General features: G+C 51.8%; 2 protein-coding genes across 2 annotated transcripts; one reads left to right on the top strand and one right to left on the bottom strand.

Moving 5' to 3' along the window:
• Window positions 1-20,469: 20,469 nt before the first annotated feature.
• Window positions 20,470-48,778, bottom strand: LOC137467272 (inositol 1,4,5-trisphosphate receptor-interacting protein-like 1). Its single transcript, XM_068178770.1, has 2 exons — window positions 48,658-48,778; window positions 20,470-22,542 (listed from the first exon to the last, which is right to left on the bottom strand). The coding sequence occupies exons 1-2, from the start codon at window positions 48,776-48,778 to the stop codon at window positions 20,666-20,668; spliced, it is 1,998 nt and encodes a 665-aa protein (XP_068034871.1). The 3' UTR covers window positions 20,470-20,665.
• A 12,504-nt stretch (window positions 48,779-61,282) lies between these two features.
• LOC137467271 (zinc finger protein 22-like) lies at window positions 61,283-61,652 on the top strand (the record flags this gene model as incomplete). Its single annotated transcript, XM_068178769.1, has 1 exon — window positions 61,283-61,652. A coding segment is annotated over one exon (300 nt), but the record flags the coding sequence as incomplete, so codon positions are not given.
• Between the last annotated feature and the right edge of the window lie 9,056 nt (window positions 61,653-70,708).

Genomic DNA, 70,708 nt, shown 5'->3' with positions numbered 1-70,708 from the left:
AAAACAGCTATGTGGGCCTTCAAAACAGTTTCTCTTGCAAGTCATTCTCCCCTTGAGTTTCTGTTCTAGTTAACAAATGGTGAAGCTGCCACACTTCTGATTTTCCACAGAGCTATCCTCAGTAAAAGCTGTCATGTCAATGTTTCCATGACATAGCCCTGGGGGCGGCGGGAGCGGGCTCGCCCGCTCCGACCCCGGGCTCGTCCTGCGGGGCAGCGGCGTCTCCCGTTCCCGGGCCTGCGCAGCCTGCTGGGCGTGCGGCGGCAGTGGGAGCCGCCGGAGCCGGGGCGCTGGCCGCTGTTCCGTCGGGCCCCGGCCCAGCAGGCGGGCAGCCCGCCCCGCTCCGCCCGGCGGGGGCGGTGCCCGCTGCGCGGCTCCGCGGCACGGCTCCGCCGCTCCTCGGGCCGTGCCGGGCTCCCTCGTGTCGGCCCGCGGTGCCGCGGCTCCGCACACCGCGTCTCTCTCTGCGCCCCATCCCTGCCCCGCGCCGGGGGCGGGGGGCGCCGCGCCGGGTCTGCGTTCCGCGCCGGCGCCTGTGTCCGCCGCGGTGCCCTCTGCCAGCGCTGCGGCGGGCGGCACCGCCGAGCTGCCGGCTGCTTCGGCCCCGCTCCCCCGCCTGCCGCGGGGGCTGAGGCTGCGGCGGGGCGCGGGGCTGTTTACCTTGAGCGCGGCTGCTGACGCGGCCGGCGGGAGGCCGGTGGGTTCCCGTGGCCGCGGACCCTCCCCGTCGGCTTTGTGGACCCTCCCCGCCTGCCAGGTGACCGTGCGTCCGAGGCACCGCGGGCGGTTTTGGCAGGAGGTCCTGGGTAAGGCTGAGGAGATGTGCGACTCTGCCTCCTCGCAGCGCCTGCAGGATCGCGGAGGAGGCTCCTCTGGCTCTGCTGATGCTGCGGGGAGCGTGGTGTCAAGTGATGCTGCACTGCCTCGCAGTCAGGCGGCTGCTGCTGTCCCTGTGGAGCCCACGGGACGGGACATGGCAGGTGATGCGACCTTGCCAGGGGTCCCCAGGCTTTCCCTGTGCTTAGGGGCGTTACTCGCAGCACCCATCAGCCTTTATCGTTTAAGATGGTGAAAGAAATCCGTGACACCGTTGCCCAGCATGGTGTCGGGTCTGCTGAAGTTACGCAGACGATCGGAATGCTCCTTGCTTAGATGCTGACACCTTCCGACATCCGTTCTGTGGCACGTGCTCTTTTTGACTCTGTGCAGTTTGAGGTTTTTGAGGCCAAGTGGGCTCGTTTGGCGGCCAGCGCAGTGCAAAGGAATGCTATGCTCGGGCCGCAGGATCCCCTCGTGAGGATGACCTCATGCAACAAGCTCTGTGATGTCACAGCCCAATCTGTGACCTCACACAACCCACGCTGTGCTGTCACACAGCCCCTCTCTGACATCACAGCTGCTCTGTGCCTCCATGACACAGCCACAGAGGTGCTGCTGTCACAGACTGGGCTATGGCATCACAGAGTTTGTTCTGTGAGGTCATCAAGCAGCTAAGGCGTGATAGAGGGGACTGTGTGACATCACAGAGCAGGCTGTGACATCATGGCATGGCTGTATGACATCATAGAGCGGGCAGTGAGGTCAAAGTGTGTGCTGTGACATCAAAGAGTGGCAGTATGACATCACAGGGAGGGTTTTGTGACATCAGAGAGTGGACTGTGACATCATAGAGTTGGGTATGAGGCCATAGAGCAGATTCTGCCCAAGAGCTTACAGAGCTCAAACTTAACAGGACTTAACTTATACCTTAACCTTAACTTCCACCTTCAACTTCACAATTTAGCAAAAGAGCAGAACTCTACAGTATTTAACCAAACTTATAACCTATGACTTTGCAATTTCACTGAGAAATAACATTTAACAATATTCAACTTGGCTTATATTTTAAACCTAACAACTTAGCAAAGAACAACTCTTAGCACAATTTAACTAAGCTTAGACCTTGTGATTTAACCTCACTGACAGGCCTGACTGGCTCAGCTATCCAAGGCACTCAGAGCCATCAGAGAGCACCATTTCTGCCACATTTCCCGAGCACAGGCACTCCTGTGTGCACACAGACACAGAGAGTCAGTGCAAGGCACCTGTGAGAAATTCCCCTGAGGGCAGGGAAATGCTCCCTGCCGATGCTTTGGCATCTCCCCAGCGGGGGAAGGGCTGAGCCTGGAGGAGTGGGGGGATCGGCCCAGGCTCCCTCGTTGTTGGGGATCCCCGAGTGCAGCAAACGGGAGAGTTCCCAGCTCGGAGAGGCCCCACTCCGAGGGAGTCGCTGGCCCAGGAGAGCTCCAAGGGGCTCCTTTTGGAGCGCTGTCTGTAGGGCCCCAAGAGAGGGGCTTCAGTGCCAGCAATGTTTCATCCTGGCCGCACTTGGCATCCACAGCTTTCTTTGGCAGGGTGAGAACAGGGCTGTTGTGCCACCGAGGGAACAAAAACACTTCCCGGGGCTGCTCCTAAAGCAGCCAGGAGCTGGTTGGGCAGCAGCAGTGCCTGGAGCAGACAGTGTTTGTGATGAGCTCCAAGGAGCTGAGCCCAGGGGCTGTTGGCCAAGGCCGAGGCCCAGCGAGCATTTCTCAGCTGGCAGGGCGGCCAGAGAAGGTGGAGGCGGGGGAATAATTCACGCCCTCAGTGTGCTCCCAGTCGCTCCCAGTGTTTCCATGTCCATGCCCCAAGTGCTGCTCCCAGCCCTGATCCCTGGGGATGGGAATGTCCCGCTCCCTTGCCGGGGCAGGGTCACTCCTGAGCCAGGTGTGCAGGGAAGGCCCTTGCCCTGACCCCCAGCACTGTCCCAGCTGCAGGATCTGCTTCCCACCGGCCTCTTCCTCCTGCGGCCCCGAGCCCAGCTTGGTGCTGAACAAAGGGGCTGGGCCGGGGCCATCCCCCGGCGGGGGCTGCACACCCCCCTGCCCCCTCCCCAAATTCCCTCTGGGCGAGCAGGAGCTGGGGCTGGAGCCCTGTGGGGAGGGACAAGGGGGTGACAATGGGATGGGGGGTGTCACACACGCTCTGGGGGAACACACACGGCCCCGGGGACCCCCCCATATCTTCTGCAGAGCCAGAACGATGAACCCCACCATGGAGCCACTGAGCTCTGGCAGTATCTTGGGGGATGGGGTCTGGTGGCAGCTTTGGGAGTCTGGGGGAGTCACAACCACCCAAAAACGCCCTCCCAGCCCCACAGCCACTCCCAGACTCCTCAAACCACCCCACAGCTCCCAGCCAGGACCCCCCCCCCCCCAACTACTCCCTGCAAGATAAATGACCCCAAGAACCACCAAAACCCGTTTCCATCTCCCCCAGGACCCACCCAAATTCTCTGCAAGCCACACAGCCCTTTCAGGGACACAAATCTCCCTCATAGACCCTGCCAAGCCCCCTCCCAGCACCACAAATGCCCACAGGATTGACAGAAGCCCTTCCCAGTCCCCCCAGGAGCCCCTAAACTCCCACCTCCCATGGCACTGACCAGGAGAGCTTGGTGGACAGGAACATTTACAGCCAGGATCAGCTCGGGCGCTTCAGCAGTGATTTGGGCACTTTGGGGGAACATCCCGGATAGGGAGACCCAGGCCAGGGACTGGGACATACAATTAGAATTCTTAGAGAACAGGCAGGCTCAGGTGGACACCTTTTGCCGGCACACCTATGAGATTGTGGACATGTCCCCTGCCTTTGATAGCTTCAGAACACCCAAATCCTCCCAAATATTCTATTGAACCAACCCCAAATTCACCCCCAAATCCAGGTAAATGGTGCAGCTTTAGATCTCTTTGCTCAATTTTTTATTTTCACCCCAGTTTTGGTTGTTTAGACAGGGTGAAGAAAGAAATTATTGAAATGGAAAAGACCTCCAAGATCATGCAGCACTGCTTGATGCCACCAGAAGAAATAACTGGACAGAGCGGGTGAGATTTTTTGGGGTGTAAAGTCAAGAAATCACTTTCTGTCAGTGAATTTCCAGTTTAGATCAGAGTCCTGATGGATGTTCCTGCCCCTGTGTTCATCCAGGTGCCTATGGGGATCCAGGAGGACGTGGAGACCACCTTCCAGGTGTCTTCTCAGCAGGGATCACTGGGAATGTGGGTCACCAGGGCTCTGACCAAAGTGGGTCCTCCCATGGGGGATGGAGTTGGAGCAGGGCACGAAGCTCTTCCCACAGCTGAGGCATTTGCAGGGCTTCCCTTACTGGTGCCTCCGTTGGTGTTGGGTCAAGGTAGAGCTTCTGGAGCTCTTCCCACACTGGGGACACTCGTAGGGCCTCTCCCCAGTGTGGATGCGCTGGTGGGTGACGAGGTGGGACTTTTGTTTGAAGCCCTTCCCGCAGTTGGGGCAGCGGAAAGGCCTCTCCTCCATGTGAATCCGCTGGTACCTGAGGAGACTGGAGCTGGTCTGAAACCTCTTCTGACACTGGGGACACTCGTAGAGCCTCTCCCCAGTGTGCATGCGTTGGTGGTTGACGAGGTGGGAGCTGCAGCTGAAGCCCTTCCCACACTCCCCACACTCCTAGGGCCATTCCCCGGTGTGGATCATCTGGTGCTGGATCAGGTGGGAGCTCTGCCTGAAGCTCTTCCCACACTCCAAGCACTTGTAGGGCTTCTCCCCATGGTGAACCTGCTCATGGCCCACCAGCTCCGAGCTCTGGCTGAAGCTCTGTCCACCTTCCTGGCACAGGATGCCAGGGCTTTTTGGGCTCCCAGGGTCCCTTCTCCCCTCCTTCTCTGCTTTGGGCTGCAGGGGCTCCAAGGAGTCCCCCCTGCCCCTCTCCAGGCTGTTGAGGGTCCCGCCAATGACGGCGCTCCCCCCTCTCTGGGCTCCCCACTTTGGGCTCCTGGGGGACACAGGGCTCTGCTCCTCCAGGCTGCCTCTGCCGGCAGCTGCCACCGGGACCCCCCAGTGTCCCCCCAAGGGGCCTTTTCCACTCAGCTTTGCAGTTCTTCATTCTCCAAACATCCCCCCAAAAAACCCAACCCAGGGACCCCCTCAGGATATCTGGGCCAAGCTCCCCATCCCTGGTCACCCATGGGATGGGGGCTGATGGTCCCAGCAGGGCTGTGAATTCAGGAAGGGCTCGACCTCGTGGTTCCTTTTTCTTTTCCTGATCCTCCTTTGTCCCTCCTCTTCCTCTTCGTCCCACTCCTCTTCCATCCCTCCTCCTCCTCCCTAAGCCCACCTCCTTCTCCTACTTCCATCCCTCCTGGCTCTCCTCCTCCATCCCTCTTCTTCCCTCCCTCCTCCTCCTCCCCCAGGAGCAGCGACACCCTTGGTGCCCCGTTCCCGCAGCCCTGGCAGCCCGCGGCAGGAGCGGGGATGGAGCCGGAACAGGTCGGGATGGGCAGCACGGGGCTCTCGGCTGGTTCCCAGCCGCTGGGGGCGGGGGGAACCCGGCCCGGGCAAAAGGAGAGGCAAACTGGGGAAACTGGGGGCTGCACATCCAAACTGGGCCTTGCTGGGGACCCTGCCAGGGGACTGCCAGCCCTTGGGGCTCCTCTCGGGAGATCCGGGAAGGGGGAAACGCAGAGAGGGCTGGGGGATCCCAGGAATGGCAGCACTGGGAGTCACTTTGTTATACTGGGATCGTACTGGGATCATACTGGGAGCAGCTGGGACAGAGTAGGAGCCTGCAGCGGGCAATTGAGACCATGCTGGCGCAAATAGGATACACTGGGAGTGACTGGGATCATTCTGAGTTTGACTGGGAGCAACTGTGAGCAACCGGGATCATGCTATGAGCAAGTGGGAGGAACTGGGAGTCACTGGGTGCATGCTGGGGGTGACTGGAAACAACTGGGCTTTTACTGGGATCAACTGGGATCATGCTGGAGGTGACAGGGATCATATTGGCAGTGAGTGCAACTACACTGAGGCTGAGTGGGAGTGGTGGTGAACAAATGGGATCATGCTGGAAGGAACTGGGAGTGACTGGGAGTATGCTGGAAGGAACTGGGGTACACTGGGAGAGACTGGGAGTGGCTGGAACAAAAGTGAGGGTGAAAGGGAGCAACTGGAACCATGTGGGGCACAACTGGTTCATACTGGGAGTGACTGCGAGTAGACTGGGCTCATCTCTGGACCATACTGGGAAGGACTGGACTAATATTGGGAGTTTCTGAGACTGACTGGGAACACACCAGGCACATCATCCCCCATACTGGGTGTGACTGGGAGCAACTGGGAACACACTGGATGAAAGTGGGAGCAACAGGGACTATGCTGGGGGCAAATTGTATCATAACGGGGAGTGACTGGCAGCAACTGGGCTCCTGCTGGGAGCAGCCCCTGGCGGCCCCGGGAGCCCCGCACCCCTTTCCCGGCCATGCCGCCCCTCCAGCCCCAGCACCCCCCATTGCCGGGGTGCCGGCACTGCCAGGGGTCCCCCCCTCTCGGGGTCCCCGCTGGGGCTTCTGGGGCTCTTCTCTCTCTGGGCTCCCGCTCAGGGCAGCCGCGGCTCTCCTGGGGCTCCCCAAAACCGGTGTCCCCCCGCCGGGGCTCTGCTGCCCTCACCGCCCACTGGGACCCCCGGAAAAAACCTCCCGGGGATCCACCGATGTCCCCCCGAGGGGCAGCTGCGGCTCGGCTTTGGAGCCCTGCCAGCTCCAAACATCCCACCCAAAAAAAACCCCAAACCCAGGGAGCCCCGGGATATTTGGGCCGAGCTCCCCCTCCCCGGGCACCTGCGGGATGGGGGCGATGCTCCCGGGGTGCTGCGAGCTCAGGCAGCGCCAGGGCCACGCGATTCCTTCTCTCCTCTCCTCCGGCTGCTCCCTGCTGCCGCTGCGCCTCTTCCTCCCTCCCTCCTCCTCCTCCCCCGCTCCGGGATCCTGAACCGTGAGGGGAAAGGGGGCGAGGAAAGGACGGAACCGTGAGGGGAAAGGAGCGGGGCCAAGGGGACGCGCTGTCCTAAAAAAGCCCGGTTTGACCCAAAATCACCCAAAAGGGCATCAAATGTAGTCTACATCCACATGGTTCAGCCTGACATCAACCAAATGGGATTAAAAGTATCCAGAGGGCTCTAAAATCCAACCAAAGGGGCTTAAAACTGCCCCAAGTGTTTTATAGCCCTCCAGAAATGGCTTAACATCACCCGTAAATCTTTCAAATGTGACTAAAATCCACCCTGAAAGTATCTGGTCCAGCCTAAAATCATCCAAACGTATCTAAAATCACCAAAATGTCCCTGACACCAACACAACAAGACCTAAAATCACCCTAAAAAGGCTTGGTTCAACCTAAAATTGCCCAAAGAAGCAAAAAACCCTACTTAAATGGGCCCAAAATACCCAAAAAAGGGACCTAAAATCACCCACACAGGATTAGGATTCACCCATATGGGCCCAGTTTTTCCTAAACTCACCCAAATGGGCCCCAGCCCCACCCCCATGGGCCTAAAATCATCCAAAAGGATCTGAAATCCCCCCTAAACCCCACCAGATTCGTCCTCAAATCAGCCACAGGGGCTGAAAATCCACCCAAAAAGGCTCGGGATCCCCACAAGGGATCTGAAGCCCACCCTAAACCTGCCCGGTTCGGCCCAAAATCCCCCAAAGGGGCCGAGCCCGAGGCCGAGCCCGGGATCGGCTCCGGGGTTGCTCCGGGACCTCCGCTCTCGCTCCGGACAGTTTTGGCCGCGGCCCCAGACGGGCCTGGGCGGGACCGGGAGGGACCAGGGAGGGCTCGGGAGGGGTTTGGGTATCTGGGGCTTTTTTGGGCTTTGGGGAATTGTGTTGGGAGTTTATGGGGAATTGTTGGGGTTTTTGGGGAGAATTATTAGGTTTGGAGGCAGTTGGGGGATTTTGGGGAGTTTGGATTTTGAGGGGTTTTATTGGTGCTTTGAGTGAGAAGTTGTTTTCCTGGGGGTATTTGGGGGTTAATTGAAATTTTTTGTGTTTTCTTTAGAATTTTGGAAGGTTTTACTGGGATTTTGTGGGGATTTTGTAGGATCCTCTGGAATTATTTCTGGGTTTTATTGGGATTTTTAGGGGATTTGGAGGCAATTTATTGAAATTGTGGGGGCATTTAGTGGGATTCTTTGGGGAATTGGGTTTGTTAGGAATTTTAGTGGGGATTTGGGGGGGGGGTTTGTAGGCTTTTTTTAGGTTGTTGACGGAATTTCTTTGGTCTCATGAGTATTTTGTGGGGCTTCTTGTGGTTTTGGAGACATTTTTGGCGGGGATTTGTGGGGTTTAATTGGGATTTTGTGGGCTTTTATTGGGATTCGAGGGTGTTCTAATGGGAATTTGTGAAATTTAATTGTGATTTCATGGGGTTTATTGGGACTTTCAGGGGTTTAAAGGAGACTTTGGTGCCTCTCAGCCCTTCCCCACACCCTGGGACAACTCCAAAGCCCCCCAAAATTCCACTAAAACCCCCCAAAATCCCCCAAAAATCCCAATTAAAAACTCCTAAACACCAAAGAATCCAACAAAATCCCAATGGAACCCACCAAAAAAAAAAAAAAAAAAAAAAAACCAACCAAAAAAAACCCGCCCAAAAATTTCAATAAACCCCCCAAAAACTAACCACCGCAAAACCCTAAAAAAATCCCTAAAATCCAAAATCCTCAAAACCCACAAAACCCCCATAACCCCACAAACCCAGTAATTCTCTCCAAAATCCAATAATTCCCCCTAATCTCCCAACAAAATCCCCCAAAGCGCATACATGCCGCCAAAATCCCCCCAAAATCCCCCCAGAGCCCCCCAGACTCACCGGGGGCCGTCCTGGATCAGGGGGCACCAGCCGGTGGAACAGGAGCCACTTCAGGGGGCCCGCGGAGTTTTTGGAGAGGGGGCACCATGGGAGACCCCCCAAAAATGGGGGAGGGGAACCCCTGTGGCACCCCATCCCCAGAAAGCCCCCTCCCCCGGTTCAGGAATAGCCAAACTCAAGAAAATGTAAACCAGGCTTGACTTTCCAGAAATTATTTTTGGCCGGGTTTAGCTGCATCCTCCAGGCTCAGGATCACCGGTGTATTTGCAGGTTTTGCTCTGCATCATCAGCCTGCCCAGACTCTGCTCGGTGTTTCACAAATGGAGAAGACAATGGACATTGTGCCAAGCTTCCTTGCAAACAGCAACACCTGCATCAGCATGACAGAAAAGAAGGAAAAAAAAAAAAAAAAGAAAATATTCACCAGTTAGAACAGAGCCAGTGTCCCACCATCTTCCCCTCCACTGTTATTATAGAGGCAAACCTGGGCCTAAAGCTTCCACCTCTCAGTTCCTGATGCTATTTGACTTCAGCCTTGACTCCCCCTGATCTACCTGACTGCCGTCCAAGTGGGGCTGGGGATGCTCAGCCTGGAAAGGGGAGACACTGGGGAGGCCTCCCTGCAGCTCTGCAGGACTGGAAGGGTCCCACAGGAAAGACGGGGACAGTGTTCAGCCGGGCCCGTGGCAACAGGACAAGGGGGGATGGCTTTCAACTGCAGGAGGCTGATTGAAGTTGGATCTGAGGAAGCTGCTCTTTTACACTGAGGCTGCTGAGGCACTGGCCCAGGCTGTTGATGCCCCATCCTTGGCAACAGGGCTGTGAGCAGCATGGTCTGGGGAAGATTGCTCAGCTTGGGACAAGATGCTCTTTAGATCCACTGTGATGTCACAGATGTGATGTTCCAGCAGGAACCTCCAGCGTCCAGCAAAGAGCACAACACAACCACTGGCCCTTGTGTCAGCCCACCCTGTGCCAGCCCTCGTGCCGGCTCACCCTTCACCATGCTCCCTGTCACCCTTCTCGTCACCTGCGCCCTGATACTCCCATCAGTCCTGAAAGCTCTCTGTTGCCTGGATTTTGTCATCCGTCCCTGCAGGATGCTCACATTTGTCCTGAGGAAGGTACGGTGCCATTCCATGGAGGTGGACACCCCCCAGCTGCCCGGCTGGGCTGGAGTTCTGTGGGGATGGGGTGGGACAGGGACCCCACTCTGAGGTGTTGCTATCTCTGCAGGCTGTCACAGAGAGAGAGGACGAGATGGAGGTGGACATGCAGGCTGATAGAGAGGAGAAGATGGAAGTGGATGGAGAAGAGAGTGGAGACAATGCAATGGAAGTGGACATGGAGATTGATACAGAGGAGAAGATGGAAGTGGATGGAGAAGAGAGTGGAGAGGAAGAGATGGAGGTGGACATGCAGATGGATACGGAGGAGGAGATGGAAGTGGATGGAGAAGAGACTGGTGAAGAAGAGATGGAGGTAGATGTGGAAGAGGAGATGGACGTGGAAATGGAAGAGTACCTTGAGGACATGGACATTGATGAAAAAGATGAGGAAGAGGCCATGATCTTGGGATGAAGAGCAATACCAGCAGCAGGACAGGCATGTGGTCCCCACAGGTAGAGCGGGTCCCCTGCTGCCAGGCTGGGACTGGGCTGGGTGGTCCCTGCTCAGGGATGTGGGACCCGGTGCATTGGGTTCTGGTGGCCATCCCCAGCCTGTGCTGCGCTTGCTGGGCCAGCCTGGGGGCACATGGAAGAGCCCTCTCTGCCTGATTGGAGTGACTGTGCCTCTTGCTTTTCCTCAAGGACCGATGGAGATCCCGGACAGAGACGCCACCCTTTTGTACATACGTTGTAGAGTTTGTTGTTGTCTTTAGGCCATAGGTTTCAGGGCTTCTTTTTGTCTTCTGTAAATACGTTTCATTGACTTTTGTTGGATATGCTGTTGTGGTTTGACATGGAAGTGAATTCTTTCAGGAAGTTGGGTCAAACCAATCAGTAGTCAAGTTTGGATATTGGCACCTTAAGTGGCCACTAAAGGTGTGGATACGCCTCTGAGAACACAGGGGGTTAAAAGCAGGAACTCCCAAGAGCTCGCTCTCTTTGGTTCTGGTCAGGGTGCAGTGCAGATCTCCCCTGCCCAGCCATGGGGCTGGGTGGGGGAGGGGAAGCCATGCGGTCTGGTCGAGGTGAGCCGAGGGGGCTGAAGGACTGGAACCGAGCCAGCTCCTGTGGACAGAAGGGTGGAGAGAAGTGGAGATGTCTTTGTCGTTCCCCCCGCCAAGAGGGAAGAGACAGAGAGTCCAGACGGCACCTGTAACTTTGCTGGCGCGGAGGAGAAGGGGTGGGGGAAGGTGCCCAGCCTTGGCCTTGGGAATCGGCTGCTGGGCAGAGAAATCAGCCGTCCAGGGAGTCTGAGCTTTTAACCCTTTCCTGAGAAATGAAGGCTTTGTAAAATATTACTCCTCCTTGATTTGAAGTAGAAGAGAGACAGTCTGGGATCCGAGATGATGGAAGAAGAAATTCTTGAGTTGGAAGGAGATGATGGAGTGGCTTGTGGCTGGACTTTTCTTGTTAGCCATAGACTGAACCAAATTCTCCTGACAGAAGCTGCACTTAGGGGGGTGGTTTGGTGAGCCAAGAGACTTGTATTAGTGATTACCAGCAGAGGATTAGAGAGAACAGAGGAGAGTTGGAGAAAGTGTGGAGAAGCCCTCTATCTTCAAGGAAGAAGAAGAGGAGAAGAAGACCTCTGTTCTTGGACCCTCAGCCCCAGGGGAAAATGGGGGGGACTGTAGTCCCGCAATGAGAAACTGAACTGTTGTCTCTTTTGGTCCATGGCAAAGCATCCTTAAAGGAGCCCTATGAGCAGTCTGTCCATGCACGGTGGTGAGAGCACTGTGACATGGAGAGGAGAGTTTCACCACGGCAGATTTTCTCTGGGCAGTTGCCATGTGTGACATGGAAACACAAGGGTGGCAATTGTGTTTCCTGGGGGGTCTGTGGCACAGGAGAGACTCCTGTCTCCCTTGAAAGATTGAGTATTTGAATATCTGAAGGGTGGCAACTTGATCAGGATCCCGGGTGGTGTCTCACTGTGGTTCCATTTGGAAATTAGGTGGGAATTAGTTGGGAGGAGGAAGAGTGTTTTGGAAGGTCTTCGTCCAGGATTGAGTGTCTGTGTTTTTATAGTAGTAGTAGTTTAATAAAGTTCTTTTCTTTGTTATTAAGCTTGAGCCTGCTCTGCTCTGTTCCTGATCACATCTCACAGCAATTATTTTAAAAAGTGCATTTTCATGGGAGCGCTGGCATCGCGCCAGCGTCAAACCATAACATATGTGCTTAGGTATATACGTTCTATAGATAGTTGTTGTTACAAATATTCTTACAATGTAAATGTGTTCTGTGTTTTCATTGCTGTTTTTCTGAAAAGAAACAAGCTTTATTTTTCACACCCCAGTTCTCTTTCCATTTGCATCAGGCACAGGATCCCGAGAGGATCTGGGGGTACCCGGGTGATGCCGATGATGGTGATGGGGATCCCATGCTGGGTATAAATTTCATGATGAATTCCTGACGGGGGTTTTGTCTATATCCAGGGTTTTTGGGGTCCCGGTGGATTTTTGGGGATTCCCAGGGGGGTTTTCAGGATTCCCAAAGGGGGGGATTGGGCAATCCCAGGGGGAACCCAAGGCTGGTTTGGGGTACCTGCCGGTGACAGAGATAAGGACCCTCTGCCATGTAAGAACCTTCTCAGGGGTGTCTGGGGGTGCTGGGAGGTCTTGTGGGAATTTTGATGTCCTGGGATGGTTTGGGGGTGTCTGTGTGGGGTTTTTGTGGTCTTGGGGAGTTTTTGGAGGGCCCAGGGATGATTTTGGGGTCCCGGGGAGGTCTGGGTGTCCCGGGGGATTTGGGGGTTCCCGGGAGGGTTTGGGGGTTCCTGGGCAATGCCGGTGACTGAGCTGGGACCCCGTGCCGGGTATGAACCTTCCCACTGCGCACGGGCAGCGTCAGCGTGTTCAGGGAGATCCTGGGGGACCCGGGGGTCACCCCAAAACCCAGGGGACCCCAAATGCTCAGGGACCCCCCCCAAACTCCCCTCCCCGCTGGATCTGCTGCAGGCAGGGGGGCGCCAGCACTCGGCCCCCACCCCCACCATCACAGGGGGCTGTGGAAGAAATCTGGGGGTGCACGGACAGGTCGGGGGGACCCCCAAAGTCCTGGGAAAGGGGGAACACAGGGGAACTCCCAGGAATCCCCACTGGGGGCTTAGGGGAGATCCAGGAGGCGTTTGGGCGAGCCTAATTGTGTCACTATCGTCAGGAAAGGGGACTCCAAGGGTCCCCGGTGTCCCCATTCCCTGCAAAAGGTGGGAAAACCCAGGCTGGCTGGAAATAGGGGTCCCGGGTGTCCTCGGTGTTGAGGAAAGGAGGGGCTGGGCACTGGGAAAGGCAGGAATAGGGGTCCAGGGGGTCTCTGGGTGAAGGAAAAGGGGGCTCGGGGTGCTGGGAGAGGCGGCATGGCCGGGAAAGGGGATCGGGGGTTGCCGGTGCCGGATAAGGGGGTGCGGGGTGGAACCCAGGCCGGGAATGGGGGTGCGGGGGGATGGCGGCGCCCGGGAATGGGGGTTCAGGGGCCCCTCGGTGCTCCGGAATGGGCGACCAAAGAGTCCCGGTGCCGGGGGTCCCCCTCACCTCTCGCTGCCCCCCCGGGGCCCCAGGAGCGCCCCCAGCCCCAGCGCTGGAGCCATCGCGCTGCTCCTCCTCACTCCCAGTACGATCCCAGTATGATCCCAGTAGAATTCGGTCACCCAGGAGCCGCTCCCAGTATGATCCCAGGACAGCCCAGGCACTGCCACTCCTGGCATCCCCCCAGCCCTCTCTGCGTTCTGACCTGTCCCGGCTCCATCCCCGCCCCTCCCGCGGCTGCGGGGGCTTCGGGAGCGGAGGAGGAGGAGGAGGGAGGGAGGAAGAGGCGCAGCGGCAGCAGGGAGCAGCCGGAGGAGAGGAGAGAAGGAATCGCGTGGCCCTGGCGCTGCCTGAGCTCGCAGCACCCCGGGAGCATTGCCCCCATCCCGCAGGTGCCCGGGGAGGGGGAGCTCGGCCCAAATATCCCGGGGCTCCCTGGGTTTGGGACTTTTTTGGGGGGATGTTTGGAGCTGGCAGGGCTCCAAAGCCGAGCCGCAGCTGGTCCTCGGGGGGACATCGGGGGGTCCCCGGGAGGTGTTTTTCGGGGGTCCCGGTGGGCGGTGAGGGCAGCAGAGCCCCGGCAGGGGGACACCGGTTTTGGGGAGCCCCAGGAGAGCCGCGGCTGCCCTGAGCGGGAGCCCAGAGAGAGAAGAGCCCCAGAAGCCCCAGCGGGGACCCCGAGAGGGGGGGACCCCTGGCAGTGCCGGCACCCCGGCAATGGGGGGTGCTGGGGCTGGAGGGGCGGCATGGCCGGGAAAGGGGTGCGGGGCTCCCGGGGCCGCCAGGGGCTGCTCCCAGCAGGAGCCCAGTTGCTGCCAGTCACTCCCCGTTATGATACAATTTGCACGAGCACAGTCCCTGTTGCTCCCACTTTCATCCAGTGTGTTCCTAGTTGCTCCCAGTCACACCCAGTATGGGGGATGATGTGCGTGGTGTTTTCCCAGTCAGACTCAGACACTCCCAATATTAGTCCAGTCCTTCCCAGTATGGTCCAGAGATGAGCCCAGTCTACTCGCAGTCACTCCCAGTATGAACCAGTTGTGCCCCACATGGTTCCAGTTGCTCCCTTTAACCCTCACTTTTGTTCCAGTCACTCCCAGTCTCTCCCAGTGTACCCCAGTTCCTTCCAGCATACTCCCAGTCACTCCCAGTTCCTTCCAGCATGATCCCATTTGTTCACAACCACTCCCAGTCAACCTCAGTGTAGTTGCACTCACTGCCAATATGATCCCTGTCACCTCCAGCATGATCCCAGTTGATCCCAGTAAAAGCCCAGTTGTTTCCAGTCACCCCCAGCATGCACCCAGTGACTCCCAGTTCCTCCCACTTACTCATAGCATGATCCCAGTTGCTCACAGTTGCTCCCAGTCAAACTCAGAATGATCCCAGTCACTCCCAGTGTATCCTATTTGCGCCAGCATGGTCTCAATTGCCCGCTGCAGGCTCCTACTCTGTCCCAGTGTGATCCCAGTATGATCCCAATATGATCCCAGTCTCCCTCAGTGTGACCGCAGTCTGCCCCAGCATGGGCCCAGCTGCTCCCAGTATGATCCCAGTACGATCCCAGTATAAAAAAGTGACTCCCAGTGCTGCCATTCCTGGGATCTCCCAGCCCTCTCTGCGTTTCCCCCTTCCCGGATCTCCCGAGAGGAGCCCCAAGGGCTGGCAGTCCCCTGGCAGGGTCCCCAGCAAGGCCCAGTTTGGATGTGCAGCCCCCAGTTTCCCCAGTTTGCCTCTCCTTTTGCCCGGGCCGGGTTCCCCCCGCCCCCAGCGGTTGGGAACCAGCCGAGAGCCCCGCGCTGCCCATCCCGACCTGTCCCGGCTCCATCCCCGCTCCTGCCGCGGGCTGCCAGGGCTGCGGGAACGGGGCACCAAGGGTGTCGCTGCTCTTTGGGGAGGAGGAGGAGGGAGGGAAGAAGAGGGATGGAGGAGGAGAGCCAGAAGGGATGGAAGTAGGAGAAGGAGGTGGGCTTAGGGAGGGGGAGGAGGGATGGAAGAGGAGGAGTGGGACGAAGAGGAAGAGGAGGGACAAAGGAGGATCAGGAAAAGAAAAAGGAACCACGAGGTCGAGCCCTTCCTGAATTCACAGCCCTGCTGGGACCATCAGCCCCCATCCCATGGGTGACCAGGGATGGGGAGCTTGGCCCAGATATCCTGAGGGGGTCCCTGGGTTGGGTTTTTTGGGGGGATGTTTGGAGAATGAAGAACTGCAAAGCTGAGTGGAAAAGGCCCCTTGGGGGGACACTGGGGGGTCCCGGTGGCAGCTGACAGCAGAGGCAGCCTGGAGGAGCAGAGCCCTGTGTCCCCCAGGAGCCCAAAGTGGGGAGCCCAGAGAGGGGGGAGCGCCGTCATTGGCGGGACCCTCAACAGCCTGGAGAGGGGCAGGGGGGACTCCTTGGAGCCCCTGCAGCCCAAAGCAGAGAAGGAGGGGAGAAGGGACCCCGGGAGCCCAAAAAGCCCTGGCATCCTGTGCCAGGAAGGTGGACAGAGCTTCAGCCAGAGCTCGGAGCTGGTGGGCCATGAGCAGGTTCACCATGGGGAGAAGCCCTACAAGTGCTTGGAGTGTGGGAAGAGCTTCAGGCAGAGCTCCCACCTGATCCAGCACCAGATGATCCACACCGGGGAATGGCCCTATGAGTGTGGGGAGTGTGGGAAGGGCTTCAGCTGCAGCTCCCACCTCGTCAACCACCAACGCATGCACACTGGGGAGAGGCTCTACGAGTGTTCCCAGTGTCAGAAGAGGATTCAGACCAGCTCCAGTCTCCTCAGGTACCAGCGGATTCACACGGAGGAGAGGCCTTTCCGCTGCCCCAACTGCGGGAAGGGCTTCAAACAAAAGTCCCACCTCGTCACCCACCAGCGCATCCACACTGGGGAGAGGCCCTACGAGTGTCCCCAGTGTGGGAAGAGCTCCAGAAGCTCTACCTTGACCCAACACCAACGGAGGCACCGGTAAGGGAAGCCCTGCAAATGCCTCAGCTGTGGGAAGAGCTTCGTGCCCTGCTCCAACTCCATCCCCCATGGGAGGACCCACTTTGGTCAGAGCCCTGGTGACCCACATTCCCAGTGATTCCTGCTGAGAAGACACCTGGAAGGTGGTCTCCACGTCCTCCTGGATCCCCATAGGCACCTGTATGAACACAGGGGCAGGAACATCCATCAGGACTCTGATCTAAACTGGAAATTCACTGACAGAAAGTGATTTCTTGACTTTACACCCCAAAGAAATCTCACCCGCTCTGTCCAGTTATTTCTTCTGGTGGCATCAAGCAGTGCTGCATGATCTTGGAGGTCTTTTCCATTTCAATAATTTCTTTCTTCACCCTGTCTAAACAACCAAAACTGGGGTGAAAATAAAAAATTGAGCAAAGAGATCTAAAGCTGCACCATTTACCTGGATTTGGGGGTGAATTTGGGGTTGGTTCAATAGAATATTTGGGAGGATTTGGGTGTTCTGAAGCTATCAAAGGCAGGGGACATGTCCACAATCTCATAGGTGTGCCGGCAAAAGGTGTCCACCTGAGCCCGCCTGTTCTCTAAGAATTCTAATTGTTTGTCCCAGTCCCTGGCCTGGCTCTCCCTAACCGGGATGTTCCCCCAAAGTGCCCAAATCACTGCTGAAGTGCCCGAGCTGATCCTGGCTGTAAATGTTCCTGTCCACCAAGCTCTCCTGGTCAGTGCCATGGGAGGTGGGAGTTTAGGGGCTCCTGGGGGGACTGGGAAGGGCTTCTGTCAATCCTGTGGGCATTTGTGGTGCTGGGAGGGCGCTTGGCAGGGTCTATGAGGGAGATTTGGGTCCCTGACAGGGCTGTGTGGCTTGCAGAGAATTTGGGTGGGTCCTGGGGGAGATGGAAACAGGTTTTGGTGGTTCTTGGGGTCATTTATCTTGCAGGGAGTAGTTGGGGGGGGATCCTGGCTGGGAGCTGTGGGGTGGTTTGAGGAGTCTGGGAGTGGCTGTGGGGCTGGGAGGGCGTTTTTGGGTGGTTGTGACTCCCCCAGACTCCCAAAGCTGCCACCAGACCCCACCCCCCAAGATACTGCCAGAGCTCAGTGGCTCCATGGTGGGGTTCATCGTTCTGGCTCTGCAGAAGATATGGGGGGGTCCCCGGGGCCGTGTGTGTTCCCCCAGAGCGTGTGTGACACCCCCCATCCCATTGTCACCCCCTTGTCCCTCCCCACAGGGCTCCAGCCCCAGCTCCTGCTCCCCCAGAGGGAATTTGGGGAGGGGGCAGGGGGGTGTGCAGCCCCCGCCGGGGGATGGCCCCGGCCCAGCCCCTTTGTTCAGCACCAAGCTGGGCTCGGGGCCGCAGGAGGAAGAGGCCGGTGGGAAGCAGATCCTGCAGCTGGGACAGTGCTGGGGGTCAGGGCAAGGGCCTGCCCTGCACACCTGGCTCAGGTGTGACCCTGCCCCGGCAAGGGAGCGGGACATTCCCATCCCCAGGGATCAGGGCTGGGAGCAGCACTTGGGGCACGGACGTGGAAACACTGGGAGCGACTGGGAGCACACTGAGGGCGTGAATTATTCCCCCGCCTCCACCTTCTCTGGCCGCCCTGCCAGCTGAGAAATGCTCGCTGGGCCTCGGCCTTGGCCAACAGCCCCTGGGCTCAGCTCCTTGGAGCTCATCACAAACACTGTCTGCTCCAGGCACTGCTGCTGCCCAACCAGCTCCTGGCTGCTTTAGGAGCAGCCCCGGGAAGTGTTTTTGTTCCCTCGGTGGCACAACAGCCCTGTTCTCACCCTGCCAAAGAAAGCTGTGGATGCCAAGTGCGGCCAGGATGAAACATTGCTGGCACTGAAGCCCCTCTCTTGGGGCCCTACAGACAGCGCTCCAAAAGGAGCCCCTTGGAGCTCTCCTGGGCCAGCGACTCCCTCGGAGTGGGGCCTCTCCGAGCCGGGAACTCTCCCGTTTGCTGCACTCGGGGATCCCCAACAACGAGGGAGCCTGGGCCGATCCCCCCACTCCTCCAGGCTCAGCCCTTCCCCCGCTGGGGAGATGCCAAAGCATCAGCAGGGAGCATTTCCCTGCCCTCAGGGGAATTTCTCACAGGGGCCTTGCACTGACTCTTTGTGTCTGTGTGCACACAGGAGTGCCTGTGCTCGGGAAATGTGGCAGAAATGCTGCTCTCTGAGGGCTCTGAGTGCCTTGGATAGCTGAGCCAGTCAGGCCTGTCAGTAAGGTTAAATCACAAGGTCTAAGCTAAGTTAATTTGTGCTAAGAGTTGTTCTTTGCTAAGTTTTTACATTTAATATATAAGTCAAGGTGAATATTGTTAAATGTTATTTCTCAGTGAAATTGCAAAGTCATAGGTTATAAGTTTGGTTAAATACTGTAGAGTTCTGCTCTTTTGCTAAATTGTGAAGTTGAAGGTGGAAGTTAAGGTTAAGGTATAAGTTAAGCCCTGTTAGGTTTGAGCTCTGTAAGCTCTTGGGCCTGTATTCCTTTTATCTTTGCCCTCATTTCCTTGTGTCTCACACTCACACAGGGACAGTTCTTGGTTCATTTCTGGTTTGATTGCCTGGATTCTGTTTGGTTTTGTTGTTGCTTTGTTTCCTTGGTGTGCCTGAAGTGTCCAGTCAGGAGCAGAGTGACTCTTGCCAAGGAACTTTGTGGTGCTGTTGCTCAATATTAAATCGGGTTTTTGCTGCTCCCTTGCCGGGGATTTTTTCAGCGCTCTCAAGCCCTCGTTGGTAACAGGGTGAAGGAGCCCTGGGCCAGGCTCTGGCCCTGGGGGACACAGGGACACTGCCGGGGGGTCCCTGTCCCCTGTCCCACCCCCCATGGTCCTGTGTCAGGCTCTGGGGTCGATCTCGTGGAACATCCTCTGGGGGAGGCTGCGGCGCCGGGAGCGGGGGGACCCGGGGGGACAGGGGACCCCGCTGTGCACGAGCAGCGTTGGACTTCTCTGGGGGAACTGAGAGGGGGGGCTGGGGCAGAGTCACCTCCCCAGTGACCTCACACAGCCCCTGTGATGTCACACAGACCCTGTGATGTCACAGAGACAACTCTGAGATGTCACCCTGTGATGTCAGACAGCTGCTCTGTGATGTCACAGAAGACTCTGAGATGTCACCCTGCAATGTCACTGTTTGTTCTTTGATGTGTTGGTACAAAGGCAAAGAGAATAAATGCTTCCAAACTACCATGAATCTCTACTATGTATGGCAAGAAGTAAATCATATTTTGTTTAGCTGCATCTCACCATGGGTAAAGCTGTGCATGGAAAGTGGCTCTCACTGCTAGACAATATTATATAGGCCTGGTGGAAAAGGTTATATTAATAGACCAACAGGGCCTCTCCGAAAGGACACAGATAACCAGGAATAGAGAAAAGAGAAAAACAGAAAAATGACTTTCCACTGTCACAATTTTGTGCCAAAACCTTGGTTATGAGAAGACAAAAAAAGATGTATTGAACCACATGTTTTGCAGTTAGGGACTTCTCTGACTTCAACTCTTTGGACTGAATTGTTCCCCAGGAGCGTATAGAAGTGACTGTGTGAAGAAAACTTTTCCAAATATTCCTAAAAATTCAGGAGTACTCTGCTGCAAAATTTCAGGCACTTCAGGGCATTTTCACTTCAAGCTTCATGCATTTCTATGGAAATGCTTGAGAGACAGCATACTTCATATATCCAAAATCTCTGTTTGCAAAAACTTTTTATTTCAGATAGGGGTATAGGAAGGACATTCTCTAAATACAGAGGGTTAAATTCAAAGAATGACACATTTCAGGCAATTTGAGAAACTTATTTTCTTTTATTAATTTCTCAAACATAGATATTCAAATATTATTTAAAAGCAGACAAGCAACTACAGTAGGGTATTTCTCTACACTAAGGGTAACTTTGCAGAATAGTTATACACTCACGAGACTAAAGGGCATCTGGAAGGAATGCTAAGAAACTAGTCTAATTAAAGCTACAGCTCATTAAATGACTACACTAAGTCCCTAACAGACTAGGTTGCTGTCTTCGAGATATTTCAAGCAACCTCCATCAACTTCACTGTCCTTCTGTGAGGATGTGCAGGTGGAGCCAGTTTCTGCCTCATAGACTTAGGCAACAGCACCGTCGTAAGTGGAAGGTGAAGGGCAAGGCCACTCAGAGATGTGTCTGCACAACGAATCCATGTGCTGCAGCATCTTCCTTCCGCAGGAGCAGGAAAGCAGCTTCAGGATTGCCAGTGACAAATGCAACAATTATGCAGCGTTCACGTGGCTGCCATCGGGTGTGACCCCCCCAGCACAGCTCTGTGCAGGGAACTCCTCTCAGTGGCTGGAGAGCAGCGTCCGGAGGCGAAATCGCAGCCGACCATAAGCTTGCAGCGCCTCTAGGTGGGCAGCAGGATCTCGGGCCAGGTGCTCAAAGAGGTTGAGTGGCTGAAGCCTTCGCATTGCTGGCGGCAAGCTGATCTCTGCAGGAAGCCTCCCGTTGCCTAGCACAAAGTGCTCCAGGTGTTTCAAGTGCAGGCAGCGGCGCAGGTACGCCATGATGTCCCACAGCCGCTGTGCAAATTCCCTCCTGCGCCACCGGGACAGCGGTACGGTGGTCAGCACGTGCATGACCACAGTCTTCCAGGTAGAGCTGGAAAAACCTGTGCCCCTCAGGATGCAGGTGAAGACCTGCAGGCATTTCAGGTGCAAGCTCTGGCACGGCATCTGCCTGGCGATGTGCTGCAAGAATTTTGCCTCTGCCACAGCATATGTCTCAGGCCATGCTGTGCTTGCAATGATGTTGGCCTCGGCGGGCTGACTGCTCACAAAGATGCTGGAGTTGCCTTTCTGGGCCTCTGTGGGATGGCTGACCACAAAGATGTCAGAGTCCCCTTGGCGCACCCCAAAGAGCATCTCCACCGTCAGGCTCTTCTTGCCTTTGCTCAGCTGGAATTGGCAGGACCGGCTGCAGGGCTGAAACACCAAGTGCCATGAGTATGACTGAGGCACGTGCAGCCACGAGCATCTCACCAACTGGTAGAACCAGCGGGAGGTTTTCTCCACATCCAGGTAGGAGCCGGTGCAGAGTGTCTCTAGGAGGCTGCGCTTCTGCTCCCGCCACAGCTCCTCCTGCGAGTGGTGCAGGAAGCACAACAGCTTCTCGCCCAGCCGCTCCCTCTCGCACAAGCACGCAAGCTCCACACGGACGCTGAAGGTCCTTGTTGCCATCTGCCCTGCACTGTTCAGCTCTAGGTGGAAGACGTGCCCTGGCGGGGGATTCAGTGGGACCAGCACGTGGTACACACCATCCCACCCACGGGGACTCCAGCCCTCAAAGGCACTGCCCACCCCGATGGCTTCTTGAGGCACCGGGTAGAAGCTATTGCTCACGCTGTCCACAAAGACACGCGTGAAGCTCTCCATCAGCTCAGCTACCACTGAGCAACCTCTCTCCAGGTCCTCCACAGGCCACTGTATGCCATCCACTAAAAGGATGCCTTGCTCATTCCCAGCATCCTGAGTGTCTTCTCTGTCTTCGGGTCCACCATTGCCGCTCTCTTCCTTGCCACCATCACTGCCAACTTTTTCACTGGCAGCCACGTTACCTTGTTTGTCTTCTTTTCTATCCTTGTTCTTGTTTCCCTCCACGTTCACATCCCCCTGTTCTTCAACCTTGTTTCTATCATTGCCATCTTCTTCTGTAACATCCTTATTTTCTTTCTCAGGTCCAGCAAAACCATTAAGGGCACTTTCATTCCCGCATTTACTGCTATCTTCCTGCTCAGTCACATCTCTGCTTCTCTGTTCACTGGCATCACAGCTTTCCTGCACCTTCACATCCATGTATTTTTCCTGTCCATCTATGTTGTCTTCACCTTCATTTATGTCATTGTTGTCGCCCACCTTTATAGTCACACTATTGTTTTTTTCTTCATTTCCATCTCCTTCTTCTTCCTTTCCAGTGTCCTTGTCTTGCTCCACCCGCACATCCTTGTGTTCTCCTTCATTTGCTTCATCTAGGTCTTCTTTATTTCCAACAACATGGCCAGGTTCTTCTTCATTTTCGTCACCACGACTGTCTCCTGGCACATCCCCATCACTCCGTCCCTCATCTTTCTTTAAATCATGTCCATTGTCTCTGTGAACATCGCTGTCTTCCTTCACCTTCACATTGTCATTGCCTTCAATGGCATCATCACTGTCTCCTTCATCTACAGCCACAGGACTGCCTCCTCTGTCATTTTCAGTGCTGCTGTCATCTGCCTCCACAGTCACGTCAGTGTTTTCTCCACCTTCCTCTGGATCAGTGCTGTTTTCTTTCTGTTCTGTTCCTTTCTCATCTCCCAAGGTCTTGCAGGAGCTCTGGTCCTTGCTGCTGCTGCTGCTGGTGTCACAGCTCCTTCTCCTGCAGCTAAACCACAGGCCCAAGAAGAGCAGGACGCCAGCAAGAACCCAGACCGGCCACTGCTGCAGGGCACCAAAGAGCACGGCTCCCCAGCCCTCGTCCTGCTGCTCCAGGGGCCCCCGCTCCAGCTCCTGCAGCAGCTGAGCCAGCTCACGGTCCAGCAGCTCCTGACGCTCCTTCATTCGCTGGTGCGTGGCCTCATCCAGCCCATCCCCAGCCGGCTGGGGGTACTGGATCAGGCTTTGCACGAGCACGAAGAGCAGTGACAGTAAAGCCATGGTCTGCAGGAGGACACACAGAAGGGGTTCAGTGGGGCCGGAATGGAGACGGACAATGAGGGGCAGGAGCAGCAGGGATGTGGCGGCAGGAAGGAGAGGGCCCCCGGCAGCTGGCAAGGCCTGCACCGCTGCCCCAGCAAGCAGCGCGCCCTCAGCGAGGCGCTCCCGCCGGGGCTGGGCCCTGGATGCGGGGGCAGCCCCAGGTACCGGCGCTTCTCCCCCAGCCCTCCTCCAGCCCCCAGCCCCGTCTCCTCACTGCTGTGCACTCACCGCTTGCCCAGGCTCTACTGGGGCAGCGGCACCCGCTGGGGCCTTTTCTAGCTGCCCCCATTGTGACACGGCGCCTGCGATGTCGCAGAACCCAGAGCGCGGCACAGGCCAGCCCCGCCCGCCGTCCCCAGCCCGGTCAGGGAACTCATCGTGGCCCTGGGCACCCCGAGCCCCAACAGACACCAAGTGCAGATCCATCACTCGGGAACCTGGGAACACCAGAGCTTCCCTTGACAGAGCAGGCACAAGCACCCTCACACACAACCCTTGTCAAATTCAAATTTGGGTGACATGACCCATGGATGTTCTCAGTGTACAAGTGTAGGCTTTTATTTAATACTGGTGGGGGACATTTTTTATTAGTAGTATTTATACTTATTACTTTGGGGTAGGATGTCATGTAAGCTAATGCTCTGTTACAGATTTAGTGAGATTTCTTTCTTTCTGGAAGAAATCCAGGCTGCTTGGATGATGCACAGGAAGAGTTAATACCATCCTAAAAAGGCCAATTAATTTAATTACAAAATGTTATGCCTTCAATAACCTCTTAGCTCTCAAACTCTGTGGTTCAACACCGTGCAAAATTCTGGTATAGCCAGGATTTTGTTCTGAAAGTAGAATGTCTGTGTTTTCAAATTTGTGCAAAGATGTACCTCTGTCACTCCCACCATCTTCAAAATTGTCTCCCTTAAACAGTCTTAGCCAATCTCTTTGACTGATAAAGGAACTTCTGTCTCTTTCTGCTATCTCTTTGTGTATTTATCTCCAAAGGACTGTGAGTACAGGAGAGATTATACTCCTCGACCTTTCTTTGGGGAACTCATCTCTAAATGGAACTGCAGAAATGGGGAGGGAGGAAAGGGAAGCAGGATGTGACTTGAGTACCTGCATCGTGACCACAGATGGCCACTGCTAGACAGACACTGACGTCAGGCTGATCACGCTCTCCCCTTGGTGTGTAGCAGAATAATGTTGGGATGGCTAAAACTGCTCTGAATTGGATTTGCTTAACAGATGTCATTAGTAGAAGTATTCCAATAAAGAGTTTTAAACTCTCTTCCGAGCTGATGCCACTTATCATGTATCTTCCCCGCATTCTTCTAGGGAAGCTGTTTTTGATGTTGTCCCTTCCTTCTTTTTACAAGGGAGCAAAAATTATTTGCCAAGTATCACTCTTCCAGATTTGTTTCCTCTCATTTTCCAAGATTTAATAAAGTGAACACTCAGCAGAATAGTTCCGTATTTTTTGAACACAATTCTTCCTTTACCCAACTGAGGGCCTTCTGTGACCATGAAAACACAAAAACTGTTGTGAGCTACAGTTTACACTTAAGAGGTTGATATGGGTCAGTTCTCCCAGGTTATTCTTAGTTCATCTGCTATGTAAACTGTTGATGTCAGTGACTGGAAGCTGCTCTCCAGGACATTATATATATGATAATTATATGACAGAATATGCAACATATAGTTGGATCTGACCTTCAAGTTCACTAGCTTAAAAAAAGAAAAAAAAGTCTGTAAGAAATTTGCTGGTTTTTCTATTTATAAATGCCTTCACATTTATATTTAGTTTATGCACATACAAGAGCCTTTCCTTGCATGGACAGCAGTGCCCATCCATCATCAATCTTGGGTATATTATAAGTCTCAATGATAACTGCCTCCAGAAAGCATTTTTGAGACAAAACAGGCAAATTCTTTTGTGTAACTATACAATCTTCCAGTAGTAGGATCTTCACTCTCACATAAACACTTCATGTTTTTCCGCAAAGGAATCTGAGATAGATTTTTCTGAGAGGTAACAAACCAACAAAAATTAATTAAATAACAAACAAGAGGAAAACACCATTTCTTCACTCAACACACTTTCCTTGTTTTTCATAAGCATTCAGATTTACAGCTGCTGATGCTAACACAGGAGCAGGGCTTTGTCTGGTTTTGCTTCCTTCTTCCAGCAGAGCAAGCACAGCTGTAAAATGCAAATGGTTTTTTTTCCTGAGACGGCAATCAATCTTCTGGTTTGGCTATAGTCTACTTTTCCCTATAAAGTAGAACCTAGAGATACACTCAGAAAATATGTATGGAAGTACCTCTCAATTAATTAAAAAATATTATTACCCAGAAGATAGAGACATGACTGTCTACACTGTATGAATTGAACTTATATGAATTAGGACACAGACTCTTCCATTCTTTAGTAACAAAACTGATGCTGTCCTGAAAATGACATTAATGAATGAGACTGGTATATGAAAACCTTCTGCATCTGCTCTAGATGTTGGAATGAGCATGTTAAATGATGCAGCAGACAAGGAGGATGCACTTCTTAGGGAAGCTGAATGTCACTTCTGTGCTTAAGGAGTTCTGCAGTTTGGATGAAGGTCACAGGCTATGTCCAGGTGCACGAAAATGAATGATAAATACACACAGTTCTCTTAGACTGAAAGCAGAGCTAGACAAAGAGTATGAAAATAAGGAATAATTCATCCCCTGGTTTTCTAAAGATGTCAGTCTTCTATTAGAAGACAGTTTGTTAGCTCCTCCGTATATTAAAGCTATAACATAAAAATAGAAGCACCTCAAACTTGTATCTAAGATGCATAGATTAAGTAAGGTCTATGCAGAGCGAGCACCCTAAAAACATCACAAGAGCAAGCAGTGACAATTTCTGGGATAGTAATGACATGAATCAGTATCTAAAAGTTAAGTATAAGTGAAGAAGAGAATTTTTCAACTAATGGATCAGGGAAAATGTGGGAACAAAGGATATGTGATTAAAGATCATAGTGTATTATATTAACAGAGGTGGAGAATATATGACTTTGATTCTGTATTACAACATATTTCAATTGAGTTGTGTGTAGCTTTAGTTTTATACATGCACAATTTTTTAGAACACATTTTTAGAGTATGGCATGCAATAAAGGAAATGCATTGTATTGCATTGATCGCCACATGACTCCCTGGAATATCTTAACATTTCCAGCACAGATTCCCACTTCTGAAGATGAAAACCCAGAGAAGATGAAAACCTGTAACTGCCATTAAGAGAAGGTCTGAAATTTTAATTGCTGTCTGAACACAAAGGAGCTGTGACATGCTGTGGTTTCTTGAAGCACTCCTGCAGTTACAGACACATCTTTAACTACCCCACCCTCTCCCTCTTCCCCATCCACCATTGACTGATGCAGCTGGGAGATTCAGTAACTGTGGAGCAAAATCTTGCTTACTTTCAGCTCTCCTGCCCCAGCAAATGCTCAGCTCTTCTGGGAAGATGGACCTATGCCATAAACACACTGCACCTGGAAGAGAATGAAAACTTTCCTTCAAACACACACACGTGACCAGCTTTCTGGAACTGCCTGATGTTGCCAGTTTTCGTCTGTTTCCCACAAAGAAGGGAAAGAACCTTGTATTCTCCTCCTCATGATATTTCAAGTCTTAATTCCAAAGAACAGAGATGCCAGGACTTGTCAGTGACATGACTAACAATCTTATGAGAACTGGCAAGACAGCCCATTTCTCCTACATCTTACAGAAACCTTGGAATTATTTTGTCTGAAACACTTGGGGGAAGCAAGATGGACTTCATTCTGACAACTTTATTGAATATTCAGTACATCTGACATCCCGATATCAACAACAAAAATATGGTTTAATTATGATAAGCCATACTGGTATCATTTACAATACGTAAGTGTGAAAAAACTGCAATGAATTTTTTCTTGATCCATGTGGAAAAATACACACCTTCCACCCCCCCCAAAAAAGTAAGACAAGGCACAATAAATTCTCGTAATTCTCTTTCTTCTGGCTTTTCAGTTCCATCACAGCTCTCCAAATTAAGATTTATGTGCTATTTTGCATCTGTATCTGTTGTTGTTTTCCCCCCTACAGGGATATAGGTGGATAAGTTTGGACAGGAAACGGTATCCCTCAAGCCAAACTGAAAGGTTTTTTAAAGTTTTTAAAGTTGCTAATAGTTTTGAAAGTTGCTTTTTAAAGTTGCTAATAAAAGTTTGGGTCAGGGCCTAAATATCAATCATCTGCTCATTGTCTTTTTAAACGAGCTCAGGCATTTTCCCAACCACTCCCAGCAGGTCTCTGCCACTATTCTAAACTAAGATTTCAGACATTTCTTTTTTTCCTGTGTTGACCTCAATATTTTTTTTCTCCCCCTCTCTACCTGCCAGATGCATCCATCAGGATTTTGCCAAAGGCTATCTGCTTTTGAAGTTGAGAGGAATTCACTAATCGTGAGTGTCAAATCCACAATAAATGCCATTGCCATATGGTATGTGCTGCTTTTGGGAATTATCTCAAAAGGCCTAGCTGTGAGAAGGCTGGCTGTATGTTAGGAGGGTTTTACTGCTAACTTTCATAACTCATGTCAGGTTTTCAGTTTCGGTATTCATTGGCTTCGGTGAGTGCAACTGTTTCCTGAATTTATGAAAATGTTGTCAAGATCCCTTCATCTTGCTTCCTCCGTCTCTCTCACACAAACACATCCAAACACATCTCTACACAGTGGAATAGCATGCACAGTGGCATGCAAATCTAGCAAAAGAGAAGCTTGTAAATAAATAGCATGTCATTCTGCTTACTCATTAAATTCATCTGGGTGCTAAACTCATGACAAACGTATCATAAGCCCCGATGAAGGGTTTACAGCCTGTCCCATCACACCATCCTGAGTGCAATTCTGCCATGCATAGGAAGACATAAGTTTGAAAAACAGAGCAGAAATAGGTCCCGTAAGGGCAGGGTGCTGACACAGATGAAACGTAACTAACTGGAGAGCGTTTGTTTTAGCTGAAGAAGACAGCATCAGTGTCACATCTCTGTGCCTGTGGAGGTGTAATCTACATTCAAAGCAACAAGAAATCTATCTCCTTTAAAAAATTGTCCATTAATACATAAATGTGTCTGTGTTGAAACTCCTCAGATACCATTCCCAACAAGAACTACACACAAGACTAAGAAATTCCACAGAGAAACACGATTTGGTGATCCAAAGAGGCAAGGAGAAAGAAAACCACATATGTGGAGTTTAACATACCAACGTAGTGATAGAAAAAGAATTACAAAAATAAATGTCAGTCCCCTTGAAACACTTGAGGCAGCGCTCTCAACCTTCTCTGATGCTCTAGGAAGATGTGAATGTCCTCCATGTCTCACATCATCCCCACCAGGCACATGGAAATATCTCCAATGCAGCTCGGAGTGTTTCAAGTATAACTCCCCTCTAATTTATGTAGTCTGTTAACATCCTCTTGGAGCAAACAGAAATAATAGTTTAAAAAGACAGCTATATTTCAGAAACATGTGCCTCTACACGACAAAAAAACCCCAGAATTTAATACCGTACCTCAGCACTGAGACCCCGTGACCCCCAGATCCCCGCTGAGGGCCGAAGACCTCTGCGGGCCTTCAAAGAACCCGCCCAAAAGCGGCCGGCCGCTTGCCGCCGGCGGTGCGGCGGGGCAGGGCGGGCCGAGTCGCATCGGGGGCCGGCGGCTGCTGCTGATTTCTGCCGCTGCACGTACGTGCTTCTCTTCCCCGCTGGCCCCGCTGGGATGCTGTTTTGCAGGGGAGGGTTTGTAGGGTCCTGGGCGAGGGGCGGTGGGGAGGCCGTTTCGACAGTTTGGCGTGCCAGCAGGCCGAGCACAGGGCACGGGCTGCCCATCAGCTCGGTCTGGGAGTGCTCTGGATACTAAAGGAAACGAAATAAAATTTGCCGAGAAAATTTCTTTTCCGGACAAGTTTCTTGTTCCAAGCAAATAGAAGAGCCATTCCTTTAAGAGAAGAGAAAAGAAAAAGGGGGGGAATAAAACCCAAAAACCCAAAACCAAACCAAATCAAACCAAAGCACAAAATCAAAACAAAATGAAAAAAAAAAACCCAAAGCAAAAACAAAAAACCCGAACCAAAACCTGTCGGGATCTGTGACACGTAGATGCTCCCAAGATTGTAGAAAGTCTCTGTCTTTCAGTCCCGCTGCCAAAGAAGGAGTCGTAATTCATCTCTGCTGGTTTTCAAGGTTGTTTATTTCTTCTTATCTAAAATATTTTCTTTCTGACCTGCAGCAGGTCTGTCTTGCAGGACAGTGTGTGGGGCTCTGCCCCTCAGTGGGATGTTACAAACATTATATACCAAAAACTACGTGTGCTATATTTACAATAATGAGCCAATACCTATCACCCATGTTGAACAGTGTGTCCCCAGCCTAAACCCATAGAAAAATGCCAACACCACAGTGAAGTATGGAGGGTATGAAGAAGAAAAAGGACAAGGCACGCCCAGTTTCCTCCATCTTGCCCCCTTTGAACCCCTTATCTAGAATGCTAAAATTCTACTTTTGCACCCGTGCCACACTAATTACTACTTAAATCAAACAGTCAGAGCTTGTAATTCATCCTGAAAGATTGAAAAATCGTTTGCATGGACAGAGAACAGAGACAGTGTCTCTTGGGGCTCTGTACAGGGGGGTTCCTGACCCCCTGCCAGGGTCCCAGACCTTCCAGGGCAGCCAGAGGGCTGCCCTGGATTCCCACATCTCCCCCTCCTTCTTGAACCAAGAACACTTCTTTGACAGCTCTGTCCGTGGTCTGCCGCATGCGCTAAAGCATGCACGGCACAAGCATCAGAAGAATTACAATACCCTGTAAAGATATACAACTGTTTTCAAAATTTCCTTCTACAACTGTGAAAGGTTAAACAAATTGAACACAGCATCCATCTAAGATTTAGTTTCCCTCCAGGTGTGTTTTCTCTCATGATACCTCTTCACATTTATCACTCTGGTGTCCATGTGCCCGCAATAGATGTTCAATTGCTGCTTTGTTCTCATTTCACACTCCTAGCTAACAAATCATCCAATGCAAAAGAAACGGCATGGGCATCTTTACTCTGCCCACAACCTCTTTTGATCCAGTTGTGCCAAGGCTCTTTTTGATGCCACCTGCTGTGAAAGCAGAACCATCCCAGTTTTCTGAGCCTTTTTTCCATGTGTTAACATTATCATTGTCACAATCTGGATCACTTCACTCATTCGATTTTTTCCTTCTTGCTCTTTTATCAAAGTCATGCTGCGTGTTAACAAAAGATTTGCCAATGCTGCATGGACTGTCCCTGATATCTGTAGGGATAGCAAATCAAACTGTCTTCTTACAAATGAAAAAGATCTCTCGTGGCAATTATTTTGAAACCTGGTTGGATGGTTTGTTCGACATCTTAGTGTAGATACACCAAGATGATGCTTCTTTGCAAATTCAGTGGTTTGGAGTGACTTCTATGATTTTATCTTTGTTTTGTGCCACTCCGAAAAGCCGAAATGTTATATAAAAATTCATTTTTGCCACAACTTTCCAGTTCTCAAGGCTCATAAGGAGCTGCAGCAAGAAACCCCATCCAAACACCACCTCCATTCTCCAAATTGCAAAATTGTTGGAGGGATATCTTTTGGAATCAGCCATTTGTTCCCTGGCAAATTCAAACATGTTGAAAAGGGCTTTTCTGGCCTTGAGTGTTTCAGACTGATAGTGTCAACCCTGATGTGTTGCCCCGAGTTTTCCAAACATTTCCCTTGGTTGAAACATGAACAAAACCACCCCATTGCCCAAGGCAATCAGTGAGAAGATGAGGCACAAGTATAACACTTGATCAAACTGCAGGCCTCATTCCCCATGGGAATCTGGAATGCAACACCATCATCTCCCTTTCCTGAAATGGAAAGATGACAACTCAAGTCCCAAAAGAAACCCAAGTCCCAGAGTCCTCTTTCTGCATGTAGAACGAAGAGATGTCCACTGTCTTGACACCTGCTCATGTCTGCGTGCTGACTTCTCTGCTTCTGGAGTCAGGATCTGCTCTCCTCTGAACTCAACAAGATCTCACGCGTACTTTCAACCCCTGTGAAAACACAAACACAATTCTTTCCCAAAGTTATTAATTTGAGTGTTTTTTTCAATTTGATCTGTCCAGTGTCTGGGACTCTCCTCACGTTTCACTCGATGATCAGTGAAGTGCGCTTTACAAAAGAATTATTTCAAAAGATTAAAATACACAAAATCTCCAGCCTCATTCCAGCCTTATTTCAGGCACTTCTTCACCTTTCTCTCCTTCTTTTTTTTTTTTTTTTTTAAACAGGAAGGTTGAAAAATATAAAACATAATATAAAATAAGACAAAATACCTCAATGATAAAATGCATAAAATTTATCAAAACTGACAAAAAATCAAGAAGATTCAAAAGAAAGAGATTCTAAATAACATATATAAAATTGAACAAAGCATAATCATTAGAAACATTGTGCCAGCACTTCAGAGTCTGCAAACAGGTGCAGCATTTGTTTGCAGTGAAAATCCTCGGCATCCTTTCCCTGGCAAGGCTGGCAAGTTTCACCTCAAAGCTGCCTCAGCTGTTCCATCTGTAGGATCGAACTGGTAGGTCAAAATGACCTGCATATTATTCATTTTTTGTGCAGAAACCTCTGGATTTTGCTGGCAAACTCATCTGTCCAAGTTAAAATCAGAGCCTGGCCAGGGCCCAAACTTTAAACTGGAGTGATGTCCCCTAACATATTATCTAAAACCAAGCTTGTACCAACAATACATATATGATACTTAAAACATAACAACCTATCATAACATTGTCACATAAAATAAACACTTGAAGTTCAAGAGGGTAAATCGATCAGATGACACAAGGATTCATTTTCCTTGAAACTTCTTTGAGGGAAAAAGGATGTCAATTGGACAAAATCATAAGATCAGCAGTTGACAAAAGGCTGACAAAATGTTTCAGACATCTCCCTTTGAGATCTTCTGAAAAACATTTGAGAATGATAAAAAATAGAAATGCAATGATTCCACTCACAAGAGATATAAAAACAAACCAGAAGGTCCACCTAGAAAAATGCACAATACAGTTAGAAACCAAAATGAGACTTCAAAATGGCATGCAACCTGGATAAGATTGCATAAAGGACATTAAAACATATGAAAATTTGCTATGAAAGAACAAAGCACAAGGTTTCAGCTAGTAATAAGATAAAATTTCTTAACACTAATATTTATAAAACACTTAAATAGTTAAAAAATAAAAGAAAGGATTTGAAAACAAACACCCTTTGTATCATTATATAAAGAAATAACAGACTATAAAAACTGACTATTAAATGATGAAATCAATCTCAGAAAACCCAAAACAAATTCCTTTAAGACTCTTATATATTGATAAACTTCTAATAAAACACAGAAGACTGAAACAAAACCAAGGCTTCAACAAACTGTGTCTCCTCCTTAAATCAATGTTCATCAATGTCTCATGACTTCCTTTTCAGTTGAAATCCTCCCATCATTAAAGAAAAACAATTAAACTTTGTTAGCTAAATAAATTTGATCTTTGAAAAAACTTAAAATAATTTTTCAATCAAACAGTACTGAAACTCAATATAAAAAATATCTTGGTAAAAAATTCCTAAATTATATTAACTTTATAAAATCCAGATGTATCAAATTAATAATATATAAATTCATTATCAATTAAACTTTTATAAAACTTAGCTTCTTCAGGGCCCAAACCTAAAATAAAACTTCAAGTGATATACTCTAATTAAACAATACTTAAACTCAAACCAAACTATATAAAAATCAAGCCCATCATCAATAAAATATTAAAATACGACCTAACTTAAACCTTAATATAATAAATTACTAAAAATTTATGCTATTTAATCTTCTATTTCAATTTTCATTATGATAAGATGTCCCTTTCTCACAGTGTGTATCCCACACAATGATAACCTGTCCCACAACAAAGAAACAAGTAATTGTGATTCTTTCTTCTGGTCCTCTTCCACAATCTTCATGTGTCATCTGTAAAGTTGTTTCGTTGAAACAGTAATTGAAGTGCTCTGAGAAATCTTCCATCCCGAACTTGGAGGATCCTTTAAAGTTGCTCTTCCCAGATGTTTGCCTGAATGGATGCAGTGTGTTGAGGTGTATCATTCCTGCTGCAGGCCCTCACCATTTCTTCCAACGAGGGTTGACCAGGCAGCGTGTTGATGATTTGTCTGCATTTTGTGTTGGCATTTGCAAATGCAAGACCCCAAATCAGGAGTGGTTTTGCTGTTTCTTCATTCACTTGCCTGTTCACTGCTTGTGTGAGACGCTCAAGGAATGAAGTAAAAGGTTCTGAAGGTCCTCGCCTGATCCCTGTGTAGATGTTTTCAGGTGTTCCTGCTGATGGAGTTTGTAAAATTGCATTGCATGCTGCATTCTTGATGTCAATCAACACATCCCGTGGTAGCTCTTTAATCTGTTGTCCTGTATTATCATTTGGTCCCAGGGGTTCCACAGTGGTTTGAGTGTCATTACTCCGGCCGGCTCTCCGTGGGACCCTCTTCATACTGGTGCCATGAACAGGGACACCTTTGCTTAAATGCGGATTGCTTAAATGCAGAAGACTCTGAAGCATCAGGCAAGCACCTGATTTGGGAGCCAGAGAGCTGGAGGCAGGAGAGGCCTGGTGAAGAAGGAGACCAGAGTCCAGAGCTTAAGCGGCTGATCAAGTCCCTGCTGAGGTTAGACCACGATGGAATTAGACACGGCAATTAAATTACTGACAACTATCCTCTCTAAGAGAGGTGAGGACACCAAAGAAGCAGATGTCATAGCCCTAATAAAATGGGCACATAAAAAAGGAAAGTTTCTGACCCTGCTGTGCTGTTTAGTGAATCTGAGTGGCAAGAGGTAGGAAACTACCTCAGGGGCATTATGATAGAAGGTGGAAAAAATGGAAAAGAAGCCAGAGAGTTAGGAGTTACTTGGAAATCCATCATCAAAACTTTAGAGACTATGAAAGCTGAGAAAAAGGTGGCTGCCACAGCCATTGAGGCTTTGGGAGGCGATGTAAAACCAGTTCCTTCCAAACTGTCACGTCTTGCTAACTTTTTTGGAGTTGGAAATGTCCCCATGAAAGGAATCTCTGCCCCTGTTTGCTCTAATTTGCAACAGTTGCTAAATAATCCATCACAAAAAGAGGAGGCTGCCCCATCAGAGTCTGCTGCAGCTGATCCAGAATTAGAAAAAGTAACCGATCCCCCTTCAGGAGAAGCAATAGATATGGAAGCAGTGCCTGAAGCAGGAGAAATAGAAGAATTTCCTCAGGCGGAGGGTGATTCAAGGCTGAAAAAGGGAGTTTCAGCTTGTGGGCAGAAAGGAAAAAGAAAAGAATGCCGCCCTTCCCTGTATCCTCCTTTGCCTCACACAGCGACAGATGAATCTATGCCGTCGGCTGAGTCCGAGGGAGAGGAAAAAGATACAGTTAGAAGGTCAAAATGCTCTGAATCTAAGAACAAAGTTAAAAAATCAAATTCTAATGACTCCATTCAAGAAGTCTTAAAGAAATTAGCAGAATTATCCATACCGCAGGAACAGTTAGAAAAACAGAGACTGTGCCAGTGCTAAAATCTATTCCTACACCCCTTTCTGTCCCAGTCCCAGTGACACCCCCTGTGGAGCCTACTGCTCCACTGATGCCCAGATGCCTTGCAATACCCCTGCAGGCACCAAGGCCAGAAAAAATCCAATTCAACAACGATGGTCGGGTGTGATTCGAGATGCTGTCATAGAAAGTGAGTGGCAGGCTGCCAGTTCTCTTGCTTGCCCTGTAATAAGCAGTAATAATCAAGCAAATTGGGAACCTCATGATTGGAAAATACTGCAACAAGCAAAACAAACAGTTACTACCCATGGTATTCGATCAGAAGCTGCCCGACAAATTACTCAGTTGATTTTTACAGCAGATGTCCTTGCCCCTGCTGACTGTGCAAGAGTTGCTTCCCTTCTCCTCACTCCGTCTCAGTATTTGTTGTTTGAAAGAGAATGGAAAAGATTAGCAGTTGAAGAAGCAAATAAACATTTAATAGTAGGAGACCCTCTGTATGGTATGCAAGCAGATATGCTAACTGGGCAAGGACCCTATTCTAACACACAAGTTCAGCTACAATATCCTATTCAAATGCACCAAATTGTACAGACTTTAGCCCACCGAGCTCTTTTGTCTGTACCTGATAAGAAGAAAACTGCACCTTATACCACTGTCCGTCAGGGAAGCACAGAGCCCTATGGACAATTCCTAGACCGTTTGTCAGCAGCAATAAAAGAAAATGCAGATTTGCCACCTGAACTCCAGGAACATATGTTCCGCACTCTGGCTTTTGAAGGAGCAAATCCTAGAACAAGAGCAATCCTGGCAACATTACCACAAGGGAGCCCAGTTGACTAAATGCTTATGAGAGCCACTCGGGCAGAACAGAATAATCAGACAGCCGCCTCCACGGCAGCGATGAAAGAAACATTAAAGGAACAAGGTCATGTGTTGCGGTGCGTCTCCTCCCTCCCAAAGGTAACCCTCTCCCCCCGCCCCAACCCCCATGAGCCCTGGCTGTGAGACAGGGGGTCCAGGGGGTCGAGTGATTGGCAGATTTGAAGATACCCCCTGCCCCCTGTGGCTATTGGTAGACCTAAGTGCCCCTTCTCCCCTGGCACCCCTCCCCCTCACCTGGTTGGTGGCTACCTGTCCCTGCCCCTCCCCTTACCCCCGGGTTAAAAGGACAATCCAGCCACGTGGCCGGGCCTTCTGTTGGAGCTGCCACCAGGTCCACAACTCTGTAGCTGAAATAAAGACTCTGGATCAAGCTCTAGCAGAAGTGCCTCCTTTCTTCACCATCGCCTGAAGCCTCTCCACTGAGGAATATCGCTCGCAGCCTCTGAGTAACCCAAGGGTGTCACTGGGGAGGAAACATCCCAGCTGCCGCCATTGGACTCAGCAGCAAGGCAAGCCCGGGCAGGTCTCTGTCGGAATATTGGGAACCCCAATAGTCATGTAATTGCAGCTGCTCTGTCTGGAAGCGGAGGCAAGCAAACTAAAATAAAAGGTCAAAGTAACAAAAAGATTGAAACTGGTACCCGCTTCTGATGTGCTGAATTTGGTCATATGCGGCGAACCTGTTCCAAAACTGTTTGGTGTTGTGTGTGTAACTCTGATGCTCGTGCTACTGCTGCCTGTACTCGCAGACTGTCGGGAAACACGCAGAGCAGCGTGAGGGGTCTCCGTGTGAAGACACAAGTACAGACCCCTTTGACCCAGCACACCCCTTTGACACAGATGAAAAATACAGTTTCCTATACCAGCGCGTCCCAGCCACCCGAGGGAGTCTCGGAGTGGACGTGGCAACCACAGTAGAGGCAACCCTGAGCAACAAAGAGGTAACATTGATTCCAGCTGAAGTAAAAGGCCCTGTGCTCAGTGCTGAGTCTCGAGTAGGAGGACTTTTACGTGGCAGGTCGTCAACAAGTAAAAAGGAGTAATTGTATTACCCGGTGTGACAGATGCAGAGTTCATAGGGCAAGTACAAATCACAGCCTACGGTTTACAACCACCTGTAACAATTCCCAGAGGCAGCAAGATTGCACAAATACTTCCCTATGAAAACGTTCTTACACATTGAGAGTATTATGAAAAACTCAAAAAACAAGGCCAAATTGCTAAAATAAGGGGAAATGAGGTTCAGCTTTGCACAGGATGTGCAGAAAAACATCACCTGCCTCATGGGAATTGTGTAGCTAATGCTCCACCCAAAAGCACTTATAATTTGAACACAACATGACAACTTGCTTTTCATCACCTCCCACGAGCCTTCTGGCTGATGAGACTCTCCAGGATTTGCAGCAGAGACTGATGGCAATACCTGGCCATGGCTTAAGGTTGGCATTGGAGAGACACGTTGTAGTTTAACTTCTGTTTTAGAAAGAACATTCAAATCTGGACTAGAGCTACGAGAACCTAACTTCTTAAACCAAAGCAGGACAAAGCTCTACTCATGGTGCTCACACTGTGTCTGTGTTTCCACTGCAGGGGCATTAATTTCAGCAGTTGGTTCTGGTGGATGTTGGGTAGAAGGTCACAATTCAAGATTCAGCCCGTAGGTTGCTGTTCTCCTTCCCCTTCATCCTCACCAAAACTAGTTCATCCAGGTCTTAGACATGGTCTCCCACTTCAGAGAAAAATTTAGGAAAGAAACTGTCAGGAAAAAATTTTCCTCCTATCCCAACAAACTGGTACTAACACCTGAGGGATATAAAAGCCATGACCACACATTTGTGATAACCAGCACATCTACAAATTCAAGATTGCAAATATTTACTATCTCATTTCAAAATAAGGAGAGCACCCAAACAATGCCAAGGGAAAAGGGAAAGAAAACCCTTCCACAAGCTCCTGAGAGCAATTGGTGTCACAAGGACTAAAATGTTGGGAAAACTTCTGTGTTGATGGGAAAACAACATCAGAGGTCAGAGATGCTCTGTATGCATGTCACTACCTGCAGCACCATTTCACTGCAGCTGACATGTCTACAGAAAGGATTTCCAGCTGCCAATGTTTACTGAGCTGAAAAAGGTCAAAGAAATAGAAGTGACCTTTTCATGTGGGCCTGCTGGGTAAACATGAGGCATTGCTAGGCTTGAAAATGGATTAAAGGGGGCCGAAGGGGAGAAAAGCTCTTCAAAGAGCCTCCATGGATAAAATCCAGCAGTGCTTCCCTGCTCCATCTAGTGAGATCTCAGCAGTCATATGGGCTTCACTTTGTTACATTTTCAGAGTAGGGGCTTTTGGCCAAGTGTCACATCTGACAGCATATAAAGACTGGAAAGCTCTCCTGCTCAGTCACCTAGGAAGGCAGACCCAAATGAGGCTGCAGGTGCACCCTGTGCTTTACTGCTATCACCACTTGAGAGACACCGAAACAATTGCATGAAACCTTGATTTCCCCATGGTCCTTCATTTGGGGAAAAGGCAGCACTTTGTCTCTTTAGGCCAGGGACAGAAGCTGCCTTAGCTTTGCACAGCCAGGATTTCAGCAGTGATCTCCTCTCACACCCCAGCTCTTCAGCAGTAAGAGCTAGCCAGGCCCTCGCTCTCACTTCAATACACAGCACCACCTTATCTCTTCTGTCACTGCTACTAAGACCTCTTTAAAAAGTGTCAATAGAACAGGATTGCAAAGAGCTCTATTTACCAGACACACTGAACATGCATGATCCAACATCAGCATGCTGCTTCAGCAGCATGCACAGGAAACACTGAGCAACTCCAAAAAGCTCAAATTACATGAAGGCAAGCTTAGTCCAACCCTCAGTATTTTCAAAAAAAAAAATCTCAGACCAAGAGCTGAAACCATAGTGAAATTTGTAGAAGTACAACTACTCAACTTGCTCTGGTCATATCAGCACGAAGCTGCTCTTGTGAAGTCATGAATAAAAATGGACAGCAGACAACAATATGAAAGCTTCATAATTCCTTGTTTTTTAATATAGCAAAGTATTGTCTCAAAAAGCATATTTGTCCTAACTGTAGCATTCTTCCATATCAAGTTAAAATTCAACAGTTTGGTGACTTAAAAGCCTGCTGAGGCAAGTGACTATCACCATGTGAAATGGACATGAAAAGAAACAAGCAGGAAAAGAAATACAGCCTGACCAGTAACACATTTAGAACAGTCCTGCCATTTGAAGAGAACATGTCATTTCACAAGACAGAGCAGTATTTCCCTTTGTGTGCATTCTTTTTTTAATTTTACTTTTTTCCTAGAACATTCAAGTGCATCTTTAATGTATTATTCAAACAGAAGCAATGATTAATTAATCAAAATTCTGGTGTATAGGGAGAAGAAAACTGGGCTCTTGTGCAACACCCGGCCAGATGCTCCAACTTAAAGGGAATCATAGGGGAGGATGTGTCAGAAAAAGTGCTTAATTATGCAGTAAATAACGATGGAATTTCAGAGACAGCTTTTAGGGTTTTCGCAGCATCTCTTTTCAGTGCTTCTCTTCACCACATATAAACCATGTGCCCCTTTGCATATCCCATCTACCAGAGACACTGCAAAGAGTCTTGATCCAATCCCACGGAAACCGGCTCACACGGAACCACGAGCAGCTGGATTCAAAACTGACCAATGTCTCTAAATTATGCTGCTTTAAATGACAAGTGTCCCTTGTGAGACGCTCAGTACTTCTTAGGTAAGGAAGATGGTCTGTGTAACAAACCAGGAATCAAATCTGGAGTTAAGAAGGCTCTTCTCTGCTTTTGGCTTTGTTGAGCTGTATAAGCCTGCTCAGTTCTTGGTGCTTCTCTGTCCTTTCCCACACTGCATCTTCTTAAAGCTGAGTATTCAGCCCACAAAAAAAAAAGGAATTTAGAATTGTTTCAAATGCTTTAATTTCATCCTAATATATTATCCTAATCCCATCTAGGACGGGTTTGAGCAGGGCTGTTTCAAGAAGGGAACAAATTTCTTTTCAGGTTTGTCATGGGCAGGAGAGGAATCAAAACCTGCAGTCCCTACAAAGAAAATGCAAACTGAGTATTAAGAGAAAAGTTCCTGACAGCAATAGCAATGATGTGTGAGAACAGGTTCCTGAAATTTTCTATTCTCAGTAGCCCAGACCTTCTGAAGCATAGGCTGGATACATTTCTGTCCCAAATAGTTCAGGTTGAGTTGCTCTGGCCACAGGGAAGAAATCAGCAATATAAGCTCTCATGATGTCTTCCAGCTCTACTTTTCTACAATTCCACATTTTTTTAATATCAGAAATTTAAAAGTTTCAAATCAGCATATCTTTTTCAAAGGACTGAGCTCTTCACTGTTTCCATTCATCAAAATATTTGTATTTGTCCTAATTCAACTACACAGAAGAAATAGGTTCATCTTTTTTGTTTTTTTAGTGTTTTGCACAACATAACATTTTTGCCTCTGGTTAATACACCAAATCAGAAGCTACAGGAAAACATCAGCCCAAATAACTGATTTTTTCCCCTGTCATTTAAAGCACAAAGTAAGGTTTTAAGAGATTAAAAATAATGTAACAAAAACATGGAATGAAACAACTATTCACTACTCATCAGTCCTGGAGCTCAAAGACCACCAATTTTGTTTCCAACCAGTGTTATTTCTCTTGAGAATCACTATCTGAAGTCCATAAGACAGAAAAAAAAAACAAACCAAAACAAAAAAAACCCACCCAAAAAACCATAAAACAACACCAAAAAAATACCCCCCAAAAAAACAAAGCCAAAACCAAAAAAAGACCAGCTAGATGTACATGGACGGTGCACATGCATACAAAATCTCAAGGCAGAAAATGTGTCATTTTGAAGATTGATATTTACTCACAATTCTTTATTGTCCCCTCAACTCCGTATTTCTTTCCCTATCCCACTGCATCCTTCTCCAGGTCACACTTTTCCACTTTCACAATCACATGCATTATCAAACTGCAATGTCATGACATGGTAAGGATGCAGACAGCAATGGCAGCAGACTCAAGAAGAGTTATCCACGAGGAAGAGTCCACCACAGCAATTCTTCCTCAGCCACACAGTCAAACTTTCTGATTTAACTACCTAAACAGGCAATATGGGTTTTGCTTTTCCCAAGAAAACATATACCAGTATGCAGAACACAACCACCAAAAATTTAATGCCAAATTAATTACTCACAAATATGCAATATGAGCAAAGACAAGTGCTTGCTGGATACTTCTCCTAGGTGAGAAGTAACTGGCAGATGCACCTGTCCATCCTGAATTTAAAGAAACCGCTCTGCTTAGGTCCCTTAGAACAATCAGTCTGTAAAAAAGTGAAGCCAATTATTCGTTGTTTGTTCTTTTTCTGAAAGCTGACAATTGCTAGGGGCAAAGCTCCATGATACACAGGTATCTGAACCCACTCTGCTTCAATTAGCCATTATGTCCAAATGGCCTCAGGTGAAACCAAGGGGCCTGAGGAGGCCCCTGGAAGGCAGGTAGCCCTTCTGCACAACTCTTGAGCTAATTAGCCCTTTCAAGAAACAGGAATAAGTAGTGTAATTTGAGTCCCTTGCTACAAAGGGCACATTCCCTGCAGGTCCCTCTGCCTGGTGCTGCAGCAGGCAGACCTTGAAAGCTGGACAGCTGTGCTTCTGCCAGAGCTGGGTCTATAACATATTGATGCTAGCAAATCCTTCTCAAAAAATTCATTTCCATGCTTACTTCTACTCCTTCTCCATTTTGTTGTTAAAGATTAATTTTTTTCAGACCTATGTCCCTGGGGCTGTGGCTAGTTTCATTTTTAGCACTTACATTCACATGGATGATACAAAATGGGTTGTTAATGGGTATACGATGGTGCAAAATGGGTTTGTTACATCATCTTTCTTTTGATCAGTAATAGTTAATACTAGTTATGACAAAAGCTAACCTACAGGTTTCTCTATCACCTGATTTTTTTTCATCTCACTGAATCAGAAATAACTGGGGAGCAGGTGCCAGCAAGACTGGTCCTTTCATTGGTTGGGAACACTAATGTATCTTAATCCAGCTGGCCTAAACGCTTCCCAAAACATTGTGCACCATTAGCATCAGAGTCCAGACAACCCTCAAACTAATAAGGACAGTCCCAAGAAGCAGCTTGAGCTGATTTTCTTTGCCCTAGTCAGTATGTACAGCTCTTTTTACATTTGCTCAACCATTCTATGAGGTGTATGACCAGAAGGTATCTGTCTCGCTCCACTTTGTGAGCAGCTCAGGAAGGAAAAAAAAAAAAAAACAACTCGCCAACATGTTTTTCCTTTTCTAATAGAGCAGTTAAAAAGAATCAGCCATTAGCCATTATAAACCCAAGCCTTGCTTTCCACATTTGCACATCAAATGTGGTGATGAAGATGGTCAGAGTAACAAGAAGACAGAGTGGCAATGCTACAGATGCCCTGAGGAATTCAGTCCATGTTTGGCATCCTTTAAGGGAGATGAAAAAAATGAACTCTTGCTTTTTTCTTCACTGGCAATGGAACAAAGCTATTTAATTTTAGAACAAGAATCATCTCATGTCTTTCTTCTAAGGACAAGCAAAGGAAGGTTGGAAAGCCACAAATCCACAGGCAAAGCCATGGCTGTGTCACTGCTCATCACCAAGGAGTGGGGACAGGTGACAGGTCTGGAGTTGAATCCACCTCCACCATGCCAGATATATCCCCAGTGTGATGGCACCCTCAGGCTTGCTCCCTTGGCCAACATGATCCTAAAACTGCCAGAACAGGCAGCCAGGGGGGAGCTTTGCTCTGGTGCACCCTTGACTTACTGCACACACATCAGTCAGTGAGGAATGACTTTGCACTCGAGTTCAGATTCCTGTTGAAACTCCTGCTTTGGACACAAAGCCATGTAACTGTCTCCAGATGCAAGGGTCACAGCTGTACAGTCATGCTGCCAGATGTCTACCATGGCCAGTTACCAACCACTGATTGATTCTCTTCATTCAAGTGCCAGATCCCTCCTATTACAGCTCCTCTCCCCCTTGATGCCTTGCATCACAGCCAGCAGACTATCCTTCATCCTGAGGATCTAGGGTGCTCTTTGCCAGCTGCATCCAATCTTGCATCTATTCTTCATCTCCATTGCCACTACCAAATTATACTGTGAGATAGCTCTTCATGCAGATGAAGGCTGAATGTTAATTAACAGTGTTAATATCTGCCAATGTGTTTCCTTATCATCTCCACCAAGCTCTTTTACCACGACATAATCAGCCTGTTTTACTTCTATCCTGGCTCTGATCCTCTGTCTGCATCTCTTGTTACCAGCCAGTGCTTCCACATCAGGTAAGTCCAAAATCCCCAATAGAAAAAAACCAACATTCTTTCTCAAAAAGATCATGTTTCTCTCTTTGCATGAAATCTATCCAGCTATTTACATCTAAAAGAGTGAAATGTTCTTTTTCTTCTAGAGTGACTTTTTAGCCAGTCCTGGAGCTTAAAGCACTATTAAAACCTATTATTTGGATTGTACTGCCCCAATGCACAAACCTTACCTTCTCCCACATTTCCCCCTGCCTGCTCTTTCATTTCTCTAGGCCATGTCCCAAAAACTTAGCTTTCTAACACAATCATATTATTCTTCTCCAACAGCAGCTTCCATTTGCTGCCCCATCCCTGTATTTTCCAATCAACATCTCAGCACACAGTTTTCCAGCCTTATCCTCCCCCAGTTTTACTAGGTCTTCCCTCATTCTCTACATTGCCCCACAAAAAGAAAGGCTTCCTACCTGGTTAGAGCACATTTCTACCCCAGTACTGGTTCTTCAGTGGTAGAAAACATTTCAGACCACAGCAGATTTTCTTTCAATTGAGATAGCTCAACATCAGCTTCTCAAAGCTTACCAACAACCAAGGCTCAGCTTCTCTGCTGCAAGAAACTCAGCAGACTACTTAAAGCTTCACAAACTTCTACAAAAGACCCTCAGCTGTCTACACATCCCTCATATCCCTTCCTGGTCATTAATCACTCCTTCCACCTGAGAGGGCAGGAAATTGCAGACAGATGGGTCCCTTTCAAGGGCCTCTTGACACCCTGAGAGCTTCCCTCATCTTCCTTCAAATTGCCTTCTTCTGCTTCTCCCCATAACCTAAAATCAGTGCTCATCTCCTGTGTTTGTGCCCATCTGTATCTTCTTCAACCTTTTTTTTTTTCCTTCCTTTCAAAAGTTAATTGTCTAAATCACAAAAACCTTTACTTGGCTGAATGGAGTGATCGCATAATCAATGGATCTGTAAACCCCGTGTTTCTGCTGCTCCTTATCGCCTGTTCACACCTTTAAAACAGCAGCAAACATCCACCCTACCTCCTCCCTGAGCGGGGCCACTGCAATCCCGTTATCTGACTCCTACATAAAGCACTCCAGAGCATTCCTTGAGACACCTTCTGCCTCCCAGGTCATGGCTGAAACAGTTCTTTAAACCAGGAATCAAACACTTCTCTTTAAAGCATTTCAGTGCTTGATAGAGAAACATCGTACATCGATTGCAATTAACAGGGAGGAGACATCTCCTTGCTCCACACGAAAACGTTGTCAGCCATTAACACCTTCAGGAGGCTCTGCTTGAGTGGAAATAGTGCACCTTGGGATCTCGGCTATCAATCTGCTCAGCCGGGGAAGGGGTCAGAGTGGTGAAGAAACAGCTATGTGGGCCTTCAAAACAGTTTCTCTTGCAAGTCATTCTCCCCTTGAGTTTCTCTTCTAGTTAACAAATGGTGAAGCTGCCACACTTCTGATTTTCCACAGAGCTGTCCTCAGTAAAAGCTGTCATGTCAATGTTTCCACGACATAGCCCTGGGGGCGGCGGGAGCGGGCTCGCCCGCTCCGACCCCGGGCTCGTCCTGCGGGGCAGCGGCGTCTCCCGTTCCCGAGCCTGCGCAGCCTGCTGGGCGTGCGGCGGCAGTGGGAGCCGCCGGAGCCGGGGCGCTGGCCGCTGTTCCGTCGGGCCCCGGCCCAGCAGGCGGGCAGCCCGCCCCGCTCCGCCCGGCGGGGGCGGTGCCCGCTGCGCGGCTCCGCGGCACGGCTCCGCCGCTCCTCGGGCCGTGCCGGGCTCCCTCGTGTCGGCCCGCGGTGCCGCGGCTCTGCACACCGCGTCTCTCTCTGCGCCCCATCCCTGCCCCGCGCCGGGGGCGGGGGGCGCCGCGCCGGGTCTGCGTTCCGCGCCGGCGCCTGTGTCCGCCGCGGTGCCCTCTGCCAGCGCTGCGGCGGGCGGCACCGCCGAGCTGCCGGCTGCTTCGGCCCCGCTCCCCCGCCTGCCGCGGGGGCTGAGGCTGCGGCGGGGCGCGGGGCTGTTTACCTTGAGCGCGGCTGCTGACGCGGCCGGCGGGAGGCCGGTGGGTTCCCGTGGCCGCGGACCCTCCCCGTCGGCTCTGTGGACCCTCCCCGCCTGCCAGGTGACCGTGCGTCCGAGGCACCGCGGGCGGTTTTGGCAGGAGGTCCTGGATAAGGCTGAGGAGATGTGCGACTCTGCCTCCTCGCAGCGCCTGCAGGATCGCGGAGGAGGCTCCTCTGGCTCTGCTGATGCTGCGGGGAGCGTGGTGTCAAGTGATGCTGCACTGCCTCGCAGTCAGGTGGCTGCTGCTGTCCCTGTGGAGCCCACGGGACGGGACACGGCAGGTGATGCGACCTTGCCAGGGGGTCCCCAGGCTTTCCCTGTGCTATGGGGCGTTACTCACAGCACCCATCAGCCTTTATCGTTTAAGATAGTGAAAGAAATCCGTGACACCGTTGCCCAGCATGGTGTCGGGTCTGCTGAAGTTATGCAGACGATCGGAATGCTCCTTGCTGAGATGCTGACACCTTCCAACATCCGTTCTGTGGAACATGCTCTTTTTGACTCTGTGCAGTTTGAGGTTTTTGAGGCCAAATGGGCTCGTTTGGCGGCCAGCGCAGTGCAAAGGAATGCTATGCTCGGGCCGCAGGATCCCCTCGTGAGGATGACCTCATGCAACAAGCTCTGTGATGTCACAGCCCAATCTGTGACCTCACACAACCCACGCTGTGCTGTCACACAGCCCCTCTCTGACATCACAGCTGCTCTGTGCCTCCATGACACAGCCACAGAGGTGCTGCTGTCACAGATTGGGCTATGGCATCACAGAGTTTGTTGTGTGAGGTCATCAAGCAGCTAAGGCGTGATAGAGGGGACTGTGTGACATCACAGAGCAGGCTGTGACATCATGGCATGGCTGTATGACATCATAGAGCGGGCAGTGAGGTCAAAGTGTGTGCTGTGACATCACAGAGTGGCAGTATGACATCACAGGGACGGTTTTGTGACATCAGAGAGTGGACTGTGACATCATAGAGTCGGGTATGAGGCCATAGAGCAGATTCTGCCCAAGAGCTTACAGAGCTCAAACTTAACAGGACTTAACTTATACCTTAACCTTAACTTCCACCTTCAACTTCACAATTTAGCAAAAGAACAGCACTTTACAGTATTTAACTGAACTTATAACCTATGACTTTGCAATTTAACTGAGAAATAACATTTAACAATATTCAACTTGGCTTATATTTTAAACCTAACAACTTAGCAAAGAACAACTCTTAGCACAAATTAACTTAGCTTAGACCTTGTGATTTAACCCTACTGACAGGCCTGACTGGCTCAGCTATCCAAGGCACTCAGAGCCCTCAGAGAGCAGCATTTCTGCCACATTTCCTGAGCACAGGCACTCCTGTGTGCACACAGACACAGAGTCAGTGCAAGGCACCTGTGAGAAATTCCCCTGAGGGCCGGGAAATGCTCCCTGCCGATGCTTTGGCATCTCCCCAGCGGGGGAAGGGTTGAGCCTGGAGGAGTGGGGGGATCGGCCCAGGCTCCCTCGTTGTTGGGGATCCCCGAGTGCAGCAAACGGGAGAGTTCCCGGCTCGGAGAGGCCCCACTCCGAGAGAGTCGCTGGCCCAGGAGAGCTCCAAGGGGCTCCTTTTGGAGCGCTGTCTGTAGGGCCCCAAGAGAGGGGCTTCAGTGCCAGCAATGTTTCATCCTGGCCGCACTTGGCATCCACAGCTTTCTTTGGCAGGGTGAGAACAGGGCTGTTGTGCCACCGAGGGAACAAAAACACTTCCCGGGGCTGCTCCTAAAGCCACCAGGAGCTGGTTGGGCAGCAGCAGTGCCTGGAGCAGACAGTGTTTGTGATGAGCTCCAAGGAGCTGAGCCCAGGGGCTGTTGGCCAAGGCCGAGGCCCAGCGAGCATTTCTCAGCTGGCAGGGCGGCCAGAGAAGGTGGAGGTGGGGGAATAATTCACGCCCTCAGTGTGCTCCCAGTCGCTCCCAGTATTTCCATGTCCGTGCCCCAAGTGCTGCTCCCAGCCCTGATCCCTGGGGATGGGAATGTCCCGCTCCCTTGCCGGGCCAGGGTCACACCTGAGCCAGGTGTGCAGGGCAGGCCCTTGCCCTGACCCCCAGCACTGTCCCAGCTGCAAGATCTGCTTCCCACCGGCCTCTTCCTCCTGCAGCCCCGAGCCCAGCTTGGTGCTGAACAAAGGGGCTGGGCTGGGGCCATCCCCCGGCGGGGGCTGCACACCCCCCTGCCCCCTCCCCAAATTCCCTCTGGGGGAGCAGGAGCTGGGGCTGGAGCCCTGTGGGGAGGGACAAGGGGGTGACAATGGGATGGGGGGTGTCACACACGCTCTGGGGGGACACGCACGGCCCCGGGGACCCCCCCATATCTTCTGCAGAGCCAGAACGATGAACCCCACCATGGAGCCACTGAGCTCTGGCAGTATCTTGGGGGATGGGGTCTGGTGGCAGCTTTGGGAGTCTGGGGGAGTCACAACCACCCAAAAACGCCCTCCCAGCCCCACAGCCACTCCCAGACTCCTCAAACCACCCCACAGCTCCCAGCCAGGATCCCCCCCCAACTACTCCCTGCAAAATAAATGACCCCAAGAACCACCAAAACCCGTTTCCATCTCCCCCAGGACCCACCCAAATTCTCTGCAAGCCACACAGCCCTTTCAGGGACCCAAATCTCCCTCATAGACCCTGCCAAGCCCCCTCCCAGCACCACAAATGCCCACAGGATTGACAGAAGCCCTTCCCAGTCCCCCCAGGAGCCCCTAAACTCCCACCTCCCATGGCACTGACCAGGAGAGCTTGGTGGACAGGAACATTTACAGCCAGGATCAGCTCGGGCAGTTCAGCAGTGATTTGGGCACTTTGGGGGAACATCCCGGATAGGGAGAGCCAGGCCAGGGACTGGGACAGACAATTAGAATTCTTGGAGAACAGGCGGGCTCAGGTGGACACCTTTTGCCGGCACACCTATGAGATTGTGGACATGTCCCCTGCCTTTGGTAGCTTCAGAACACCCAAATCCTCCCAAATATTCTATTGAACCAACCCCAAATTCACCCCCAAATCCAGGTAAATGGTGCAGCTTTAGGTCTCTTTGCTCAATTTTTTATTTTCACCCCAGTTTTGGTTGTTTAGACAGGGTGAAGAAAGAAATTATTGAAATGGAAAAGACCTCCAAGATCATGCAGCACTGCTTGATGCCACCAGAAGAAATAACTGGACAGAGCGGGTGAGATTTCTTTGGGGTGTAAAGTCAAGAAATCACTTTCTGTCAGTGAATTTCCAGTTTAGATCAGAGTCCTGATGGATGTTCCTGCCCCTGTGTTCATCCAGGTGCCTATGGGGAACCAGGAGGACGTGGAGACCACCTTCCGGGTGTCTTCTCAGCAGGGATCACTGGGAATGTGGGTCACCAGGGCTCTGACCAAAGTGGGTCCTCCCATGGGGGATGGAGTTGGAGCAGGGCACGAAGCTCTTCCCACAGCTGAGGCATTTGCAGGGCTTCCCTTACCGGTGCCTCCGTTGGTGTTGGGTCAAGGTAGAGCTCCTGGAGAAGCTCTTCCCACACTGGGGACACTCGTAGGGCCTCTCCCCAGTGTGGATGCGCCGGTGGGTGACGAGGTGGATCTTTTGTTTGAAGCCCTTCCCACAGTTGGGGCAGCGGAAAGGCCTCTCCTGCGTGTGAATCCGCTGATGTACAAGGAGACTGGAACTGGTCTGAAACCTCTTCTGACACTGGGGACACTCGTAGAGCCTCTCCCCAGTGTGCATGCCTTGGTGGGTGACGAGGTGGGAGCTGCAGCTGAAGCCCTTCCCACACTCCCCACACTCGTAGGGCCATTCCCCGGTGTGGATCATCTGGTGCTGGATCAGGTGGGAGCTCTGCCTGAAGCTCTTCCCACACTCCAAGCACTTGTAGGGCTTCTCCCCATGGTGAACCTGCTCATGGCCCACCAGCTCCGAGCTCTGGCTGAAGCTCTGTCCACCTTCCTGGCACAGGATGCCAGGGCTTTTTGGGCTCCCAGGGTCCCTTCTCCCCTCCCTCTCTGCTTTGGGCTGCAGGGGCTCCAAGGAGTCCCCCCTGCCCCTCTCCAGGCTGTTGAGGGTCCCGCCAATGACGGCGCTCCCCCCTCTCTGGGCTCCCCACTTTGGGCTCCTGGGGGACACAGGGCTCTGCTCCTCCAGGCTGCCTCTGCCGGCAGCTGCCACTGGGACCCCCCAGTGTCCCCTCAAGGGGCCTTTTCCACTCAGCTTTGCAGTTCTTCATTCTCCAAACATCCCCCCCAAAAACCCAACCCAGGGACCCCCCCAGGATATCTGGGCCGAGCTCCCCATCCCCGGTCACCCATGGGATGGGGGGTGATGGTCCCAGGGGGGCTGCAAATTCAGGAAGGGCTCGACCTCGTGGTTCCTTTTTCTTTCCCTGATCCTCATTTGTCCCTCCTCTTCCTCTTCGTCCCATGCCTCCTCTTCCCTCCCTCCTCCTCCTCCCCAAGGAGCAGCAACATCCTCGGTGCCCCGTTCCCGCAGCCCTGGCAGCCCGCGGCAGGAGCGGGGATGGAGCCGGAACAGGTCGGGATGGGCAGCGCGGGGCTCACGGCTGCTCCCACCCACTGGGGGCGGGGGGAACCCGACTCGGGCAAAAGGAGAGGCAAACTGGGGAAACTGGGGGCTGCACATCCAAACTGGGCCTTGCTGGGGACCCTGCAAGGGGACTGCCAGCCCTTGGGGCTCCTCTCAGGAGATCCGGGATGGGGGAACGCAGAGAGGGCTGGGGGATCCCAGGAATGGCAGCACTGGGAGTCACTTTGTTATACTGGGATCGTACTGGGATCATACTGGGAGCAGCTGGGCCCATGCTGGGGCAGACTGCGGTCACACCGAGGGAGACTGGGATCATATTGGGATCATACTGGGGTCACACTGGGACAGAGTAGGAGCCTGCAGCGGGCAATTGAGACCATGCTGGCGCAAATAGGATACACTGGGAGTGACTGGGATCATTCTGAGTTTGACTGGGAGCAACTGTGAGCAACTGGGATCATGCTATGAGCAAGTGGGAGGAACTGGGAGTCACTGGGTGCATGCTGGGGGTGACTGGAAACAACTGGGCTTCTACTGGGATCAACTGGGATCATGCTGGAGGTGACAGGGATCATATTGGCAGTGAGTGCAACTACACTGAGGCTGAGTGGGAGTGGTGGAGAACAAATGGGATCATGCTGGAAGGAACTGGGAGTGACTGGGAGTATGCTGGAAGGAACTGGGGTACACTGGGAGAGACTGGGAGTGACTGGAACAAAAGTGAGGGTGAAAGGGAGCAACTGGAACCATGTGGGGCACAACTGGTTCATACTGGCAGTGACTGGGAGCACACTGGTCTCATCTCTAGACCATACTGGGAAGGACTGGACTAATATTGGGAGTGTCTGAGAGTGACTGGGAACACACCAGGCACATCATCCCCCATACTGGGTGTGACTGGGAGCAACTGGGAACACACTGGGTGAAAGTGGGAGCAACAGGGACTATGCTGGGGGCAAATTGTATCATAATGGGGAGTGACTGGGAGCAACTGGGCTCCTGCTGGGAGCAGCCCCTGGCGACCCTGGGAGCCCCGCACCCCTTTCCCGGCCATGCCGCCCCTCCAGCCCCAGCACCCCCCATTGCCGGGGTGCCGGCACTGCCAGGGGTCCCCCCCTCTCAGGGTCCCCGCTGGGGCTTCTGGGGCTCTTCTCTCCCTGGGCTCCCGCTCAGGGCAGCCGCGGCTCTCCTGGGGCTCCCCAAAACCGGTGTCCCCCCGCCGGGGCTCTGCTGCCCTCACCGCCCACCAGGTCCCCCGAAAAACATCTCCCGGGGATCCACCGATGTCCCCCCGAGGGCCAGCTGCGGCTCGGCTTTGGAGCCCTGCCAGCTCCAAACATCCCCCCCAAAAAAACCCAAACCCAGGGAGCCCCGGGATATTTGGGCCGAGCTCCCCCTCCCCGGGCACCTGCGGGATGGGGGCGATGCTCCCGGGGTGCTGCGAGCTCAGGCAGCGCCAGGGCCACGCGATTCCTTCTCTCCTCTCCTCCGGCTGCTCCCTGCTGTCGCTGTGCCTCTTCCTCCCTCCCTCCTCCTCCTCCCCCGCTCCCGAAGCCCCTGCAGCCGCGGGAGGGGCGGGGATGGAGCTGGGACAGGTCGGAACGCAGAGAGGGCTGGGGGGGATGCCAGGAGTGGCAGTGCCTGGGCTGTCCTGGGATCATACTGGGAGCGGCTCCTGGGTGACCGAGTTCTACTGGGATCATACTGGGATCGTACTGGAAGTGAGGAGGAGCAGCGCGATGGCTCCAGCGCTGGGGCTGGGGGCACTCCTGGGGCCCCGGGGGGGCAGCGAGAGGTGAGGGGGACCCCCGGCACCGGGACTCTTTGGTCGCCCATTCCGGAGCACCGAGGGGCCCCTGAACCCCCATTCCCGGGCACCACCATTCCCCTGCCCCCCCATTCCCGGCCGGGATTCCACCCCGCACCCCCTTTATCCGGCACCGGCAACCCCCGCACACCTTTCCCGGCCATGCCGCCTCTCCCAACCCCCAGAGCCCCCTTTTCTTTCACCCAGAGACCCCCTGGACCCCTATTCCTGCCTTTCCCAGCGCCCAGCCCCTCCTTTCCTCAACACCGAGGACACCTGGGACCCCTATTCCCAGCCAGCCCGGGTTTTCCCACCTTTTGCAGGGAATGGGGACACCGGGGACCCTTGCAGTCCCCTTTGCTGACGATAGTGACACAATTAAGCTCGCCCAAACTCCTCCTGGATCTCCCCTAAGCCCCCAGTGGGGATTCCTGGGAGTTCCCCTGTGTTCCCCCTTTCCCAGGACTTTGGGGGTCCCCCCGACCTGTCCGTGCACCCCCAGATTTCTTCCACAGCCCCCTGTGATGGTGGGGGTGGGGGCCGAGTGCTGGCGCCCCCCTGCCTGCAGCAGATCCAACGGTGAGGGGAGTTTGGGGGGGTCCCTGAGCATTTGGGGTCCCCTGGGTTTTGGGGTGACCCCCGGGCCCCCCAGGATCTCCCTGAACATGCTGACGCTGCCCGTGCGTAGTGAGAAGGTTCATACCCGGCACGGGGTCCCAGCTCTGTCATCAGCATTGCCCATGCACCCCCAAACCCTCCCGGGAACCCCCAAATCCCCCGGGACACCCCGACCTCCCCGGGACCCCAAAATCATCCCTGGGCCCTCCAAAAACTCCCCAGGACCACAAAAACCCCACACAGACACCCCCCAAACCATCCCAGGACATCAAAATTCCCACAAGAGCTCCCAGCACCCCCAGATGCCCCTGAGAAGGTTCTTACATGGCAGAGGGTCCCCATCTCTGTCACCGGCAGGTACCCCAAACCAGCCTTGGGTTCCCCCTGGGATCGCCCGATCCCCCCCTTTGGGAATCCTGAAAACCCCCCTGGGAACCCCCAAAAATCCACCGGGACCCCAAAAACCCTGGATATAGACAAACCCCTCCCCAGGAATTCATCATGAAATTTATACCCAGCACAGGATCCCCATCACCATCATCGGCATCACCCGGGTACCCCCAGATCCTCTCGGGATCCTGTCCCTTTAGCAAATGGAAAGAGAACTGGGGTGTGAAAAATAAAGCTTGTTTCTTTTCAGAAAAACAGCAATGAAAACACAGAACACATTTACATTGTAAGAATATTTGTAACAACAACAATCTATAGAACGTATATACCTAAGAACATATGTTATGGTTTGACGCTGGCGCGATGCCAGCCCTCCCATGAAAATGCACTTTTTAAAATAATTGCTGTGAGATATGATCAGGAACAGAGCAGAGCAGGCTCAAGCTTAATAACAAAGAAAAGAACTTTATTAAACTACTACTACTATAAAAACACAGACACTCAATCCTGGACGAAGACCTTCCAAAACACTCTTCCTCCTCCCAACTAATTCCACCGTGCATGGACAGACTGCTCATAGGGCTCCTTTAAGGATGCTTTGCCATGGACCAAAAGAGACAACTGTTCAGTTTCTCATTGCGGGACTACAGTCCCCCCCATTTTCCCCTGGGGCTGAGGGTCCAAGAACAGAGGTCTTCTTCTCCTCTTCTTCTTCCTTGAAGATAGAGGGCTTCTCCACACTTTCTCCAACTCTCCTCTGTTCTCTCTAATCCTCTGCTGGTAATCACTAATACAAGTCTCTTGGCTCACCAAACCACCCCCCTAAGTGCAGCTTCTGTCAGGAGAATTTGGTTCAGTCTATGGCTAACAAGAAAAGTCCAGCCACAAGCCACTCCATCATCTCCTTCCAACTCAAGAATTTCTTCTTCCATCATCTCGGATCCCAGACTGTCTCTCTTCTACTTCAAATCAAGGAGGAGTAATATTTTACAAAGCCTTCATTTCTCAGGAAAGGGTTAAAAGCTCAGACTCCCTGGACGGCTGATATCTCTGCCCAGCACCCGATTCCCAAGGCCAAGGCTGGGCACCTTCCCCCACCCCTTCTCCCCCGCGCCAGCAAAGTTACAGGTGCCGTCTGGACTCTCTGTCTCTTCCCTCTTGGCGGGGGGAACGACAAAGACATCTCCACTTCTCTCCACCCTTCTGTCCACAGGAGCTGGCTCGGTTCCAGTCCTTCAGCCCCCTCGGCTCACCTCGACCAGACCGCATGACTTCCCCTCCCCCACCCAGCCCCATGGCTGGGCAGGGGAGGTCTGCACTGCACCCTGACCGGAACCAAAGAGAGCGAGCTCTTGGGAGTTCCTGCTTTTAACCCCCTGTGTTCTCAGAGGCGTATCCACACCTTTAGTGGCCACTTAAGGTGCCAATATCCAAACTTGACTACTGATTGGTTTGACCCAACTTCCTGAAAGAATTCACTTCCATGTCAAACCACAACAGCATATCCAACAAAAGTCAATGAAACATATTTACAGAAGACAAAAAGAAGCCCTGAAACCTATGGCCTAAAGACAACAACAAACTCTACAACGTATGTACAAAAGGGTGGCGTCTCTGTCCGGGATCTCCATCGGTCCTTGAGGAAAAGCAAGAGGCACAGTCACTCCAATCAGGCAGAGAGGGCTCTTCCATGTGCCCCCAGGCTGGCCCAGCAAGCACAGCACAGGCTGGGGATGGCCACCAGAACCCAATGCACCGGGTCCCACATCCCTGAGCAGGGACCACCCAGCCCAGTCCCAGCCTGGCAGCAGGGGACCCACTCTGCCTGTGGGGACCACATGCCTGTCCTGCTGCTGGTATTGCTCTTCATCCCAAGATCATGGCCTCTTCCTCATCTTTTTCATCAATGTCCATGTCCTCAAGGTACTCTTCCATTTCCACGTCCATCACCTCTTCCACATCTACCTCCATCTCTTCCTCTCCAGTCTCTTCTTCATCCACTTCCATATCCTCCTCCGTATCCATCTGCATGTCCACCTCCATCTCTTCCTCTCCACTCTCTTCTCCATCCACTTCCATCTTCTCCTCTGTATCCATCTGCATGTCCACCTCCATCTCTTCCTCTCCACTCTCTTCTCCATCCACTTCCATCTTCTCCTCTGTATCAATCTCCATGTCCACTTCCATTGCATCGTCTCCACTCTCTTCCCCATCCACTTCCATCTCCTCCTCTCTATCAGCCTGCATGTCCACCTCCATCTCGTCCTCTCTCTCTGTGACAGCCTGCAGAGATAGCAACACCTCAGAGTGGGGTCCCTGTCCCACCCCATCCCCACAGAACTCCAGCCCAGCCGGGCAGCTGGGGGGTGTCCACCTCCATGGAATGGCACCGTACCTTCCTCAGGACAAATGTGAGCATCCTGCAGGGACGGATGACAAAATCCAGGCAACAGAGAGCTTTCAGGACTGATGGGAGTATCAGGGCGCAGGTGACGAGAAGAGTGACAGGGAGCATGGTGAAGGGTGAGCTGGCACGAGGGCTGGCACAGGGTGGGCTGACACAAGGGCCAGTGGTTGTGTTGTGCTCTGTGCTGGACGCTGGAGGTTCCTGCTGGAACATCACATCTGTGACATCACAGTGGATCTAAAGAACATCTTGTTCCGGTTTGGTGTGCAGGTGACAAAGGGCTTGGACTGCTCCACTCACCTGGTTTGGTTTGGATTCATAATGTTTTTGGGGCAGTGCAGGCAGGGAGGATGAGGGCATGGTTTTCCCAAGCAATGAGTCCTCCAGACAGAGAGGACGAGATGGAGGTGGACATGCAGGCTGATAGAGAGGAGGAGATGGAAGTGGATGGGGAAGAGAGTGGAGACGAAGAGATGGAGGTGGACATGGAGATTGATACCGAGGAGGAGATGGAAGTGGATGGGGAAGAGAGTGGAGAGGAAGAGATGGAGGTGGACATGGAGATTGATACTGAGGAGGAGATGGAAGTGGATGGAGAAGAGAGTGGAGAGGAAGAGATGGAGGTGGACATGGAGATTGATACAGAGGAGAAGATGGAAGTGGATGGAGAAGAGAGTGGAGAGGAAGAGATGGAGGTTGACATGCAGATGGATGCAGAGGAGGAGATGGAAGTGGATGGAGAAGAGACTGGTGAAGAAGAGATGGAGGTAGATGTGGAAGAGGAGATGGACGTGGAAATGGAAGAGTACCTTGAGGACATGGACATTGATGAAAAAGATGAGGAAGAGGCCATGATCTTGGGATGAAGAGCAATACCAGCAGCAGGACAGGCATGTGGTCCCCACAGGCAGAGCGGGTCCCCTGCTGCCAGGCTGGGACTGGGCTGGGTGGTCCCTGCTCAGGGATGTGGGACCCGGTGCATTGGGTTCTGGTGGCCATCCCCAGCCTGTGCTGCGCTTGCTGGGCCAGCCTGGGGGCACATGGAAGAGCCCTCTCTGCCTGATTGGAGTGACTGTGCCTCTTGCTTTTCCTCAAGGACCGATGGAGATCCCGGACAGAGACGCCACCCTTTTGTACATACGTTGTAGAGTTTGTTGTTGTCTTTAGGCCATAGGTTTCAGGGCTTCTTTTTGTCTTCTGTAAATACGTTTCATTGACTTTTGTTGGATATGCTGTTGTGGTTTGACATGGAAGTGAATTCTTTCAGGAAGTTGGGTCAAACCAATCAGTAGTCAAGTTTGGATATTGGCACCTAAAGTGGCCACTAAAGGTGTGGATACGCCTCTGAGAACACAGGGGGTTAAAAGCAGGAACTCCCAAGAGCTCGCTCTCTTTGGTTCTGGTCAGGGTGCAGTGCAGATCTCCCCTGCCCAGCCATGGGGCTGGGTGGGGGAGGGGAAGCCATGCGGTCTGGTCGAGGTGAGCCGAGGGGGCTGAAGGACTGGAACCGAGCCAGCTCCTGTGGACAGAAGGGTGGAGAGAAGTGGAGATGTCTTTGTCGTTCCCCCCGCCAAGAGGGAAGAGACAGAGAGTCCAGACGGCACCTGTAACTTTGCTGGCGCGGGGGAGAAGGGGTGGGGGAAGGTGCCCAGCCTTGGCCTTGGGAATCGGGTGCTGGGCAGAGATATCAGCCGTCCAGGGAGTCTGAGCTTTTAACCCTTTCCTGAGAAATGAAGGCTTTGTAAAATATTACTCCTCCTTGATTTGAAGTAGAAGAGAGACAGTCTGGGATCCGAGATGATGGAAGAAGAAATTCTTGAGTTGGAAGGAGATGATGGAGTGGCTTGTGGCTGGACTTTTCTTGTTAGCCATAGACTGAACCAAATTCTCCTGACAGAAGCTGCACTTAGGGGGGTGGTTTGGTGAGCCAAGAGACTTGTATTAGTGATTACCAGCAGAGGATTAGAGAGAACAGAGGAGAGTTGGAGGAGAAAGTGTGGAGAAGCCCTCTATCTTCAAGGAAGAAGAAGAGGAGAAGAAGACCTCTGTTCTTGGACCCTCAGCCCCAGGGGAAAATGGGGGGGACTGTAGTCCCGCAATGAGAAACTGAACTGTTGTCTCTTTTGGTCCATGGCAAAGCATCCTTAAAGGAGCCCTATGAGCAGTCTGTCCATGCACAGTGGTGAGAGCACTGTGACATGGAGAGGAGAGTGTCACCATGGCAGATTTTCTCTGGGCAGTTGCCATGTGTGACATGGAAACACAAGGGTGGCAATTGTGTTTCCTGGGGAGTCTGTGGCACAGGGGAGACTCCTGTCTCCCTTGAAAGATTGAGTATTTGAATATCTGAAGGGTGGCAACTTGATCAGGATCCCGGGTGGTGTCTCACTGTGGTTCCATTTGGAAATTAGGTGGGAATTAGTTGGGAGGAGGAAGAGTGTTTTGGAAGGTCTTCGTCCAGGATTGAGTGTCTGTGTTTTTATAGTAGTAGTAGTTTAATAAAGTTGTTTTCTTTGTTATTAAGCTTGAGCCTGCTCTGCTCTGTTCCTGATCACATCTCACAGCAATTATTTAAAAAAGTGCATTTTCATGGGAGCGCTGGCATCGTGCCAGCGTCAAACCATAACATATGTTCTTAGGTATATACGTTCTATAGATTGTTGTTGTTACAAATATTCTTACAATGTAAATATGTTCTGTGTTTTCATTGCTGTTTTTCTGAAAATAAACAAGATTTATTTTTCACACCCCAGTTCTCTTTCCATTTGCATCAGGCACAGGATCCCGAGAGGATCTGGGGGTACCCGGGTGATGCCGGTGATGGTGATGGGGATCCCATGCTGGGTATAAATTTCATGATGAATTCCTGACGGGGGTTTTGTCTATATCCAGGGTTTTTGAGGTCCCGTTGGATTTTTGGGGGTTCCCAGGGGGGTTTTCAGGATTCCCAAAGGGGGGGATTGGGCGATCCCAGGGGGAACCCAAGGCTGGTTTGGGGTACCTGCCAGTGACAGAGATGAGGACCCTCTGCCATGTAAGAACCTTCTCAGGGGTGTCTGGGGGTGCTAGGAGGTCTTGTGGGAATTTTGATGTCCTGGGATGGTTTGGGGGGTGTCTGTGTGGGGTTTTTGTGGTCTTGGGGAGTTTTTGGAGGGCCCAGGGATGATTTTGGGGTCCCGGGGAGGTCGGGGTGTCCCGGGGGATTTGGGGGTTCCCGGGAGGGTTTGGGGGTTCCTGGGCAATGCCGGTGACTGAGCTGGGACCCCGTGCCGGGTATGAACCTTCTCACTGCACACGGGCAGTGTCAGCGTGTTCAGGGAGATCCTGGGGGGCCCGGGGGTCACCCCAAAACCCAGGGGACCCCAAATGCTCAGGGATCCCCCCCAAACTCCCCTCCCCGCTGGATCTGCTGCAGGCAGGGGGCACCAGCACTCGGCCTCCACCCCCACCATCACAGGGGGCTGTGGAAGAAATCTAGGGGTGCACGGACAGGTCGGGGGGACCCCCAAAGTCCTGGGAAAGGGGGAACACAGGGGAACTCCCAGGAATCCCCACTGGGGGCTAAGGGGAGATCCAGGAGGTGTTTGGGCGAGCCTAATTGTGTCACTATCGTCAGGAAAGGGGACTCCAAGGGTCCCCGGTGTCCCCATTCCCTGCAAAAGGTGGGAAAACCCAGGCTGGCTGGGAATAGGGGTCCCAGGTGTCCTCGGTGTTGAGGAAAGGAGGGGCTGGGCACTGGGAAAGGCAGGAATAGGGGTCCAGGGGGTCTCTGGGTGAAGGAAAAGGGGGCTCGGGGGGCTGGGAGAGGCGGCATGGCCGGGAAAGGGGTGCGGGGGTTGCCGGTGCCGGATAAGGGGGTGCGGCGTGGAACCCAGGCTGGGAATGGGGGTGCGGGGGGATGGCGGCACCCGGGAATGGGGGTTCAGGGGCCCCTCGGTGCTCCGGAATTGGCGACCAAAGAGTCCCGGTGCCGGGGGTCCCCCTCACCTCTCGCTGCCCCCCCGGGGCCCCAGGAGCGCCCCCAGCCCCAGCGCTGGAGCCATCGCACTGCTCCTCCTCACTCCCAGTACGATCCCAGTATGATCCCAGTAGAACTCGGTCACCCAGGAGCCGCTCCCAGTATGTTCTCTGGACAGCCCAGGCACTGCCACTCCTGGCATCCCCCCCAGCCCTCTCTGCGTTCTGACCTGTCCCGGCTCCATCCCCGCCCCTCCCGCGGCTGCGGGGGCTTCGGGAGCGGGGGAGGAGGAGGAGGGAGGGAGGAAGAGGCGCAGCGGCAGCAGGGAGCAGCCGGAGGAGAGGAAAGAAGGAATCGCGTGGCCCTGGCGCTGCCTGAGCTCGCAGCACCCTGGGAGCATCGCCCCCATCCCGCAGGTGCCCGGGGAGGGGGAGCTCGGCCCAAATATCCCGGGGCTCCCTGAGTTTGGGATTTTTTTGGGGGGATGTTTGGAGCTGGTAGGGCTCCAAAGCTGAGCCGCAGCTGGCCCTCGGGGGGACATCAGGGGGTCCCCGGGAGGTGTTTTTCGGGGGTCCCGGTGGGCGGTGAGGGCAGCAGAGCCCCGGCAGGGGGACACCGGTTTTGGGGAGCCCCAGGAGAGCCGCGGCTGCCCTGAGCGGGAGCCCAGAGAGAGAAGAGCCCCAGAAGCCCCAGCGGGGACCCCGAGAGGGGGGGACCCCTGGCAGTGCCGGCACCCCGGCAATGGGGGGTGCTGGGGCTGGAGGGGCGGCACGGCCGGGAAAGGGGTGCAGGGCTCCCAGGGCCGCCAGGGGCTGCTCCCAGCAGGAGCCCAGTTGCTCCCAGTCGTTCCCCATTATGATACAATTTGCCCCCAGCATAGTCCCTGTTGCTCCCACTTTCATCCAGTGTGTTCCCAGTTGCTCCCAGTCACACCCAGTATGGGGGATGATGTGCCTGGTGTTTTCCCAGTCAGTCTCAGACACTCCCAATATTAGTCCAGTCCTTCCCAGTATGGTCCAGAGATGAGCCCAGTGTGCTCCCAGTCACTGCCAGTATGAACCAGTTGTGCCCCACATGGTTCCAGTTGCTCCCTTTCACCCTCACTTTTGTTCCAGTCACTCCCAGTCTCTCCCAGTGTACCCCAGTTCCTTCCAGCATACTCCCAGTCACTCCCAGTTCCTTCCAGCATGATCCCATTTGTTCACCACCACTCCCACTCAGCCTCAGTGTAGTTGCACTCACTGCCAATATGATCCCTGTCACCTCCAGCATGATCCCAGTTGATCCCAGTAAAAGCCCAGTTGTTTCCAGTCACCCCCAGCATGCACCCAGTGACTCCCAGTTCCTCCCACTTGCTCATAGCATGATCCCAGTTGCTCACAGTTGCTCCCAGTCAAACTCAGAATGATCCCAGTCACTCCCAGTGTATCCTATTTGCGCCAGCATGGTCTCAATTGCCCGCTGCAGGCTCCTACTCTGTCCCAGTGTGATCCCAGTATGATCCCAATATGATCCCAGTCTCCCTCAGTGTGACCGCAGTCTGCCCCAGCATGGGCCCAGCTGCTCCCAGTATGATCCCAGTACGATCCCAGTATAAAAAAGTCACTCCCAGTGCTGCCATTCCTGGGATCCCCCAGCCCTCTCTGCGTTCCCCCTTCCCGGATCTCCCGAGAGGAGCCCCAAGTGCTGGCAGTCCCCTGGCAGGGTCCCCAGCAAGGCCCAGTTTGGATGTGCAGCCCCCAGTTTTCCCAGTTTGCCTCTCCTTTTGCCCGGGCCGGGTTCCCCCCGCCCCCAGCAAGTGGGAGCAGCCGTGAGCCCCGCGCTGCCCATCCCGACCTGTCCCGGCTCCATCCCCGCTCCTGCCGGAGGCTGTCAGGGCTGCGGGAACGGGGCACCAAGGGTGTCACTGCTCCTGGGGGAGGAGGAGGAGGGAGGGAAGAAGAGGGATGGAGGAGGAGAGCCAGAAGGGATGGAAGTAGGAGAAGGAGGTGGGCTTAGGGAGGAGGAGGAGGGATGGAAGAGGAGGAGTGGGACGAAGAGGAAGAGGAGGGACAAAGGAGGATCAGGAAAAGAAAAAGGAACCACGAGGTCGAGCCCTTCCTGAATTCACAGCCCTGCTGGGACCATCAGCCCCCATCCCATGGGTGACCAGGGATGGGGAGCTCGGCCCAGATATCCTGGGGGGGTCCCTGGGTTGGGTTTTTGGGGGGATGTTTGGAGAATGAAGAACTGCAAAGCTGAGTGGAAAAGTCCCCTTGGGGGAAAATGGGGGGTCCAAGTGGCGGCTGACAGCGAGGCAGCCTGGAGGAGCAGAGCCCTGTGTCCCCCAGGAGCCCAAAGTGGGGAGCCCAGAGAGGGGGGAGCACCGTCATTGGCAGGACCCTCAACAGCCTGGAGAGGGGCAGGGGGGACTCCTTGGAGCCCCTGCAGCCCAAAGCAGAGAAGGAGGGGAGAAGGGACCCTGGGAGCCCAAAAAGCCCTGGCATCCTGTGCCAGGAAGGTGGACAGAGCTTCAGCCAGAGCTCGGAGCTGGTGGGCCATGAGCAGGTTCACCATGGGGAGAAGCCCTACAAGTGCTTGGAGTGTGGGCAGAGCTTCAGGCAGAGCTCCCACCTGATCCAGCACCAGATGATCCACACTGGGGAATGGCCCTACGAGTGTGGGGAGTGTGGGAAGGGCTTCAGCTGCAGCTCCCACCTCGTCACCCACCAGCGCATGCACACTGGGGAGAGGCCCTACGAGTGTCCCCAGTGTGGGAAGAGCTTCTCCAGGAGCTCTACCTTGACCCAACACCAACGGAGGCACCGGTAAGGGAAGCCCTGCAAATGCCTCAGCTCTGGGAAGAGCTTCGTGCCCTGCTCCAACTCCATCCCCCATGGGAGGACCCACTTTGGTCAGAGCCCTGGTGACCCACATTCCCAGTGATCCCTGCTGGGAAGACACCTGGAAGGTGGTCTCCACGTCCTCCTGGATCCCCATAGGCATCTGGATGAACACAGAGGCAGGAACATCCATCAGGACTCTGATCTATACTGGAAATTCACTGGCAGAAAGCAATTTGTTGACTTTACACCCCAAAGAAATCTCACCCGCCCGGTCCAGTTATTTCTTCTGGTGGCATCAAGCAGTGCTGCATGATCTTGGAGGTCTTTTCCATTTCAATAATTTCTTTCTTCACCCTGTCTACACAACCAAACCTGGGTGAAAATAAAGAAATTGAGCAAAGAGATCTAAAGCTGCACCATTTACCAGGATTTGGGGGTGAATTTGGGGTTGGTTCAATAGAATATTTGGGAGGATTTGGGTGTTCTGAAGCTACCAAAGGCAGGGGACATGTCCACAATCTCATAGGTGTGCCGGCAAAAGGTGTCCACCTGAGCCCGCCTGTTCTCCAAGAATTCTAATTGTCTGTCCCAGTCCCTGGCCTGGCTCTCCCTATCCGGGATGTTCCCCCAAAGTGCCCAAATCACTGCTGAAGCACCCGAGCTGATCCTGGCTGTAAATGTTCCTGTCCACCAAGCTCTCCTGGTCAGTGCCATGGGAGGTGGGAGTTTAGGGGCTCCTGGGGGGACTGGGAAGGGCTTCTGTCAATCCTGTGGGCATTTGTGGCGCTGGGAGGGCGCTTGGCAGGGTCTATGAGGGAGATTTGGGTCCCTGACAGGGCTGTGTGTCTTGCAGAGAATTTGGGTGGGTCCTGGGGGAGATGGAAATGGGTTTTGGTGGTTCTTGGGGTCATTTATCTTGCAGGGAGTAGTTGGGGGGGGGGGTCCTGGCTGGGAGCTGTGGGGTGGTTTGAGGAGTCTGGGAGTGGCTGTGGGGCTGGGAGGGCGTTTTTGGGTGGTTGTGACTCCCCCAGACTCCCAAAGCTGCCACCAGACCCCACCCTCAAGATACTGCCAGAGGTCAGTGGCTCCATGTTGGGGTTCATCGTCCTGGCTCTGCAGAAGATATGGGGGGGTCCCCGGGGTCGTGCGTGTCCCCCCAGAGCGTGTGTGACACCCCCCATCCCATTGTCACCCCCTTGTCCCTCCCCACAGGGCTCCAGCCCCAGCTCCTGCTCCCCCAGAGGGAATTTGGGGAGGGGGCAGGGGGGTGTGCAGCCCCCGACGGGGGATGGCCCCGGCCCAGCCCCTTTGTTCAGCACCAAGCTGGGCTCGGGGCTGCAGGAGGAAGAGGCCGGTGGGAAGCAGATCCTGCAGCTGGGACAGTGCTGGGGGTCAGGGCAAGGGCCTGCCCTGCACACCTGGCTCAGGAGTGACCCTGCCCCGGCAAGGGAGCGGGACATTCCCATCCCCAGGGATCAGGGCTGGGAGCAGCACTTGGGGCACGGACATGGAAATACTGGGAGCGACTGGGAGCACACTGAGGGCGTGAATTATTCCCCCGCCTCCACCTTCTCCGGCCGCCCTGCCAGCTGAGAAATGCTCGCTGGGCCTCGGCCTTGGCCAACAGCCCCTGGGCTCAGCTCCTTGGAGCTCATCACAAACACTGTCTGCTCCAGGCACTGCTGCTGCCCAACCAGCTCCTGGCTGCTTTAGGAGCAGCCCCGGGAAGTGTTTTTGTTCCCTCGGTGGCACAACAGCCCTGTTCTCACCCTGCCAAAGAAAGCTGTGGATGCCAAGTGCGGCCAGGATGAAACATTGCTGGCACTGAAGCCCCTCTCTTGGGGCCCTACAGACAGCGCTCCAAAAGGAGCCCCTTGGAGCTCTCCTGGGCCAGCGACTCTCTCGGAGTGGGGCCTCTCCGAGCCGGGAACTCTCCCGTTTGCTGCACTCGGGGATCCCCAACAACGAGGGAGCCTGGGCCGATCCCCCCACTCCTCCAGGCTCAACCCTTCCCCCGCTGGGGAGATGCCAAAGCATCGGCAGGGAGCATTTCCCTGCCCTCAGGGGAATTTCTCACAGGTGCCTTGCACTGACTCTTTGTGTCTGTGTGCACACAGGAGTGCCTGTGCTCGGGAAATGTGGCAGAAATGCTGCTCTCTGAGGGGTCTGAGTGCCTTGGATAGCTGAGCCAGTCAGGCCTGTCAGTAAGGTTAAATCACAAGGTCTAAGCTAAGTTAATTTGTACTAAGAGTTGTTCTTTGCTAAGTTTTTACATTTAATATATAAGCCAAGTTGAATATTGTTAAATGTTATTTCGCAGTTAAATTGCAAAGTCATAGGTTATAAGTTCGGTTTAATACTGTAAAGTGCTGTTCTTTTGCTAAATTGTGAAGTTGAAGGTGGAAGTTAAGGTATAAGTTAAGTCCTGTTAAGTTTGAGCTCTGTAAGCTCTTGGGCAGAATCTGCTCTATGGCCTCATACCCGACTCTGTGATGTCACAGTCCACTCTCTGATGTCACAAACCCTCCCTGTGATGTCATACTGCCACTCTGTGATGTCACAGCACACACTTTGACCTCACTGCCCGCTCTATGATGCCATAAAGCCATGCCATGATGTCACAGCCTGCTCTGTGATGTCACACTGTCCCCTCTATCACGCCTTAGCTGCTTGATGACCTCACACAACAAACTCTGTGATGCCATAGCCCAATCTGTGACAGCAGCACCTCTGTGGCTGTGTCATGGAGGCACAGAGCAGCTGTGATGTCAGAGAGGGGCTGTGTGACAGCACAGCGTGGGTTGTGTGAGGTCACAGATTGGGCTGTGACATCACAGAGCTTGTTGCATGAGGTCATCCTCACGAGGGGATCCTGCGGCCCGAGCATAGCATTCCTTTGCACTGCGCTGGCCGCCAAACGAGCCCACTTGGCCTCAAAAACCTCAAACTGCACAGAGTCAAAAAGAGCACGTGCCACAGAACGGATGTCGGAAGGTGTCAGCATCTAAGCAAGGAGCATTCCGATCGTCCGCATAACTTCAGCAGACCCGACACCATGCTGAGCAACGGTGTCACGGATTTCTTTCACCATCTTAAACGATAAAGGCTGATGGGTGCTGCGAGTAACGCCCCTAAGCACAGGGAAAGCCTTGGGACCCCCTGGCAAGGTCGCATCACCTGCCGTGTCCCGTCCCGTGGGCTCCACAGGGACAGCAGCAGCCGCCTGACTGCGAGGCAGTGCAGCATCACTTGACACCACGCTCCCCGCAGCAGCAGCAGAGCCAGAGGAGCCTCCTCCGCGATCCTGCAGGCGCTGCGAGGAGGCAGAGTCGCGCATCTCCTCAGCCTCACCCAGGACCTCCTGCCAAAACCGCCCGCGGTCCCTGGGACGCACGGTCACCTGGCAGGCGGGGAGGGTCCACAAAGCCGACGGGGAGGGTCCGCGGCCACGGGAACCCACCGGTCTCCCGCCGGCCGCGTCAGCAGCCGCGCTCAAGGTAAACAGCCCCGCGCCCCGCCGCAGCCTCAGCCCCCGCGGCAGGCGGGGGAGCGGGGCCGAAGCAGCCGGCAGCTCGGCGGTGCCGCCCGCCGCAGCGCTGGCAGAGGGCACCGCGGCGGACACAGGCGCCGGCGCGGAACGCAGACCCGGCGCGGCGCCCCCCGCCCCCGGCGCGGGGCAGGGATGGGGCGCAGAGAGAGACGCGGTGTGCGGAGCCGCGGCACCGCGGGCCGACACGAGGGAGCCCGGCACGGCCCAAGGAGCGGCGGAGCCGTGCCGCGGAGCCGCGCAGCGGGCACCGCCCCCGCCGGGCGGAGCGGGGCGGGCTGCCCGCCTGCTGGGCCGGGGCCCGACGGAACAGCGGCCAGCGCCCCGGCTCCGGCGGCTCCCACTGCCGCCGCACGCCCAGCAGGCTGCGCAGGCTCGGGAACGGGAGACGCCGCTGCCCCGCAGGACGAGCCCGGGGTCGGAGCGGGCGAGCCCGCTCCCGCTGCCCCCGGGGGTATGTCGTGGAAACATTGACATGACAGCTTTCACTGAGAATAGCTCTGTGGAAAATCAGAAGTGTGGCAGCTTCACCATTTGTTAACTAGAACAGAAACTCAAGGGGAGAATGAATTGCAAGAGAAACTGTTTTGAAGGCCCACATAGCTGTTTTTTCACCACTCTGACCCCTTCCCCTGCTGAGCAGATTGATAGCCCAGATCCCAAGGTGCACTATTTCCACTCAAGCACAGCCTCCTGAAGGTGTTAATGGCTGACAACGTTTTCGTGTGGAGCAAGGAGATGTCTCCTCCCTGTTAATTGCAATCCATGTACGATGTTTCTCTATCAAGCACTGAAATGCTTTAAAGAGAAGTGTTTGATTGCTGGCTTAAAGAACTGTTTCAGCCATGACCTGGGAGGCAGAAGGTGTCTCAAGGAATGCTCTGGAGTGCTTTATGTAGGAGTCAGATAACGGGATTGCAGTGGCCCCGCTCAGGGAGGAGGTAGGGTGGATGTTTGCTGCTGTTTTAAATGTGTGAACAGGCGATAAGGAGCAGCAGAAACACGGGGTTTACAGATCCATTGATTATGCGATCACTCCATTCAGCCAAGTAAAGGTTTTTGTGATTTAGACAATTAACTTTTGAAAGGAAGTAAAAAAAAAAAGGTTGAAGAAGATACAGATGGGCACAAACACAGGAGAGGAGCACTGATTTTAGGGTATGGGGAGAAGCAGAAGAAGGCAATTTGAAGGAAGATGAGGGAAGCTCTCAGGGTGTCAAGAGGCCCTTGAAAGGGACCCATCTGTCTGCAATTTCCTGCCCTCTCAGGTGGAAGGAGTGATTAATGACCAGGAAAGGATATGAGGGATGTGTAGATAGCTGAGGGTCTTTTGTAGAAGTTTGTGAAGCTTTAAGTAGTCTGCTGAGTTTCTTGCAGCAGAGAAGCTGAGCCTTGGTTGTTGGTAAGCTTTGAGAAGCTGATGTTGAGCTATCTCAATTGAAAGAAAATCTGCTGTGGTCTGAAATGTTTTCTACCACTGAAGAACCAGTACTGGGGTAGAAATGTGTTCTAACCAGGTAGGAAGCTTTTCTCTTTGTGGGGCAATGTGAAATGGAGAATGAGAGAAGACCTAGTAAAACTGGGAGGGGATAAGGCTGGAAAACTGTGTGCTGAGATGTTGATTGGAAAATACAGGGATGGGGCAGCAAATGGAAGTTGCTGTTGGAGAAGAATAATATGATTGTGTTAGAAAGCTAAGTTTTTGGGACATGGCCTAGAGAAATGAAAGAGCAGGCAGGGGGAAATGTGGGAGAAGGTGAGGTTTGTGCATTGGGGTAGTACAATCCAAATAATAGGTTTTAATAGTGGTTTAAGATCCAGGACTGGCTCAAAAGTCACTCTAGAAGAAAAAGAACATTTCACTCTTTTAGATGTAAATAGCTGGATTGATTTCATGCAAAGAGAGAAAGATGATCTTTTTGAGAAAAAATGTTGGTTTTGTTCTATTGGGGATTTTGGACTTACCTGATGTAGAAGCACTGGCTGGTAACAAGAGATGCAGACAGAGGATCAGAGCCAGGCTAGAAGTAAAACAGCCTGATTATGTCTTGATAAAAGAGCTTGGTGGAGATGATAAGGAAACACATTGGCAGATATTAACACTGTTAATTAACATTCAGCCTTCATCTGCATGAAGAGCTATCTCACAGTATAATTTGGTAGTGGCAATGGAGATGAAGAATAGATGCAAGATTGGATGCAGCTGGCAAAGAGCACCCTAGATCCTCAGGATGAAGGATAGTCTGCTGGCTGTGATGCAAGGCATCAAGGGGGAGAGGAGCTGTAATAGGAGGGATCTGGCACTTGAATGAAGAGAATCAATCAGTGGTTGGTAACTGGCCATGGTAGACATCTGGCAGCATGACTGTACAGCTGTGACCCTTGCATCTGGAGACAGTTACATGGGTTTGTGTCCAAAGCAGGAGTTTCAACAGGAATCTGAACTCGAGTGCAAAGTCATTCCTCACTGACTGATGTGTGTGCAGTAAGTCAAGGGTGCACCAGAGCAAAGCTCCCCCCTGGCTGCCTGTTCTGGCAGTTTTAGGATCATGTTGGCCAAGGGAGCAAGCCTGAGGGTGCCATCACACTGGGGATATATCTGGCATGGTGGAGGTGGATTCAACTCCAGACCTGTCACCTGTCCCCACTCCTTGGTGATGAGCAGTGACACAGCCATGGCTTTGCCTGTGGATTTGTGGCTTTCCAACCTTCCTTTGCTTGTTATTAGAAGAAAGACAAGAGATGATTCTTGTTCTAAAATTAAATAGCTTTGTTCCATTGCCAGTGAAGAAAAAAGCAAGAGTTCATTTTTTTCATCTCCCTTAAAGGATGCCAAACATGGACTGAATTCCTCAGGGCATCTGTAGCATTGCCACTCTGTCTTCTTGTTACTCTGACCATCTTCATCACCACATTTGATGTGCAAATGTGGAAAGCAAGGCTTGGGTTTATAATGGCTAATGGCTGATTCTTTTTAACTGCTCTACTCTATTAGAAAAGGAAAAACATGTTGGCGAGTTGTTTTTTTTTTTTTTCCTTCCTGAGCTGCTCACAAAGTGGAGTGAGACAGATACCTTCTGGTCATACACCTCACAGAATGGTTGAGCAAATGTAAAAAGAGCTGTACATACTGACTAGGGCAAAGAAAATCAGCTCAAGCTGCTTCTTGGGACTGTCCTTATTAGTTTGAGGGTTGTCTGGACTCTGATGCTAATGGTGCACAATGTTTTGGGAAGCGTTTAGGCCAGCTGGATTAAGATACATTAGTGTTCCCAACCAATGAAAGGACCAGTCTTGCTGGCACTTGCTCCCCAGTTATTTCTGATTCAGTGAGATGAAAAAAAAATCAGGTGATAGGGAAACCTGTAGGTTATCTTTTGTCATAACTAGTATTAACTATTACTGATCAAAAGAAAGATGATGTAACAAACCCATTTTGCACCATCGTATACCCATTAACAACCCATTTTGTATCATCCATGTGAATGTAAGTGCTAAAAATGAAACTAGCCACAGCCCCAGGGACATAGGTCTGAAAAAAATTAATCTTTAACAACAAAATGGAGAAGGAGTAGAAGTAAGCATGGAAATGAATTTTTTGAGAAGGATTTGCTAGCATCAATATGTTATAGACACAGCTCTGGCAGAAGCACAGCTGTCCAGCTTTCAAGGTCTGCCTGCTGCAGCACCAGGCAGAGGGACCTGCAGGGAATGTGCCCTTTGTAGCAAGGGACTCAAATTACACTACTTATTCCTGTTTCTTGAAAGGGCTAATTAGCTCAAGAGTTGTGCAGAAGGGCTACCTGCCTTCCAGGGGCCTCCTCAGGCCCCTTGGTTTCACCTGAGGCCATTTGGACATAATGGTTAATTGAAGCAGAGTGGGTTCAGACACCTGTGTATCATGGAGCTTTGCCCCTAGCAATTGTCAGCTTTCAGAAAAAGAACAAACAACGAGTAATTGGCTTCACTTTTTTACAGACTGATTGTTCTAAGGGGCCTAAGCAGAGCGGTTTCTTTAAATTCAGGATGGACAGGTGCATCTGCCAGTTACTTCTCACCTAGGAGAAGTATCCAGCAAGCACTTGTCTTTGCTCATATTGCATATTTTTGAGTAATTAATTTGGCATTAAATTTTTGGTGGTTGTGTTCTGCATACTGGTATATGTTTTCTTGGGAAAAGCAAAACCCATATTGCCTGTTTAGGTAGTTAAATCAGAAAGTTTAACTGTGTGGCTGAGGAAGAATTGCTGTGGTGGACTCTTCCTCGTGGATAACTCTTCTTGAGTCTGCTGCCATTGCTGTCTGCATCCTTACCATGTCATGACATTGCAGTTTGATAATGCATGTGATTGTGAAAGTGGAAAAGTGTGACCTTGAGAAGGATGCAGTAGGATAGGGAAAGAAATACGGAGTTGAGGGGACAATAAAGAATTGTGAGTAAATATCAATCTTCAAAACAACACATTTTCTGCCTTGAGATTTTGTATGCATGTGCACCGTCCATGTACATCTAGCTGGTGTGGTTTTTTTTTGGTTTTTTTTTTTCTGTCTTATGGGCTTCAGATAGTGATTCTCAAGAGAAATAAAACTGGTTGGAAACAAAATTGGTGGTCTTTGAGCTCCAGGACTGATGAGTAGTGAATAGTTATTTCATTCCATATTTTTGTTACATTATTTTTAATCTCTTAAAACCTTACTTTGTGCTTTAAATGACAGGGGAAAAAATCAGTTATTTGGGCTGATGTTTTCCTGTAGCTTCTGATTTGGTGTATTAACCAGAGGCAAAAATGTTATGTTGTGCAAAACACTAAAAAAACAAAAAAGATGAACCTATTTCTTATGTATAGTTGAATTAGGACAAATACAAATATTTTGATGAATGGAAACAGTGAAGAGCTCAGTTCTTTGAAAAAGATATGCTGATTTGAAACTTTTAAATTTCTGATATTAAAAAAATGTGGAATTGTAGAAAAGTAGAGCTGGAAGACATCATGAGAGCTTATACTGCTGATTTCTTCCCTGTGGCAAGAGCAACTCAACCTGAACTATTTTGGACAGAAATGTATACAGCCTATGCTTCAGAAGGTCTGGGCTACTGAGAATAGAAAATTTCAGGAACCTGTTCTCACACATCATTGCTATTGCTGTCAGGAACTTTTCTCTTAATACTCAGTTTGCATTTTCTTTGTAGGGACTGCAGGTTTTGATTCCTCTCCTGCCCATGACAAACCTGAAAAGAAATTTGTTCCCTTTTTGAAACAGCCCTGCTCAAACCCGTCCTAGATGGGATTAGGATAATATATTAGGATGATTTAAAGCATGTGAAACAATTCTAAATTCCTTTTTTCTTTGCGGGCTGAATACTCAGCTTTAAGAAGATGCAGTGTGGGAAAGGACAGAGAAGCACCAAGAACTGAGCAGGCTTATACAGCTCAACAAAGCCAAAAGCAGAGAAGAGCCTTCTTAACTCCAGATTTGATTCCTGGTTTGGTACACAGACCATCTTCCTTACCTAAGAAGTACTGAGCTTCTCACAAGGGACACTTGTCATTTAAAGCAGCGTAA

Source organism: Anomalospiza imberbis, unplaced genomic scaffold (genome assembly GCF_031753505.1).
Source record: "Anomalospiza imberbis isolate Cuckoo-Finch-1a 21T00152 unplaced genomic scaffold, ASM3175350v1 scaffold_56, whole genome shotgun sequence".
NCBI lineage: Eukaryota > Metazoa > Chordata > Aves > Passeriformes > Viduidae > Anomalospiza > Anomalospiza imberbis.
This window is presented reverse-complemented; position numbering and strand designations above follow the sequence as displayed.

Bases quoted from the DNA above. Each gene is read 5' to 3' on its own strand.
- LOC137467272 (XM_068178770.1), bottom strand. From the start codon at position 48,778: ATGCACACTGGGGAGAGGCTCTACGAGTGTCCCCAGTGTCAGAAGAGG. The intron at 22,543-48,657 runs GTGGGAAGGGCT...CTGTGGCTGTAG, and splicing joins GCCTTTCCGCTGCCCCAACT to ATGAAGGAGACAGTGATGAT.